Genomic DNA, 68,355 nt, shown 5'->3' on the forward strand with positions numbered 1-68,355 from the left:
TTTAAATGGCTGGTGATCAGATTTTCAGAAATATTTATGTAACTATACTCATACCACCCTGAATTGTTACAGAAATATTTGAAAAGTGAAAAAGTGTTAACCCATAGAATTGCCTTTCCTATGAGAATCTATACCTTAACTTAGTTTGTTTACTTTCAGCCTTTTTATAGACTTATAGAATTTCAGAAGAATATTATAAAAGATGCTCTCTTCTATAAACCTAGTATTAATTTATTCACTGCTAATGCATCTTTTGACATGAGAAATCTTAACTTGGAAGTCCACATATAAATGGAGAGTCCAAGAATGAGTTTCAGATTCTAGAAGTCCTAGTTTTCCTACAGAGTATCTTAAATGAGAAAGACCACCTATGAAAACCCTGAAGTTGTGTGCTAAATTTTATGTCTAGACATATTGATGTATTTTTTTTCTGAGTAGAAGGACTAAGCTTTCATCATCTTCTAAGAGGTGTATGAAGCAAGAAAAAAAAAACACTGGGTATATTTTCTGTCCAGCATATTTAGAAAGATCAGGTAAGATAGTATATGGCTCTGTGAAAATGAGCATGAAAGATGAATATCAGTTACATTTATACTTACCAAGTAACTTACAGCCAGCTATATAAATACCTCATCTGATGGGATGAGTATTTTCTCAAGATGCCCATTTTGAAAGAAATGGCAACAGTACTTGTGGAGCAAGAACAGGAAACCACATAAGTAGAAATTTCAGAGCTTTCACACCTGAGGCCCTAAGTAGAAATCAGACTTTGCAGAACCCGTCTTCGAGCTGCAGACATAAGTTTTGAAAGAAAATGAGGAGATTGCAATCCCAAATCTAAATAAAGAGAGCTAAACAAGAGAGTGGTTTTTGTCTCAATTATGCCTCTATATTTAATAAAATACCAAACCCTGAGATTCCATTATTTTATAATTTGAATAGAATCAGGATGAAATTGACTGTTACTTTTTGTTATTTATCATAATAAAAATATTAACAAGATTATTACTTTATTTCAGAAACGTAAAAAGATTTTCACTCATAGAATATATTTCTTTTATGACAGAAGTTCATTCAAAGCCATCTGTCCTATTTTGCGTGGATTGGAATGTCCTGTCAAGGCACCAGGAATTCCTGGAAATGGGAAGTTAACTCATAGCTCCATGTCGAAATGTAAGCCTCTAGGATAGAAACAAACTAAGAAGTTCTATTAGCATAGATTCTGGTTTACATTACTGAAAATGTATAGGAAAAAAAGTTTGCAGACACATATATAACCACGTACATGTGTGTGTGTATATATACATACACACAACACACGCACACATCGAAAGGACTTGAGTTCAGTAAATGAATACATGGAGAGAGGGAGTCTTTTCAACTTGTTTCAATGTCATGTCTATATTCCTTATAAGGTACTCTTTAAGAAAGCCTAGGGCACCAAGGGATAGTTTCTATAAAGTAAGTAAAACCTACCACCTTAACTTTGGACCTATATCTCTTACTGTGTCTGCAATCGTGAATGAATGAATATCTTGCATCATCTATATGGTTTTATTCCATGTTAAGGGATTGGCAAGAGTCAAAGGATGGAAACTGTGTAAGGATATCAGCAAAGAAGTCCACTGCTTCTAACTGTTTCATAAAGTCACACTATGTTTGTGAGAAGTAAATTGTTGCCTTGCTACCCAGTAATGAGAACACAACAACAGAAGACAAGTACAATAATGTTTCCCTATAAAAACTCATACTTTTAGAACTTCTAGAGTCGCTGTCTCATTTTGGAATAACCTTGCTTTTTTATGGCCTGTACCAGTATTCCAGCCTCTGCTTGAGATGAAGCTGGAATGTTGGGTGCATCATGATGAGATATGTTGGACCCTCCACTTCTGCCTCACTCACGTGAAGACTGCCAAATTACAATGGTTATGAGCACAGGTTGGTGGAGTAAAACAGTGGGAGTGCTTCTGATGGAGATGAGGAGGCAAAGTTCTGTACATCCTGTTCCTGCAACTCACACAGATGTAGCAAGTAATTCTGCATACTTCAGTAACTGTCATGCACATAAGGGCTGGTAATTTATGCCAATAGTCATTAAATTCATTATTCTATATGAATTGTGTATGCATTTCTGTTTGATTCCTTACTTTCTAAGAGAAAGACAGTAGAGTATACTGGAAAGAAAAATAGTATCTTGAATTAGACATGACATCTGCACCATAACTATGTGTTCTCTGGCAAGTTGGAATTTCTGATTCTTAGCTTCCTTGTTAGTAGATAATCTACCAAAGTGTTTTTGCAAAGTGTCTGTACCATCAGCAGTCTATGAAAGTTCTATTTGCTTGCAGCATTCCAAAATTCAATATTGTCAGTTTTAAAAACCGTTTCAATTAAATTTAAATGGCTTAATGTGGTTTTCATTTGTATTTCCCTAATGAATAAATGATGCTAACAATTTCCATGTGTTTTATGTCAACCATATAGCTAATATAATAAAGTATTGATTAAAATATTTTGTCTATTTGTATAGGGTTATTTGTTTTCTTCTTATTGAGTTCTGAGAGTTCTTTATAAATCTTTCATGCTGGTATTTTATCAGACATGTTTTGGAAATACTGTCTTGCAGTCTTCTATTCTCTTAAAGTTGTCCTTAGAACAAGGATTTAGAAGTTGAGAGAGCACAATTTATTAATTTGATAAAGTACAATCAATTGTTTTTATTAATGATTTAAGTTTTTTTCTCCTAAGAAATTATTTAATTAGCCTGAGGTTGGAATTTTTTCTCCTATGCTTTCTTCTAGAACTTTAAGTTTACATATAATTCTGTACTCCATTTCATGGTAACTTTCGTATATTGTACAAGGTATGTTTTGAGTTCCTTCTTTAAAATTTTGCATATAGATGACTAATTATCTCAACACCACTTTTTCAAAATATTCTATTGAAAATGTGTGGCAGTTTTGTCAAAAGTCAATTGATAATTTATGTGTGGATCTATTTCAAATCTCTGTCCTGTTTCATTGATCTGAGTATCTATCTTCTTTCACCAATATTTAATTATTGTGACTTTATAATGTTTCTTTTTAATTTTTTTATTTTTTCAATTACAATTTACATTCAGTATTATCTTGTATTAGTTTCAAGTGTACAGAATAGATTATATAAGTCTTAAGGTAATGAGAGTTCTTCTACTTTGTCTTTTCTAAAAATTGTTTTGACCTTATTTTGCAAAAAGAAAAATTTCACTTAGTGGCCATATTTTGATTATAATTCCATTCCCCAGTAAAAGGAACCAGTGTTGGAGAAAGGGCTGATTTTAAGATAGGGGTAGGAACTATACAAGATGAGTTTGGAGAATTTTGCACTGCTGGAAAGTAAGGAGTTACTTAAAACGGTGGGGGAAAGTCAAAGGGATACACGAGCCAGGTAAAAGAATTCCCAGTGTCCAAAGCTAATACAATTTGAGCAACAAAATAAAGTGCTATTGGCCCGGCTGGTGTGGCTCAGTGGATTGAGTGTCGTCCCATGGACTGAGAGGTCCAGGTTCCATTCCCAGTTCGGTTCGGGGCACATGCCTGGGTTTTGGTCTCAATCCCTAGTAGAGGGTGTGTAGGAGGCAGCCAATCGATGTTAGTCTCTGACATCAGTGTTTCCATCTCTCTTTCCCTTCCTTTCTCTCTAAAAAAAAAAAAAAAAAAAAAAAAAAAAAAAAATTCAATAAAAACATATTTAAAAAAATAAAATGAAATGAAATTTGAAACTTAAAAAAAATAAAGTACTATTAGATTATAACTCAAAATATAAAATAAGTATCTATGAATCCATAATAGCATAGAATCATTGAATAAATAAATAAATACATGAAGGGCATGGGACAAATCTCCTGTGCAGAAAAATTCTAAAACCTGTAACTGTGCCTGCCTGAAGGAAAGGGGCTGAAGGAAGTGGGGCAGAACTCCCCACTCCTTAAAAACTTATTGTTACATTGATTTTCTTTTTCTTTGTACTTCCAATTTTACTGTATTCTGCTCCTAATTTCGTTATTTTCTTCACTTTGCTTGATTTGGATCTTTTTTTATTATTCTAATTTCTCCAGGTGGAGACTGAGATTATTGATTTGTTCAAGTCTTTGATAATCTAACTGATTTGAGAGTATGTATTCGATTGATTACTGAAGGAGTGTTTAAGTCTTTAGCTATGGTGGACTTCTCTATTTCTCTTTTCAATTCTACCAATGTTATATTTTAGAAATATTTCTAAAGTACAAAGAGCATTAAAACAGACACAGGTACTAACTTTAAAGATGTAATAAATACTGATATTTAGTCTATTTGCTTTAGATGTAGATACAGTTGGGAAGAACATTGTACTCTTTCCCAAGCCCATTCACTTTCCTCTATATGTATAACTCTTATTTTGAAGTTTATGTGTATCTTTGTTCATGATTTTATATTTCAATACATATTGATAACTATTATATTTTACATGACTACATATATACTACTATGTACTGATTTATATATAACATAATTATGAATGAACAATATACAAAGTGGAAGTATACTTAAATGGCATCAGCACTATGCATAATCTGCACTGTTATTTTATTCAGCATTACATCTTCCAGTTTCTATCCACCTATTGCTCAGCCCTGAGATGTCTCAAGTTATTTCTCGCTTTTCTCTGCCAGTAATGAATGCTGCAATAAACATCTCGGTCGATACTTGGAATTGCCTATTCATACAATAGCCTTTAAAAAAAATTTTTATTCAAGTTGCCTTTTTTTAAATTCCATTGAACAAGTTACTTAAAATTCTGAATACAGTCCCTTTGTTGTTGTTTTTATTTGATATAATGCAAATACCTTCTCAAATTCTTTGGTGGTTTTCTGGTGTGTGTGTGTGTGTGTGTTGTATGTGTATTTTGTTTTAAAATAATCATAGACTCACAAGAACTTACACAAATAGTACAGAGAAATCTCATGTATCCTAAACCAGATTTCCACACAGGTAATATCTATTATAATTTTGAACATTTGTATGACAACCCACCTATAAAATGCACTACAATATAAACACCTGAAAATTGACATTAGGACAATCAGTATACCTTATTCAGATTCACCTATTTTACTTGTTTGTTCAATATCTAAGTATGGTAAAATACATATAACACAAAATTCAGCAGCTTTACTACTTTTCAGTATGGTGCCAGGTGGGTACTGGAAATATCAAGGGAATACTTTGTCAAGTATGATAGTCTAACCACTATGTTGTACACTTGAAACTAACACAAAACAATATTGAATGCAAACTGTAACTTAAAAAAATAAAATTTTAAATTAAAAATATATATATATTTAATTAAATAACACAAAAGTCAGTGTTAGATCACCTGCTATTTTCTGTGCCAACTCAACCCTCCACCATCATCAGATATTTGAAACTCCATTCATTGACACAATAAAATGGTCTCTGCAAATAAAACAAAATAGATCCTCCCTGGGAGGGGAGTCTATTTTTAAAATAGATACTTCCTGAGAGGTTATCTAGCCCAGCAGAGGAAGAAAAGTACCTGGGACTACCTCAAAAGTGTGTGTGTTAAAACCACACATGAAATCTCAAACTCCAGGAACTTAGGGTCCACCACAAGGCCCAGGACAAGGAGCGTTACACTGTGTGAGTCAAGGCCTCCTGTCTTTCTCATGCAAGGTCTAGAAACAAGCCACAAGGTGCATTTTCAAAATAATTTTAATGCAAGATTTACCTTTAAATCCTGGGCTAGCATTAAATGAGGCCGCTTGGGTATGAGTTTTTCAAGTAGGATCACAGTAACAAACGTTCACATGAGAATTCGACATTGTTTTAAAGTGTCCAATGATTGGAAATGTCATGTTTAGGCCCAGAATTAGATTTTGCTGTTATTTAGTATTTTTTTACTCTCTCAAATATGAGTGAATATGGGCTGATTCTCTGTTCTATCATCTATATTTCATTGTTTACTAGCTGAAGGAAATGGACATTTAGGGCATTCATATGTCAAGTACAGTTTTGGGGGCTTAGGTTTTTTTGTTGTTGTTGTTATTGTTGCTGCTGCACATACATCACACCATCTGATCCTCAACAAACTGGATAATAGGTGTGTATCCTTTCTTATGTTATTTTTTTAATTAATTTATTTTTGTTACAGATGTTTCTCCTCCCCCCCTCCCCACTGATTTCCCCCTCCCACTCCCTCCCCACCCTGTCCCCAGCTTTGTTGTCCATGTCCATTGTTCATGCATACATGCATATAAATTCTGTGGTTTATCTCTCCCCCACCACCCTCTCTTCTGGGGATTGTCAGTCTGTACCCACTTCTAAGACTCTGGGACTACCCCATTACTCAGGCTGCTATGTCCATTATATTCCACAAATAAGTAAGATCATATGATACTTGTTTTCTCTGTTTGGCTTGTTTTGCTTAGGATGATACTTTCCAGGTCCCTCCATGTCATCTCAAAGGATAAGAGACCTTTCTTTTTTACAGCTGCATAGTACTCCATGGTGTACATGTACCACCGCTTTTTTATCCATTCGTCTACTGATGGACATTTGGGCTGTTTCCAGATCTTAGCTATTGTAAATAGTGCTGCTACAAACATGAGGGTATATATATTCTTTCTGATTGATGTTTCAGGCTTCTTTGAGTATGTTCCAAGAAGTGGAATCACTGGGTCAAATGGAAGTTCAATTTTTAATTTTTTGAGGTAACACCATATTGTTTTCCATAGTAGCTGCACCATTCTGCATTCCCACCAGCAGTGTACTAGAGTCCCCTTTTCTCCACACCCTCGCCAACACTTGTTGTTTGATGATTTGTTGATGGTGGCCATTCTGACAGGTGTGAGGTGATATCTCATTGTTGTTTTAATTTGCATCTCTCTGATGATTAGGGATGTTGAGCATTTCTTCATATGTCCCTTAGCCATTTGTATGTCCTGTTTGGAGAGGTGTCTATTCAGCTCTTCTGCCCAATTTTTAATTGGATTCTTTGTCTTCCTTTTGTGGAGTTGTATGAGCACTCTATATATATTGGAAATTAACCACTTATCCAGTATATCATTGGCAATTATGCTCTCCCATACAATCAGTTGCCTATCCATTTTGATGACTGTATCTTTTGCTGTGCAGAAGCTTTTGAGTTTGATGTAGTCCCATGTGTTCATTTTCTCCTTTGTTTCGGTTGCCTTAGGTGATGTATCAGTGAAAATTCTGCTGCATATGATGTCTGAAATTTTGTTGCCTACATTTTCTTCTAGGATTTTTATGGATTCATGAGTCACATTTAAGTCTTTTATCCATTTTGAATTTATTCTTGTGTAGGGTGTAAGTTGATGGTCTAGTTTAAATTTTTTTTTTTTTTGCATGTAGCTGTCCAATTTTCCCAACACCATTTGTTAAAGAGGCTGTCTTTACTTCACTGTAGGCTCTTGCCAACTTTGTCAAATATTAATTAAGCATATTGCCTTGGGTCCATTTCTGGCTTCTCTGTTCTGTTCCACTGGTCTATATGCCTGTTCTTGTGCCAGTACCAGGTTGTTTTGAGTACAGTGGCTTTGTAGTATAACCTGAAATCTGGTAATGCAATCCCTCCAACTTTGTTCTTCTTTTTCAAGATTGCTGTGGCTATTCGAGGTCTTTTTTGGTTCCATATGAAATTTCAAAGTATTTGTTCTAGTTATGTGAAGTAGGTCATTGGTATTTTGATGGGGATTGCATTGAATCTACAGATAGCTTGGGGTAGTATGGACATTTTAGCGATGTTAATTCTTCCAATCCATGAAACAGATATGTGCTTCCACTATTTTATATCTTCCTCTATTTTTTTTTTTCCAATGACCTGTAGTTTTCTGCAAATTGGTCCTTTATTTCTTTAGTTAAGTTTATTCCTAGGTATCTTAATTTTTTTGCCACGATGATAAATGGAATTGTTCTTTTAGTTTCTCTTTCTGTGAGTTTATCATTGGTGTATAAGAATGCCATCGATTTCTTGACATTAATTTTGTATCCTGCTACTTTGCCAAATTCATTTATTAAGTCTAGTAAACTTATTTTCTTTTTTATTTTTTATCCTCACCAGAGGACATTTTTTTATTTTTTGTTCAGATAGAGTGGGAGGGAGAGAGAGAGAGAAACATCGCCTTGAAAGGGACACATCAAGTGGCTGCCACCCACACGACCAACCAGGGCCGGGGACAAACTGCAAACCTAGGTACACGCCCTTAGCTGGAACAGAACCCAGGTCTCTCTGGACCACAGATTGACGCTCTGACTGCTGAGCCAAACCGGCCAGGGCAAGTCCAGTAAATTTTTGATAGAGTCTTTGGGGATTTCTATGTATAGTATCATGTCATCTGTGAATAATGACAGTTTCACTTTCTCCTTTCCAATTTGGATTCCTTATATTTTTTCTTCCTGTCTGATTGCTGTGGCTAAGACTTCCAGTACAATGTTAAATAAGAGTGGAGAAAGTGGGCATCCTTGTCTTGTTCCTGTTCTTAAGAGAAATGCTTTTAATTTTTGCCCCTTGAGTGTGAGGTTGACTGTAGGTCTTTCATATATGGCCTTTATTATGTCGAGATATTATCCCTCTATTCCCAGATTGCTGAGAGTTTTTATCAGAAATGCATGCTGGATTTTGTTGAATGCTTTTTCAGCATCTATTGATATGATCATATGATTTTTATCTTTCATTTTGTTTATGTGGTGTATCACATTTATTGATTTGCAAATATTATACCAGTCTTGCATCCCTGGGATGAATCCCACTTGGTCATGGTGAATAATTTTTTTGATGTATTGCTAGATTCGATTTGCTAGTATTTTGTTCAGGATTTTGGCATCCATGTTCATCAGGGATATAGGCCTGTAGTTTTCTTTCTTTGTAGTATCTTTTTCTGGTTTTGAAATTAGAATTATGCTGGCCTCATAAAACTAGTTTGGAAGTCTTCCTTCATCTTGAATTTTTTGAAATAGTTTGAAGAGAATGGGTATTAGTTCTTCTTTGAATGTTCAGTAAAACCATCCGGGCCTGGGCATTTATTTGCTGGGACAGTCTTGATTACATATTTAATTTCATTTGTTGTTATTGGTCTGTTCAAATTTTCTCTCTCTTCCTCGTTCAGTTTTGGGAGACTATGTTTCTAGCAATTTGTCCATTTCACTTAGATTGTCAAATTTGTTGCTGTATAATTGTTCATAATATTTGTTCAAAATCCTTTGTATTTCTGTGGTGTCAGTTATTATTTCTCCTCTTTTATTTCTGATTTAGTATATTTGGGTTCTTTCTTTTTGTTTCTTGGTGAGTCTAGCTAAGGGTCCATCAATCTTGTTTATCTTTTGAAAGAACCAGCTCTTTGTTTCATTGATCCCTTAAATTGTGTTTTTTTTTTATCTCCATGTCATTTATTTCTGCTCTGATCTTTATCATTTCCTTCCTTCTATTTGCTCTGGGTTTTCTTTCTGTTTGCTTTCTAGTTCTTTAAGTTGTGCGGTTAGATAGTCTATTAGAAATTTTTGTTGCTTCTTGAGGTAGGCCTGTAGTACTATGAACTTCCCTCTCAGAACTGCTTTTGCTGCATTCCATAGATTTTGTGTTGTTGTGTGTTCATTTTCATTGGTTTCCAGGAAGTTTTTAATTTCTTCCTTGATCTCCATAGTAATCCATTCATTGTTCAATAACATGCTATTTAGCCTCCATGTTTTCAAATGTCTTTGCATGTTCTTGTTGTAATTCATTTCTAGTTTCATGCCACTGTGATCTGAAAAGATGCTAGATATAATTTCAATTTTCTTGAACTTATAGAGACTTAGTTTGTGCCTTAACATGTGATCTATCTTTGAGAATGTCCCATGTGCACTTGAGAGAATGTGAATTCTGCAGTTTTAGGGTATAATTCTCTGTAGATATCTATGAACATCATTTGATCTAGCTCTTCATTTAGAGTCTGTGTTTCCTTGTTAATTTTGTGTGATCTATCCAGTGATGTCATCGGGGTATTGAAGTCCCCTGCTATGATTGTATTGCTGTTGATTTCTTGTTTGAAGTACTCCAAAAGATTTTTAATATATGTTGGTGCTCCTATATTGGGTGCATATATGTTTACCAAGGTTATATCTTCCTGTTGGATAGATCCTTTCAATATTACGTAGTGGCCTCTTTGTCTGTAGTTATGGTCTTCATTTTGAAATCTACTTTATCCAATATGAGTATTGCTACCCCAGCTTTTTTTTTTCTTGCAAGATTTTTTACATCCCTTCACTTTCAAACTATGAGTCTTTAGTTGTGAGGTGGGTCTCTTGTAAACAATATATATGAGTCTTGCTTTCTTATCCACTCAGCTACTCTGTGTCTTTTTATCAGAGCATTCAAACCATTCACATTTAAGGTGATAATTGATATGTATTTATTTATTGCCATTTTTGTTTAGTGTGGTTCTATTATTCCTCCTATTTTTTCTACTAATTACAGCAGTCCTTTTAGCATATCTTGCAGTGCTGGTTTGATGTTAGCCTTTTTTTGTGTAGGAAGCTCTTTATTTGACTTTCTATTTTGAATGATAGCCTTGTTTGATAGTGTAGTCTTGGATTCAGATCCTTGTTTTTCATGTCCTTGATTACTTCATGCCACTCCCTTCTGGCCTGTAGTGTTTCTTTTGAATAGTCAGCTGAGAGCCTTATGGGGTTTCCTTTGTAGGTAACCTGTTTTTATCTCTTGTTGCCTTTAGGATTCCCTCTTTTTCTTTAATTTTTGACATTTCAATTACTATGTGTCTTGGTGTGGGCCTGTTTGGGTTTTTCTTACTTGGGGATCTCTGTGCTTCTTGAACTTGCATGCCTTCTTCCTTCACCAAGTTAGGAAAGTTTTCTGTCACTATTTCTTCAAATATATTCTCTAACTTTTGCCCATTTTCTTCCTCTTCGGGGACTCCTATGATGCAAATGTTATTACGTTTCCAGTTGTTCCACAGTTCTCTTAAGCTGTCTTCCTGGTTGTTGTTTTTTTATTATTGTTTTTTTCTTTTGGTTTCTGATTGGTTGAATTTTTTTCTACCCTGTCTTCTAATTCACTCATCCAGTCCTCAGCTTCCGCTACTCTGCTGGTTAGTCCTTCCAATGTGTTCTTAATTCCTGCTATGTCATTCTTCATTTCCACTTGGTTGGTTTTCAATGTTTCTATATCTTTACTCATGGTGCTAATGTCCTTCCTCATGTTGTTGAGCTTCCTCAAGATCATTGCTCTGAACTCTACCTCTGATAATTTGCTTAGCTGCATTTCATTGATCTCATCTTCGATAGAGTTCTCTTGTTCTTTCATTTGGGATTTGTTTCTTTGTTTCACCTTTTTGGCTATCTCAGTGGGTTTCGAAGCCTGCCAAATTTTCCCTGTGGGTGTTGGTGTTCTGCTGTTTGTGGCTCCCTCTACTGGGTTTGGATGAGCTTGAACGGGCCCATGTTAAACATTACTGTGAAGTCTTACTTTCCTGGGTAGATTTGCAAGCCCAGAAAAGGTTCAGTTATCCTCTAGTTTTTTCCTGGTGGCTCTTAATCTCAGTTACTCAGTACCTTGGAATGTAGCCCTGGTGTTCTGCATAAGAGGATTTCCAGAGAGTGGGATAAATGCTGGTTATTAATGAGCTTCAATTTGCATTTTTTTGCCTCATGTGGGAAAAGCTGAATCTCTGAGGAGAGGGGGCTGCTACTTTTCTCCACAGCTCTGGGGAGAAGCACACTGGCCGCAGTCCTTTGTGGCTGCAACTCAGCAAAAACTCTGAGTGCCTTCCAAATTTTGGGTGTCCCCACAGAGTTCCAGCCCAGTCTGCTCTCCCTCTGAAGTAGCCCCCTGGTGAGTGGCTGTGGCTATTTTAGTGCTATGTCCTGGCTCTCTGCACTGTGGAGTGGGTTTGGTCTTTATTCCCCAAGGGCACTGCTCACAGCTAAGACTGCTGCTCTCTTTGGCCTCCCAGCCTGCCACCCTCTCACGCCTCCGCAGATCCTACCAGTGTTCCTGGTTATATGGTCCTTTCCTGCTGCTTTTTCTGAATATTTGTCTTTATTTTAGTTTTAATTCCAGTTTGGTCCTGGGAGATCGTCTGTGTAGCTTCTATTCACTCCGCCTCCATTTACACATCCTCTAAGCCTATCTTGTGCACAGCTTGGTAGCACAGATCTTCCTGGGGCCCCTGCACCCTGCAGGACCAGCTGGCAACTGGGTCGCACAGGCCTCTCTGGTGCTTCAGCACCCCATAGGCCTCTTGGGTAATTAGATCACGCAGTCCCTGCTTGGTGGCACAGGCCTTCCTGGGGCCCCTGCACCCTGCAGGATGAGCTGGTACCTGGGTCTCACAGGCCTTTCTGGTGCTTCAGCACCCCACAGGCCTCTTGGGTAATTAGATCATGCAGTCCCTGCTTGGTGGCACAGGCCTCTCTGGTTTTTCAGCACCCCGCAGGTCCTGGGGGTAACTAGATTGCACAGTCCTTGCTGGGTTGCACAGGCCTCTCTGGTGCCCTTGCACCCTGCAATTTCCAAGGGCAGGCAGCTGGATCGCACCAGTCTCTCTGGGGCTCTGGCTTCCCACTGTACTTGTGAGCTACTGGACCGCACAGGCCTCTGTGGAGCCCCAGGTCCTGCTGCTGGCGGCTGGAGAGTGCTTCTGCCCCGTGGGGCTCAACTCCTGCTCAGCTTTTGCTGTAGTTTTGGGGGATGGGTGTCAGGTGCTGGTCTGTGCTTCTGTTGCCTGGGGATGGAGTCTGCTCTCCAGCCTCTGTTGCTGGGGGTATATCTGGACTCTGATGGGGCTGCTACTATGGGGGATAGTGCTGGGCTCCGGGATGTCTGCAGTTTCCGCGACCAGCACCTTAGGAGCTCCTCTACTGTGCGCAGGTCTGTGTTGACAGAGGGTGTCCCCTGGTTTGATGGTGCCAGGTGTGCTGGTGGGCTCAGGTTGCTGGCCCCTAGCCGCTCCCACTGCCTCCTCCCAGGGAAGGCCCGGGATCTTCCAAAATGGTGGGACCTCCCCATGGTGCAGGGAGAAGTGCCCTGAAGGTGCTCTGTCCATAGCACAGGAACTTTCTTTTCCATGGCTCTGCACTGCTCAGGTTTGGTTGTCCACCTTCATGTCCACTCACACTCTCTTACACACTAGCTCACTCTCTCACACACTCACCCTCCCTCCGGTACTGCCCGCCACCATCTTCATCTCCTGTATCCTCATTTTTCAGATGTAGAAACTCAGATTGTGGTGCATGCGGTACTCACAAAATAGCATGTAAATGCACATACATGGCATTATATAAAGTATATTTTAATGCTTGTTTTTACTTTTGTAGGCAAGAAATAAAAGAGTAAATGATGTATCCATTCTCATCCTGCTTAAAAATTATATGTCCATTATTAATCCCATCTGTAATTCATAACAGAAAATGTCTTGTCAAATGCTTAAAAAGAAACAAATGGACTTTTCCACAAAATCACGTTCATGCACAAAATTTAAGTATGAGAGACAAAACTGGGCAGGCTAGATTTTTGCCTCCAGATGGCCAGCATGAGCTCACAATGATACTAGGGAATGAATGGACAGAAAGGAAGTGATGAATTCGAGTCCAAAAGTAGGAACCCAGGGACTTTTCTGGAGAACTGTGGGGCATGAGGAGAGAGCCACTAAGCCTGAGCACCATTTGCAGCCTAAATAAGGAAAGGTGTGCACTCGCATTACCTTATTGAAAGTCTCTTCATTCACCTGTCAGCTTTCAAAATGATTGCTCAATGTCTCTCTCCCACCTGGATTACATCTTTAATGTTTGGGAAGTGAAAGGCCCTGGACAAGACATTCAACAAGAACTCTTCTGTTATGAAGAAGGAAGATTTTCTAATCTCCCTAACACACCTTTAGGTCCACGGTGCCAAATCCTAACAATACCTTAGCTGGCTACGGGGCTCAGACCTCCTCAAACCCCAGTGTTTGTACATAGTAATTAAATTATCCATTTTTAGAAAGAGGAAAGGCATCCTAAAATGCAGCTTTTTGAAAGGTAACTCCTCCTCTCCAAAAAAGAATTACCCACACGTTCTCCTTTCTCACACAGACATTCTGTTGTGCTAAAATCTGGAGTTCCAGAGAAGGAAAATCTTGTGGAAATCCATATTAGTAAAACTCATTTAAGCCTCACAATCCAAATGTTGGTAAACCCAAACAACCAAGATTTTTCATTCCTATACCATAATCCACCTTAAGAGCAGCACTAATAATCCATTTCTCACAGGCAGATCATCTTTTTCCAACAAATAAATATAACTACTGAGTAAACAGTGGAAATATTATTTAGAAATGTATCATGTTTGGTCTTGGAAATCCTTAAACAATGAAAAAAATATATAACAAAGTTCAGTATATCACAGTCATAAAGCACCAATATTCAAAAGTTCAAATTGGGAGAATTAAAATTATTCAGTGGGATAAAGGAAATGTATTATGTCATTATTAGTCCTTAGACTTGACTCTGCCAAATTACTTCACAACACATCTGCTTATATATCACTCTCCAAGCTGACTATGCATTTAGTAAAGGCAGAAATTGTGTCTCATTCACCTTTGTATAATCAACACCCAGTGCAATGTCTGGTGTATAATAAAACATCAGATAATTTCTGAATAAATAAATATTTTTATGGGTGAACATAGTAGAAGACAAATAACGTTAAATTATGGTAAGCACAAAAACTTTTATTCCTTTGCTTGTTGTTTTCACACTTGATTTCTTTTTCTTTTAATTATTTTTATTAATTTGTTTTTGTTACAGATGTTTCTCCTTTTTCCCCCATTGACACCCTCCTCCTCAGCCCCCGGCCCCATCCCCAGCTTTGTTGTCTATGTCCATTGGTTATGCATATATGCATGTAAGTTCTGTGGTTTATCTCTCCCTACCCCAACACCCCCTCTTCTCATTTCTTCTGTGTTAATAACATTTGATGTTATTTCCAGATTCTCATTGTTGAAAATTAGGGTGACATGAAAACTGAAAAACTACCACCACCACCACCACCTTAAAATCACCTTATAAAACTATGTCAATATGTTTCCATCTATTTTATGTATATTTTATACATAGAAGGAATAACACATTATTTTACAATCCATTTTTTCAATTAATGTTATGAGAGATGCATTACTCATGCATTGAATACATCATAAAAATAATTTGAAATTTTCTGTGATTTTTAAGTATATAGTTGTATCACATATTTCTAATTCTCCCACTATAGTTGGAAACAAGATTTTCTCTAGTATTTGGCAATTCAAATAATCCTGAAGTAAAAATCTAAATGTGTAGCACATATTCTGAAGATCAATTTCTAGAAGTGGAATCATTAGCTCAAAAAATATTTCATTTTTAACATTACAAATATATTTTGTTAAATGTATTTACAATAATTGTGTACTGACATTTTCTCATAAAGTAGCAGTTTATAAGAAATTTTTTTTTTTTTTTTTTTACTTTATTCTTACCAGCAAGACTTATTTTTAAGTATGAGAGCCTTGGTTTTGGAGTTTTGTTTGTGTGGTAATGCCATCTGGTGGCCATGGTACAAAAATACAAAACCGGAGGTGAAAAAGATCCATTGGAAACCAGCAACAAAATTAAATTTATAAAGTGTCAGAAAATATCACAAGTCTATATGTTTTCACAAAGCACTCTTGGTGTTCGGATTGCTAAAAATTCTCAGTAACCATATAAAATAAGTCTTACAAGCTGTTTCAAATGAAACTCACTCATTCATTCATTCATTCACCAGAATTTCTGGAGCACCTCTCATCTACTGAAGATTCTATTAAGTGCTAAAGACTGAGACGAGTACAGTGCATGACCTCAGGGATACATAAAGGCACACTGATCATTGCTAATTTGACGCAAGGCTTTAACAAAAAGAAAATAATATTACTCATATTTGTCATTTGAATCATCCGTATTTCATAAAATGCATGATATCTAATTGTGTAGGCAGCCTCTAAAATGGCCGCAGCCATTATCCCTTCCTCCTGGTATTCTTGCCATTGTGTATTCCTCTTCCCAGGTCTATGGTTTCCATATCTCTCGCCACCCCTTCCCCACCCCCACAGGGAAGAAACTGCTATGATATGAATATCATATCATATGGATAGTTTATTGAGTTCTCCAGCCAATAACCAGTGAGAACCTGAAGCCAGCCAATAGCCATGTGAGTGAGATCACAAGCAGATCCTAGTCAAACCTTGAGATGAGACCCCAGCCAGAGGTCCACACCTTGAATCAGTCACCCGGCTGGGCCAGAAACAGTGTAAGATAAGTTGTAAGGTCATTTAGTACACAGAAATAACTAATTCACTAATAAAGAGAAGTTGAAACTTATGTAAACATTTGAACATTCATTTCAATATTATTCCTCAAATTAAGTCCCATACAAATGTTAACCTGCAATTAAAGAGTCAGTCTAGCTAACTCTTTAGAACACCTCAGCCATCTTAAGTAGCACACATACACAAACAAAATAATTACAGAACCTATTGCTGTTGTTATACTGAAACCTATCTGAAAATATAATAGTAGCTTTTAAACTTTATTATTCTTATAATTTTGTCTATTTCTCTAAGACTATAATTAGATTTGTGCTTTACAACAGTTTGCATTATTATGTCCTTTGATACTTTTCTGGGTTTGCATTGTTGTTCCTAGACCAAAAAGCAGACTATCTCATGAAATGGTTTACCAAACACCTGTTTTTTGTCAGAGTCGGGGACCTGTTTGCCTTTCCTGCAGTGATTTAACTGAATTTGCAGGCCGTCAAGTTAGCTCTTGTTTTGAAGTTAAACTTCATTTGTTACAAAAATAGAACATTTTAAATTCTCACCTTTTACATAGGTTTTGAATTTTCATAATCTAAAATCTTCATTATAAGTGATATGTTTTAAGTCTCATTTATTCAACATTTCATTACGTATTATCCTATCATGATGTATTGATACAATGTGTTAGCACTATTACCAATCACATATCCATTACTGCATTATTTAAATTCAGGGCCACTTAGAAATTCTATATCCTAGTAAAAGAGGAATCCAGGTTTTGCATGCAGTTCTCTTTTAAAAACATTTGGCTAAAGTATTATTCTAAAACACAAAGTTGCACTCTTCCCTTTCTACTTTCTTATTGTATATGATCATACTGCTTTTGGTTCTGCTTTTTCTGGACCATTTGAGTTACAGTTTCCAATATTTTTCTTTCTTTCTTTACTTATACAACTAGTTGTACTTATACAACTAAAGCAAATACTTTTCTATACCTTATAAACGCATGTGTATTTAAAAACAGGAAACAATGTTGGTGGTATAGTGGTGAGCATAGCTGCCTTCTAAAAACAGGAAACATTCATTTAAATATACCAACACACAAAAGTATTAACTTATAAAACATTTAAAAATATAATCTGTTATAGTTTTGCTTTCAGATTACAACTATGTCTACAAACTTTTCAAAGTATCATTATGAACACGTCATGTAAAATGATTTATTTTAATGAATTAATTATTATTATTAATGCTCAGAGTGTCACAACTTGGCCCCCCAATAGCCCCTTCAAGCTGACTTTCATGTACTTTGTCTTAAATGTTTCCTTATTTGCTGGTAACAATGAGATGTTCCTAGATCAACTTAATTTTTGCCTCTTCAAGACACAAAATCACCTGAATTCCCAAGAGCCCGGGTTCTTTTTCTCGTTCATGAAAAGGTTTTAATGGCTTTCTTTTGAACTTAAGATGAACATCCAACATTATCTCATTATCTGGCCTCTGCTCACGTCTGTTTTCATCTTCTGTCACTCTCCCCACTGTCCGTAATTTCCTTTCACACTGGCCTCCTTTGAGATCTCAAATGCAGTAAAGTAGATATTTGATCATAATTTCCATTCTTGAGGATTTTTTTTTTTAGTTCAGTGGAAGAAAACATTTGAACAAACAACAATAACCAGCACACAGTATCTTGTAAGTATCACTGGCACCTAGCATAGCACATGGAACATGGCTAACCTACAATAACCAATTTGTGATTAAATTAAGGTAAGAGCAGATTGAGATGATAAACCAAATGAAGAAATTAATGTATAAATTAAAAGTATTATTGCAACAGTGCTCCAAAAAACAAATATTAGTTATGTAGGTCAAGAAAAATACAGAAGAATAACATTATTGGATGTGACTGCAGCGTGATGTGCAACATTGCTCAATAAGGACCGAGAAAGGTGGCTAAGAAAATCTTTCCTGGAAACCTGCTCTGCACGCGATGCCGTGTCTGCCTCAGGATTACTTAACGGCCATCGTCACCCTTAATTATTATTAATTTTAGATGTGTAAATATCCATCAACACATAATGGCTAATGTGCAGAATTTTAACATTTAATAAATCATTAGAGTTGAAGGATAGGAATCATGTTGATCCTCCTTCCAAATGCCACTTGCAACAAAGGACAGTATGTGTTTTTATTTTCTTTGATATTATTTTACAATTGCTGTAACTACACGAACAAAAATGATGGCATATCAGATTTTTATATGCAAGGACTTCTCAGAAGCAATCCAAAGCAATAAAAGCCAAGATATTTTCTTTCCATTCTTCCACGGGTAAGGCCATCTGTTGATGTAGAAAATACCCCAACGTCATACAACGTCCACTTGGATTACTGTCAAGAATGGTCAGAAAAAACCTCTGAGAATGGTGATAAGGGCCCAAACATTCCTGTACAACACATACACACAAAGCCCCGGCATTAGCATTGACCTTCCTAAATAACAAAAGGCTTATAAAGAGCAAACATACATTGATCCTATGTCAAGTAAAACAAGATGATCTTTTCTGTATTTTCTCTAATGTAATTAATTCACAGGAAGAGATGACGTTCCCTTGCTCTAAGACGTTGGACTTAGCCTTAGAAGTTACTAGGCATATTATAAACATTACTTTATTTATTTACTTTTTTAACGATTAAAAGACTTGCTCAGTGGTTGAGAGTCAACCCATGCACCAAGAAGTTGCCTGTTCAATTCCCGGTCAGGGCACATGCCCAGGTTTTGGGCCCAATCCCCAGTGGCAGGCATGCAGGAGGCGGCCAATCAATGTTCTCTCTCATTGATGTTTTTATCTCCCTCTCCCTCTTCCTTCCTCTCCCTCTAAAATAAAGAAAGAAAAAAAAATTTAAATAGCTTGTCTGTCAGAAACTTTCTCTTGTATGTTACTATTTGGAAAATAAAGATTATTTCCTTTTTTATTATGTGTATTGCAGATGAATGCATTTAGAAATTATTTTAAAACCTTCATAACTTTTGTACAAAAATTTTGGTGTATTTCTTCTACTTTTTAATCCATACATTATCAAAATGTATGCTTTATCCGTTTCTATCTCTCTTTCCCTTCCACTCTCTCAAAAACCAGTAAAGAAAGAAATTTTTTTTAAACCATATAATTATTATCTAATTGGACTATGTCATAGGCTATGAAGGCAATGCCCCACTGTAGGACATTTGGGTTGTTCCAATTTTTTGCTAGTATACAAATATTTGGCCTGTACCTTTGAATATTTTATTAGGAACATTTTTAAACCTGAAATTAGGGGGGCAAGGGCATACACATTAAAGAACTTTGACACATATTACCAAATTCTCTCCAGAAAAGTTGTTCCATTTATCCACTGCTAGTTGTGTGAGAAAATGTTCACATTTGATTATTTAAGAAGAGATACTGGGGAATTATTTCTATATTTGAGTTTTGTCCACGAATTTTACTTTGTGAATATCTACAACCTACCAGCTAAAAGCAATGCATTTCTATAACTGTTTCTATGAGTCAGATAGTCACATGCATTTCGTACTCGCCTTGTCAATCTTCTGACGGACAGCTCTACAAAACCAAGTTAAGTTGCTCTTCAAATCAGGTAATTGCGGTTAATATGGAGTGTGGGGGAAAAGGACTGGGGTGGAGAACAAAAAGGAAAGTTATTATGCAGGAGCAAACCCACCCCTATTTCAACAAGCTCTGATCAAATTCCTTGCTTGTTCTCTTCTTCCCTTACTAACCTCTAACCACCACCAAATATCGTGCTTGAAATTACCTCCCAATTCTTCAATTTGCTCATGCCTCTCACTCTCTTCCCAATTACAGACACTGCCTACTGAGCGCACTGACCCCTAAGACTCAGTGTAGGTTCTGCTGCCTGTTGTTTGGCCCTCAGAGGGCTACATCTGTCTTCTGATGCAGTCCTTAATCTCTCAATCACCCTGGTGGTCTGCTACTTGTGCAGCAATCAGTTGAAATACCGCTCTGAGACTAACTTCATTCAATAATGTAAGCAAAGTTTCATGGGCAGCGCCTGGACATTACAGGAATGCTTGCTGCTGAGCATGTTCTTTCTGTAGCCTTACCCTGGAGTGGCTTTGTCAATCTCAAAAGAGAGAAAGAAGATCCCTAGCCCTCTATGCCAGTGCCATAAATAAATAAAAAATAAATAAAGTTTAGCTGACAGGAGATAGGGAGTTTGGATGGGATGTGTAGTGATGTGGTAGGAAGGTGGCAGAGAGAGGCCCTACCATTTATTAGACAACTACTGTGTGTATGAACATATGGAACCAATTGTGTGTATCAGCATGTGGAAACCTCCAAATGACAGCTAATTGTTATTGCACCCATTTTACAAATGAAGAAACTAATCATAAGAGATTCACTGACTTGCCAAAGAACATGTTATTGCTAGGTCTTGCTGCATGCCTAACATCAGGCCTGACTGACTACATAGAACACAGACTATGAATTTAGAAGGGCGTAAACTTTCAACAAACCTTTTGCCAGAATGTGTGAATTCTGGAACCAGAAAGATCTGGCTTGAAATGCCAGCCCTTGATTCCATGTGTGACTTGAGGCAAGTCACACACTTCTCCAAACCTTCAGATTCAACAGTGAAGCAAGGATATTTACCTTCTGAGGGTGCTGTGAGGATTAAATGACAGATCATATAAAGAGCCTATGCAGACCTGGAAAATATATAGTAGGCTCTCATTAAGTGTGAAATGTTATTTGAAGTCCAAGATTCAAATCCTGACTACCTATGAAAATTTCAACAAGTCATTCCTAATCTGCAAACACCTCAGTTTTCTCATATGTTCAATAAGAATTGTATTCACTTCACAGTCTTGGAGAAATACAATGAGATCAGCATTACAAATAGGATATCTTAGACCTCAAAATAAGTAAGTGCTCTTTTTTCTCTCTCTCCCAAGACAGGACTACAATCCAAAAATCCTGACACTGAGCTACATTTTCTATCCTAATATGTCAGGTGGGGTGCAGATGTTTCAAAGAAAGAGTGTGTTTGGGGGAGAGGGGCCAGTTAAGCACATTAGTATAACTTGGGAGCTGGGAAACATGTAGCAGCATACTGCTTACCTCTCAGAAAAAACATTCTGTGACCTCAGATCTGGTAGTTTACATCTTACTGCCCTTGAAGAGATTGATGTTGTTGAACCTATACATCCTTATAGCTGATGAGAGGATGTGTAGTCTCATAATGGAGGCAACACAGGTGTGCAACGCTCTTCTGTTCCCCAAACTATAAGAGACAGTTTATTTAGAAAGTCACAGAGGTCGAAGTGACCATAGAAGAAATGAGCTAAGGAAACAAGTTACAGAGACAAAAGAAGGGCCCTTGGAGATTAGGAGAGGCAAGGAAACTGTGCCTGGGGAAGTGGGGAGGAAATGGCTTGGGGTGCTCCACAGAGAGCTGAGGGTGTGGAACACTTTTTTACATTTGGTGAACAAAGTGGTTAAAGTGAAGAAGAACTAACCACAAAATCTAGATTGTTTATAGAATGAGAGAGAGGTAGAATGAGATTCATGATTAAAACACCAAATTGTGTAGCTGCTTCCTCTAAGCTCTAGTTGTTCATTTTTTTGTTTTAGGTCTTTGGGCTTGTTTTCCTAAGCCCTGATTCTGCAAAAAGCAGATTTCTTCCTAAATGAGAAGACTACCAGCATCAAAAAGAAACAGTAGTAATTTCAGACGAGACTGAACGTCCTGGTATGGCCCTTTGATCAAAAGCACAAAATTGGAAGCACCAAACTTCATCACAACCACTGTTAATACAACAGAAAGATGATGAATTTTAAGAATATTTGGAATGTTCTTGTACTTTTTCTTCCAAGTTCACTTTTGTGCAAAATACACTTATGCAAACATAATATGAATATATAAAGTATTCATGACTTCTGGTCAAGATGGCAGTGTAGGTAAACGCGGTATCACGTCCTCCCACAACCACATCAAAGTTACAACTAAATTACAGAAGAATCATCATTCAAAACTGCCTGATATCGAGCTAAATGGAAGTCCTACAACTACGGAATTAAAGAAGCAGCCACATCGAGACGGGTAGGAGGGGTGGAGCCAGATGGGCTGGTCCCACACCCATGTGTGGAAGATAAAAATCAGGAGGATACCTCGGCTGGGAAGGTCCTCTCTGAGGACTGAGGGGTCCCCGTCCCATGCCAGGCACCCTGTTCAGGGTTCCAGTGCCAGGAAGAGAATCCCCATAACATCTGGCTGGAAAAACCAGCAGGGACTGAGGCTCAGGGATGCTGAGGCAGCTGGAGCCCCAGGCAGCTCCTCTTAAAGGGCCCATGCTCTAAGCTTGGAGAGGAAGCAGCTGGAGGGGCACCAGAGACATACAGGGAAGAACTGAGCTGTTTGGCATTGGAGTGAGGGCTGGAGAGGGGGCTTTCTCTGGGATAAATGTTCTGTCAGAGGCCTTTGTTCCTTTGGTGAACCCTTCCCTGGGGCAGCAGACAGCCGCCATATCTGGGACTCCAGCAACCTGGCTCATAGTGGGTGCTCCGCCCTGGTGATTCCCTGAGGCCCCGCCCCACCCAACTTTCAGGTCCACCTAAGCTGTTGCCAGTTGCTTAACCATAGGACTGGCCTGTTTTGGGTCCTATTTTAGGTTTTCCTAAATTCTTTCAATCAAGCAGCATCTGGTCTCAGCTAGCCCCATACCTCTCGTTAAGTAATACATAGAAACAAACACAGGGAGGCAGCCAAAATGAGGAGACAAAGAAACAGGTCCCACATGAAAGAACAGAAAAAAACCTCCAGGAAAACAACTAAGCAAAATGGAGATAAACAACCTAACAGATGCTGAGTTCAAAATACTACTTATAAGGATGCTCAATGAACTTAGTCAGAACCTCAGTGAACTTAGGGAGGGTCTCAAGAGCATAAAAAAGGACCAGTCAGAAAAAAAGGATGCACAGTCAGAAATGAAGGAGGCACTAACTGAAATAAAAAATAATTTACACAGATTCAATAGTAGAGTAGGTAAAGCCAAGAAACAAACCATTGATTTGGAATCTAAGGAAGCAAAAAACACCCAATCAGAACAGCAAAAAGAAAAAAGAATCCAAAAACATGAGGATAGTGTAAGGAGCCTCTGGGACAACTTCAAGCATGCTAGCATTCTCATCTTGGGGGTGCCAGAAGGAGAAGAGAGAGAACAAGAAATCAAAAACCTATTTGAAACAATAATGGCAGGAAACTTCCCTAACTTGGTGAAGGAAACAGACATACAAATCCAAGAAGCACAGAGAGTCACAAACAAGATGAACGCCAAGAGGCCCATACCAAGACACATCATCAAAATGCAAAAGGTTCAAGACAAAGAGAGAATCTTAAAAGCAGCAAGTTACCTACAAGGGAGTTTTCATAAGATTGTCAGCTGATTTCTCAAAAGAAACTTTGCAGGCCAGAAGGGAGTGGCAAGAAATATTCAGAGTGATGAAAAGCAAGAACCTACAACCAAGACTACTCTATCCTACAAAGCTGTCATTTAGAATCAATGGTCATATAAAGAGTTTCCCAGACAAGAAAAAGTTAAAGGAGTTCATCACCACCAAACCATTATTATATGAAGTGTTGACAGGTCTTTCTGAAGAAAAAGATAAACAATATGAACAAACAAAATGTCAATTAATACATAGCTATCGACAATGGAATCTACAAACAAAATGAACAGGCAGAATAGAAACATTCTCATAGATACAGAGAACATTTTATTGGTTGCCAGATGGGAGGGGGGTTGGGGGAATGGGTGAAAAAGTTGAAGGGATTAAGAGGAACAAATTGGTTGGTAGACTGACAAACCTCAAAGAGAAGGGGGTTGGGGAGTGGAAAAAAATAAACCAAAGAATTTATATGCATAACCAATGGACACAGACAACAGTGTGGGAAAAGGTAGGAGGGGGGGCAGGAGTGGGGAGGAGGGGGTTAATGGGGGGAAAATGAGGAACATCTGTAATACATTCAGCAATAAAGATTAAATAAATAAATAAATAAATAAATAAATAAATAACGTATTCATTATTTACTTAATGGCTACTTTGCTGCAAAACTCTTTCATTTGGGAAACCACATATTTTACACATCCGTTCCTGACAATATTAACTTTGTCAGCTAGAAGTTTAGCACATATATTACAAGCAAACCTCAAGCTTTCTGAACACACCTTTAAACCTCAATAGCTTATCATTTCACAGCAGCAGCTACTCTTCCTGTCCTAGGCTGAAGCCGAGGATGCCTGGAATAACCACCAGCTCCCAGGAAATATGGGCAGCATCACTGTTGGGAGCAGTAACCTCAGCTGGCCAGGTTCTCACCTCCATGGATATGGGTCCTAATGCCTAACCTTTATGCCACTGAGGGATCCTAAATTCCTGGCTCTAAAAACTCAAAAGACCTCTTGTTTGAGGTTTTCTGTTCCCCTAGTTAGCTAGCACCTTGTCCGTCTTGTCTTTGAAGGGATTAAAATAAAACAGACAACAATGTTATAATTACCAGAGGGAAGGGCTGGGGGAGGCAGAAGAGGACAAAGCATGGATAAATGATGATGGGAAGGATGTGCCTTGACGTGGTGAACACAAAATACAATATACAGAAGATGTATTATAGAATAGTACACCTTAAACCTACATAATTTTATTAACCACTAGTCACACCAATAAATTAAAATTAATAAAATAATAATAATAAAAAGTTATTCTACTGCTGTAGACTTAAAATCTTCTAAATTCTCTTAACTGGCCTTTGGCAGTCACACGGCAACCATCTTTTCTCTAATTTCTAAGTAGCTAAATGAAAGGGCCACCTCAGGAAATAAGTAAGCATGAAGAAGTAATGCCAAAAAGATTTTCGAATGGCCATTTGGGCTCTGTAAGTCTATTCACAGGATGTTAGGGGAAAGTTCTGGGATGCAGTGCCATGATGGAGTTTTGATTCTTCAGTGTTCTCTCCACTGTATCACATGGTTCAGACTCTAACCTCTCCCTCAAAGCACTCATTTAGCTTTCCTCTTTATTTTTATTTTATTTTGGATTTTCTATTCTAGCTTATAACCATGTAATGCTAGAAAACCAATTATGAAAATAATCAATAAACTTAAATTTTACACAAAACCTGCATATTTGTAGCAGCTTTACTTATAATTGCCAAAATTTGGAAGCAACCAAGCAACCAACATGTCCTTTAGTAGGTAAAGGGATCAAGTGTGATAAATCCAGACAACAGAATATTATTCAGCGCTGAGAAGAAATGAGCTATCAAGCCATAGACATGAGAAAACTTATATTTGTATTACTAAATGAAAAGTCTACCTGAATATGCTACATAGTATATGATTCCAACTAAAAACATCATGGAAAAGTTAAATCTATGGAGACAGTAAAAAAATGAGTGGTTGCCAGGAGATGAAGGTAGGAAGAAATGAACAGATAGAGCACAGAGGATTTTAGGGCAGTGAAAATACTCTGCATGGTACTATAAGGGAAAATACATGTCTTTGTACATTTGTTCAAAAGCATAGAATGTAAAACACCAAGAATGAACATTAATGTAATCTATGGGTTTTGAGTGATTATCATATCAATGAAGGTTCACCAACTGTAACAAAGGTACCACTCTGGTGGGGGAAGTTGATAATGCGGGAGAAGATGCATGTGTGCAGGCAGAGGGTACACGGGAAATCTCTACCTTCCTCTCAGTTTTGCTGTGAACCTGAAACGTCTCTTGAAAAAAGTCATATGGCCCAGCTGTTTTGGCTCAGTGGTTTTAGTATCATCCCATGGACTGAGAGGTCCTGGTTTGATTCCTGATTAGGACACTTGCCCAGATTGTGAGCTTGATCCCCAGCAGGAAGATTACAGGAGGCAGCAAACTGATGGTCCTCTTTCTCATCAATGTTTCTATCTCTGTCTCCCTTTCTCTCTCTCTAAAAACATCAATAAAAACATAATTTTTAAAAAATCATATGGATCAGTGGTGGAACTTACAGCACAACCCATGTTCAAAGGTATCATTCGTCTTAAATCAAAACAAAGTAATCTAACAATAGGTTACATAAAATAATCTCAACTATAAATCATATTCATATTTAAATGTCCACATGAATGAACTTGAAATGTCTGCCTATACTGTAAATACAATCTGCAGAGGCACATAACCCAGAAACTCCAACTTAAATATGTAAACAAATAAACTAGAATGGTGGAGCTTTCCAGGTCATCTCGTTTCTCACCAGTCTTCTTTGCTGTGCTGTATTTGTTGTGTAGGTTGATGAAGGTCAAAGTGTTCTACTCAGACTATTCATGAGATATCAGGATCACAATTGGGCTCCATTCAAGACACAGCCTTAGCCAATGTGTTCGAATATACAACTCGGCAGTACAAATATGTACATGTGCAAAATTCATGGTAACTGAAAGGTTTCCATAGCATCAGTAGTATCTTCCATCTCAGACTGTTACAAAGACAAATAAACTGAAGGTTTATGAGACAACCAGTTCAATAAACTTTTACAAATCACCTGCTATGTGGAAAAGATGGTGCTACATGCTGGGTGGTGACACTCTATCCCAAGGAAACAACAAACAGATCAGTGGTTTTTATCAGGGAGATCTTTGAAGGGGAGAGAGCATTACAAAAGAAATTTCTTTGGTTGAATTTGAAGAAAACAATCTTCCAGTAGTGAGGAGTATAAGCAGAAGAGCACTAGCTATGAGTTAATTTGAAAAATCCCTCAGGGTGTTTACTTTGATGAAACTAGCAAAGAAGTAAGGCAAAGTATATTTCAAGTGTCAAATATGCAAAATGTACTTCAAAGCTAAATAATAAGGAAAATTTTAAAGTCACTCTTACTCAAGAAACATGAATTAAGCAACTACTATGTACAGAAAACTGGGTTAAGTACTAGATATTCAAAATGAATACAATATAGTCACTGCCTAAAATCTAGGCTAATTGGCAAAGTAATCAGTAATTAAAAGGCAAGTATCCACAATAGCAAATAACTTATTAATGAGAAATGAATACTATAATGAGAAGAGGTTTAGAATATACATAATATGTATTAAATACAGGGTGGCTAAACCCTGACATATAGATAATATTTTCTTTTACTTTTTACAGATTAACCCACTCGATTACTTCTAGAGTGAACTAAAGTTTCAGATTTAGCCCTGGCTGTTGTGGCTCAGTTGGTTGAGCATCTTCCCTTGAACTGGAACATCACTAGTTCAATTCCAGGTCAGGGCACATACCCAGGTTGTGGGTTTGATACCTGGTCACAGTGAATATAGGAGGCAACCAATCGATGTTCTCTCTCACATCAATGTTTCTCTCTCCCTCTTTTTTCCTCTCTATTTAAAAAAATCAATAAAAAATATTCTTTTTAAAAAGGGTTTAGAGGCAACTCAACAGATGCATGTTCAGGGGTTGATGGCAATGTTACATTATTGCAACACATTTATTTCTATTTTGCATAGGTGGGGGTTAAAAATTAATACTTTTTCTCCCACTTTCTAAATTCTTCTAACTGGGCTAATAATCAAATTAACAGAGACAGATTAACAGGAGAAAGTCAGTTTTTATACATGTGTGTGGAGACTTCACATAAGCATGAAAACTCAAAGACAGTGAGACAGCATTGAGTATATAAGACATTTCTGAACAAAGAAGAAAATGGGAGGTATTAGATTTCAGAAGCAAGTGTGGGAAATCTACAGGTAGTTGAGGGAGAGCAAAACACACATGGCAGGAACATCCTCCTAGGAAACTCAGAAACAGTGGCCCCAGGGGCTGTCTAACAGGCTTGGGGGCTTCCCTACTAATCCTAGGGTGGAGATTCCTGAAGCAGGTTTCTGTCTGAATCTCTCGGGCAGGAAAGGGGGGAGGGTCAGGAGTTCTCTCTGAGTCTTGTTTCTTAGTAAACAGCTTATACTCAATATCTCAAAAGGTAACTTCAGGGAGGCAAAACTTTGGTTCCCTTCACATAACACATTGCTAATGAGGGACCACACAGCAAACACATTGTGTCATGTCATTGTATTGTGGAGGGGGATAAAAACCATAGAGATGGGCTAGCAAGAGAAAACCAAAATTTAATGGGTTCCTCATCTCACCGGAGAGGGAATTCACACTGAACTAAACACATAAGCAGATTGTTTGACTAGTGGGGATGGACTTAAAAACAGGGTGGAGAAATGAGAATCACTCTGGATTGATTATCACTGTCACTACAAACTATGTTCTTCTAATCTGGCATTGAAGTGTACAGAGGCTGTGCTGTGCTACAAAACAAGATTAAAAAGGAAACAAGTAAAAACAAACAGAAAAGGCTTGTGGTTTCCAGCTTCAAAATAGAAGATTCTTAACTCTCTCAGGCAACCAAACTACAGCTTCTCAGCCCACCTTTTTCCTTACAGCATTGCTTTCATGCATTCTGGCCTATTCTACTAATTGTTTTTCAAATTACAGTGGCAGAAGAGCCTCTTCAAAATGATAATCTTTTGTCTTACCACCTTACAGTTTTGCTGTCTGCAAAGTACACAATTTCTCCATCCATCATTGACACAGCAACAGCCCACGAGCTTACAGAAAACCACAAATGCTGAGAAACTTCTTTTTATAACTTCCCTGCCAAGTGGTTTTCTTGTTTTATATGTCTGTATTTATGTATTTATTTATGTATTTATTTATTTAATTTTTCCCAGGGAGAGAGAGGGAGAAACATCAATAGGAGTGATATATATCGATTGGCTGCCTCCTGCATGCCCCTTACAGGGAATGCAGCCCACAACACCCAGGAATGAAACCAGTACCTCTTAGTCCATGGGACCACACTCAATCCCCTGAGCCCAGCAGCTGGACCCCAAGTGGTTTTCTTTATCCCACTCAATAATTTCAGTTCTCCCAATTTGAACTCTTGAATATTGATGCCTTATGACTGTGATACACTGAACGTTGTTCTATATTTTTTATTTTTTAAGGATGTCCAAGAGCAAACTTGATACATTCATAAATAATATTTGCACTATTTACTCAGTAGTTGTATTTATTTATTGGAAAAGAAATGATCTGCCTGTGAGAAATGGATTATTGATGCCCTAAATGTCAGTTATCTTCAGTTAGTAAGCAATGTAATATAGATGACAGAACAGAGAATCAGCCCATACTCATTCATCTTTGAGAGAGTAAAAAACTACTAAACAACAACAAAATCAAATTATGGGCCCAAACATGATATTTCCAATCATTGGACACTTTAAAACAATGTACAGTTCTCAGGTGAACGTTTGTTACTGTGATCCTACTTGAAAAACCTATACCCTAGAGGCCTAAATTAATGCTAGCCCAGGATTTAAAGGTAAATCTTACATTAAAGTTATTTTTAAAATGTACCTTTGGGCTTGTTTCTCAACCTTGCATGAATGTGAGAAACAGAGGAGGCCTTGACTCACACTGTGTAACGCTCCTTGTCCTGGGCCTTGTGGTGGACCCTAAGTCTCTGGGGTTTGAGATTTCGTGTGTGGTTTTAACACACACACGTCTGAGGTAGGCCCAGCTAATTTTCTTCCCCTGCTAGGCTATGTTGATAACCTCTCAGGAAGTATCTATTTTAAAAATAGACTATTCTCCCAAGGAGGATCTATTTTTATGTTTTATTTGCATAGGGCAAGTTATTGTGTTTTTTTAATGGACCTTTAATTACTCTGATGATGGTGGAGGGTTGAATTGGCATAGAAAATAGCAGGTGATCTAAAATCCACTTGACTGGTGTAGCAACTATGGAAAACAATATGATGTTTCCTCAAAAAATTAAAAAATGGAACTGCCATTTTGACCCAGTGATCCTACTTCTAGGAATATACCCTAAGAAGCCTGAAACACCAATCAGAAAGCATATATGTACCCCTATGTACATAGCAGCACTATTTACAATAGCTAAGATCTGGAAACAGCCCAAGTGTCCATAAATAGTGGATAAAAAATGAGTGGATAAAAAAACTGTGGTACATGTACACAAAGGAACACTATGCAGCTATAAAATAGAAAAGATCTCTTATCCTTTGAGATGGCCTGAAGGGACCTGGAGAATATTATCCTAAGCGAAACAAGCCAATCAGAGAAAGACAAATACCACATGATCTCACTTATCTGTGAAATATAATGAGAAAAACATGCTGAGGAAAAAAATACACCCAGAGACATGGAAATGGGGTACAGACTGACAAACCTCAGAAGAGGTGGAGGTGGGGGAGGGAAGAGATAAACCACAGAACTTTTACGCATGTATGTGTAAACAAGGACATAGACAATAATGCGGGGTGGAGGGCGGGATTGGGAGGAGGGTGTCAGTGGGGGGGAAAAAGAGAAATATCTATAAAAATATAAATAAATAAATTTTAAAAAAATAAAATAAAATTCACTTTGTGTTATCTAATCATATATTTATTTTTAATTTACAAATTTATAAATTGTTTAAGTTACAATTTACATTCAATATTATTATGTATTAGTTTGAGGTATACAACACAGTGGTTCGACAATCACATACTTCACAGCTTTCTAGGATTAATTTTAACCTCATATAGGCAAAGGTCTAAGTCTAACAAAAGGATTTATAAGATTTAACTGAAAAAGGCAGGAATATAAAAGCAGTTAAATTTGCCCTGGCCAGTTTGGCTCAGCGGTTAGAGCATCAGCCCACGGACCAGAGAGTCCCAGGTTCGGTAAGGGCATGTACCTCAGTTGCAGTTTGTCCCTGGCCCCGGTGGGGGTCGTGTGGGTGGCAACCAGTTGATGTGTCCCTCTTACATCAATGTTTCTCTCTCTCTCTCTTCCTCCCCTCTCTCCCTCCCACTCTATCTGAAGATAAATGAAAAAAAAAAAAAAAAGCAGTTACATTCAAAGAGAGAAAATGAAGAAAAGGTGACATACATAATATGAAAAATGGAGTAATAAAAAATCAGTTGAACAAAAGCCTGATTCATCAACAAGTTCAATATAATTGATGTATGTCTCTAGCTAGACTGGTCAAGAAAGAATAACAGAAATACAACAATAACAAATACAAACACTATCAAAAAAGAAAGGACATAATTACAGATTCTACACAGTAAACAGACAAAAGGGCAATATTATTGTTATGGATTTAAGTTTTGTGTTCTCCAAAAGGATATCTCTAATTCTTAACCCCTGCAACCTATGAATGTGACTTTTTGGGAAATAGATCATATGTTCGTATAATTGAGTTACAATGAGGTCTTTAGAGTTGGCCCAAATCCAATATAACTGGTGTCCTTATAAAAAGAAGAGACTGCCCTGGCCGGTTTGGCTCAGCAGTTAGAGCATCGGCCTGCGGTCCAGAGAGACCCGGGATCGGTTCCCGCTAAGGGCATGTACCTCGGTTGCAGTTTGTCCCTGGCCCTGGTTGGTCGTGCGGATGGCAGCCACTCGATGTGTCCCTTTCACATTGATGTTTCTCTCCATCTCTCTCTCTTCCTCTCTCTCCCTCCCACTCTATCTGAACAAAAAATGGAAAAATGTCCTCGGGTGAGGATAAAAATAATAAATAAATAAAAAGAAGAGACTGCATGTGAGGGCAGAGACACAGGAGAATGCCTTGTGATGAAACAGCAGTTAAAGGATGCAGCTGCAAGCCCAGGAATGCCAAGGCCTGATGGCCACCGGTAGACGCCAGGAGTCAGGAAAGATTTCACACACAGTCTCGGAAGAAGCATACAATCACTTTGATTTTGGAGATCTACTCTCCAGAATAGTGAGAGAATACATTTTGTGGGTTTTACTCTGGCCAGTTTGGCTCAGCGGTTAGAGAGTTGGCCCATGGACTGAGGGGTCACGGGTTCAATTCCCATCAAGGATACATACCTGGGTTGTGGTTTTGGTCCCCAGGCCTGTTTGGAGTCATGCAGGGGGCAACCAGTCGATGTGTCTCTCTCACATGGATGTTTCTCTTATTCTATCTCTCTCCCTCCCTCACTTCCAATCTCTCTAAAAGTCAATGGAAAAATATCCTCGGGTAAGGTTTAACAAAACGAAACTTGTGGGTTTATTAAACTATCAAGCTTGTGGTACTTTGTTATAGCAGGCTTAGGAACCTAATGCATTGATGAAAAAACAATATGACAATAATTTTGATAATTTAGAGGAAATGGACAGATTTCTTAAAACATAAAATTGTCAATATTTAAATGAAATAAATGTCATAAATATAAATATAAAAATTCTTTTTTTTTTTTTTTATCCTCACCCGAGGACATTTTTCCATTTTTTGTACAGATAGAGTGGGAGGGAGAGAGAGGAAGGGAGAGAGAGAGAGAAACATCGACGTGAAGGGACACATCGAGTGGCTGCCACCTGCACGACCAACCAGGGCCGGAGACAAACTGCAACCAAAGTACGTGCCCTTAGTGGGAACCGAACCCGGGTCTCTCCGGACCGCAGGCCGACGCTCTAACCGCTGAGCCAAACTGGCCAGGGCTAAATACAAAAATTCTTAACAAAATATTACCCAAGGAAATCTGACAATAGATTTTTTAATGGTGGTATATCTGACCTAGTGAGATTTATCCAAAAAGTATAAGTTTTGTTTAATATAAAAAAATCATTTGATATAATTTTACCATACTAGGTGACTAAAGAGCTGTATAATCATCTCAATAGATGCAGAAAAATTATAAAACAGAATCAATTCCTATTTATGATAAAACTGTGAATAATCAAGAGTAAAATGGAACTTTCTCAACATGATAAAGAGGATCCACAAATAACACCTGCAGCTGACATCCCACCTGGAAGTGAAAGACTAAATATTTTTCTCCGTAAGATTGGGAACAAGGCAAGGATGACTGCAATTGTTGCTTGTCTTCAACATTGTACCAGGTGTTCTAGCCAGTGCAACAAAGTGAGAGCAAAACTGAGGAAAAGACAGAAGTAAAACTTATTATATTCTCATAGGACATAATTGTGTATGTGGAAAAAAAAAATCCTTATGAAGCTAGAAAACACGTTTTAACTACTGGAAATAATAATTAACAAGATAACATCAGTTTTCAAAAAAAAATTTTATTTCTATAAACTAACCACTAATATTTTGAAAAATGTTAAATGCCATTACAATGGCATCAAAAATATAAATTTAACAAAATATGTAAAAGATCTATATGCTGAAATCACCACATTTTTTAGGGAAATAAGAGACCTAACTAAATAGAAAGAAATAAAAGACCTAACTAAATAAATCATGTGCACTGTACCACTCAATATTGTTAAGATGTCAATCCTCCCAAATTAATCTACAGATTCAATGCATTTCCAAACAGGCATCTTCGAAGAAATGTTGAGAAAATGAAAGATTCCATTTATAGTCAATTAATTTTCTACAAAGGTATCCAAGTGATTCAACAGAGGAAAGGAAAGTCTTTCAACAAGTAGTACAGAAACGCCCTGGCCAGTTTGGCTCAGCGGTTAAAGCGTCGGCCTGCGGTCCGGAGAGACCCGGGTTCGGTTCCCGCTAAGGGCACGTACTTCGGTTGCGGTTTGTCCCCGGCCCTGGTTGGTCGTGCGGGTGGCAGCCACTCGATGTGTCCCTTTCACATTGATGTTTCTCTCTCTTTCCCTTCCTCTCTCTCCCTCCCACTCTATCTGTACAAAAAATGGAAAAATATCCTCGGGTGAGGATAAAAAAAAAAAAAGGAATAGTACAGAAACACTGGATATCTATATGCAATAACTGTAAGCCCCAGCCTTTTTCTTATGCACAAAAATGAATTGAAATGTGTATGATCTAAGCATGTAAATTAAAACTATAAAACTTCTAGAAGCTAAATCAAGACAAAAACCACTGTGATTTTGATATAGGCAATGACTTCTTAGATAGGACAGTAAAAGGAAAAAAATGATATATTAAGCTTCGTTAAAAAATTTAAACTTCTCTTTAAAAGACACTATTAAGAAAATGAAAAGGCAACAAAAAGACTGGAAGAAATCATTTGTAAAACATATATCTAATAAAGGATTTGTACTCAAATTATATAAGGAACTCCTACAATTCTACAATAAGAAGACAAAAAAAAATTTTAAGAAAACTGGGCAAAATATTGAATAGGCATTTCACATTCAAAGAAATATGAATGGCTAGAAACACATGAAAAGATGCTTAATGTCATTAGTCTTCAGGGAAATGTCAATTAAACACCACAACGAGATACCACTACACACCCACTTTTGTGGCTAAAATTAAAAAGACTGACAATAACTAGCTTAGTCATTGACATGGAGGAAAAAAACTCATATGTTGCTACTGCATAAGTAAAATGATGCAATCACATTGGAAAACAATCTAGAAGTTTCTTATAAAATTAAACATGCACTTACCATAAGGCTCAGCAATCAAACTCCTAGGTATTTAATAGAATGAAAACACATGTCCACAGAGTTGCACATAAATGTTCATGGCAGGTAAACAACTAGAAACACACCCAATGTCCATGGTGAATGGACAAACAAATTGTGCATATCTGTACAATGGAATACTACTCAGTAACAAAAAGAATGAACTACTGATACAAGAAAAACACCAATGAATTTCAAAAACATACTGACAAAAAGAAGTTCAGCTACAAGAGTACATGAAGTATGAAATTCTAGAACAGGAAAAACTAATTTATAGTGACAGAAAACATAGCATTGGTTACCCGGGTCCAGGTGGGTGGGGAGGGGCAGAAAGGAACTTTTGGAGATGACAAAAATGTTCTATATCTTGATTTGATGGTGTTTAAGAGGTGTATACATTTGTAAAAAACCCATGACCTCACGATTTAAATGGATACATTTTCTTGCATGCAAAGTATAACTCAATAAGGTTAAAATTTTTTTTAATGTGAAGGTTCAAGAAAATCCATGAAAGCGTGAAGATCTGTTTCAGATTAAAGGAGACTACAGAGACATCAGGACTAAATGCATTGCATGATCCTGAATCTGGAGGAAAAACAACTATAAATAACATATTGAGACAGTTGACAAAATGTAAATGTGGATTGCAGAAGAAAGCATAGTACTATATGAATGCTAAATTTCCTGATTTTGATAATTGTGCTATGGTTATACAAGACTGAGTATTGTAAACTATTTAGAGAAAGAGACATAATATTCCCAATTTATTATCAAGAGGATGAGCAAGAGGCATGAGAGAGCGAGAGACAGAGAGAGAGAAAGAGAACACAATAAAGTGCAGATAATAAAATGTAAACAAATGGTAACTATGGGTAAAGGTTATATGAGAGTTTCTTATACTATTGTTTTAACTACTCAGTAAGTTTGAAATTATAGCAAAATATATTTTTAAAGATGAGAGGTAAGCTTCTACATGAGGGGAAAGATAACTTCTTTTTAGTTCTTAACTGGAGTCTCTCTCAAAGCCAGAGGCTATTGCAATGATTTATTCTAAAAACAAGGAAAGTACCTAGGTATTTATGAGTTTTTTCTAACTGGACTGTGGGTAGATCAGGGAAAGAGAAAGAAAGAATAATTTCCCAGACCCATTAAAGAGAAGGGCAAATGCTTTCCAAAGACAAATCTCTTCCTCTTCTCCAAGAACACTGATGACGCCTGATCTCTCAAATCATTGTCCAAAAGAGCATGTTCTTCTCTTCCAACTCATCTCTGTTTCTACAGTGGACTAAGTCCTGTAGTAAAAACATGGCTTTGTTAAGTAATCACATATTATTACAGGAAAAACATCACAAATGACAAAATCCATTTTACCTGTCCCTCTTGGTTATGCTAAAAGCCAAGGAAATGTCCACCTCACAGATACAATTGTAGGAGTTAGAGCAATTGATAGTTGTTATTCTTGTTGAGGTTAAAAATGCACATTCTCCACTCCCAGAGGTCATATTCATTATTGCAGATTCACTATAAAACAGAAAACATATAATCAACTGTTTATTTCTGGAGCTTACAATAACATAAATCATAATCTTTAAATCAGTTGACCAACAATCAGGAATGTGCAAATGTTAATCACAACTTCATTACCAATAGATTGCCTTTGGCTCTTAACCCATCAAATAATCTTACTCAGCCTTTGGATTACACCCAGTGTCTCCCCTTTTATTTCACACTGGACATTTTTGGTCAGAGGGCAAAATTACCTTGCAATGTAGCTATGGGTTCATGATATAGAAAACATGTTTCTTTATTCTAATTTTTCAATAAGAGTAGAGATTAAGAGAGAAACATTGGCCCTGGCCAGTTTGACTCAGTGGTTAGAGTGTTGGTCCTTGGGTTCAGTTCCATGTCAAAGGCACGTTCCCCGGCCCCAGCTCAGGTTGTGCAGGAGGCAACCAATCAATATGTCTCTCTCACATTGATGTTTCTCTTTCTCTCTCCTCCCCTCTCCTTTCCACTCTCTTTATAAAGCAATGGAAAAAGAGCCTTGAATGAGGAATAACAAAAAAAGAAAGAGAGAAACTGAATTTCTGTGATACAGTTGGCCAGTCCTTGTGTATATATACTCTACAGTGAAAAGGTAGACTTGAAATATAGTCAGAAATAGAGTTGTTCAATCAATCTTTTTATTTGTTTCATTTCCTTTTCTTCCCAACCCCATCCTAATCATTAGCTAAAACCTGACAATCCACTGAAACGTATCTAAAAGCAGGACTTCTATATCAGACAAGTGGTGGGTTAGGTGCCAGATATCTTTCTAGTAAAAAGAATTAAAAAATGCTGAATTTAAAAAAAATGTAAACCTTCTTTAATAAATTTATGAGCAGGCAGGCAAGATGCAAATTAACACAGTTTTCCCTTAACTGGTAGAGAATGCTGAATAAGGATTTCCACCCACTGACTTCTGGAAAATGGCAGCAGAGTGAATGGAGCTACACAGACCATCTCCCAGGACCAAACTGGGTTTACAACAAAAATAAATACAAATCATCAGGAAGGAGCAACCGAAAGGCAGCCTGGAGAACCACATAACCAGGGACACTGACTCAATCCTGGTAGGCTTGCGAGGACGTGAGAGGGGGCCGGGAGCCCAAGTCCGCAGCGGCCTGGGCTGGGACCAGCGAACTCGGCAGGGACCAGGGGACTCAGCTGGAAGCTGCTGCCACCTCAGCTGCATGCTAAGCCCTCGGCTGGTGCCACATGGACTCGACTGGGACCAGGGGACTCGGCGGGAAGCTGCTGCCGGCAGTGACTGCGGCTAAGTCCTGCGAACTCAGCTGAGTGCTATGCCCTCGGCTGGTGCTTCAGACTCGGCCACCCTTAGCTGAGAGCAGCGCCATAGGGTTAAAAGTCCCAGGCGGCTCCATGATGCAGAGTCTGGACAGAGGCTAAATTGGCAGCAGCCACTCACCTTGGGCTCTGGCAGAGGGAAGGCAGACTGGACTGGAACTGTGTAGGGACACTCGGGACTTGGAGGGTGATCAGAGCTTTTGCTGAGTGCAGCCACACAGGACGGTGGTCATCTTACTCCTTCCCAGGGCCCTGGGGAGAGGCGGTGGCCCCTCCCTCAGAGATTCAACCCCACCTGGCGGCCATTGAAATGCTAATTGAGGCCCATTAACAACCAGCATCTGCCCCACCCTCAGGAAATCCTCTTACACTGAGCACCTGAGGGAGTTTTTCAGGCACCTCAGAAACCAAGGTTCTTTAGGTGACCTCTAATAATAGCCTCCAGGCAAAAAAAAAAAAGCTAGAGGAAAGTTAAGACTTGACAGTGGTGGTTAAAGTGGGTCCTCCCTGCCTCATCCAAACCCAGGAGAGGGAACCACAAACAGCAGAACACTAACACCCACAGGGAAAATTTGGCAGACTCCAAAGCCTACTGTGATAGCCAAAATGGTGAAAAACAGAAACAAAAGCCAAATGAAAGAACAAGAGACCTCTACCAAAGATGAGATAAATGAGTTGCAGTTAAGCAAGTTAACAGAACTAGAATTCAGAGCCATGATCTTGAGGAAGCTCAACAGCATGTGTAAGGACATGAGCACCATGAGTAAAGACATAGAAATGTTGAAAATCAACCAGTTGGAAATTAAAAACAACATATCAGAAATGAAAAACACATTGGAAGGTCTAAAAATCAGAGTAGAGGAAGCTGAGGACCAGATCAGTGAAGCAGAAGACAGGGTAGAAAAAATGAACCAATCACAAAACCAAAAGGAAAAAACAATTAAAAAACAGGAAGACAGCTTAAGAGAACTGTGGGACAACTGGAAACATAATAATATTCGCATCATAGGAGTCCCCGAAAAAGAAGAAAATGAGCAAGGGTTAGAGAATATATTCAAAGAAATAGTGACAGAAAACTTTCCTAATTTGGTGAGGGAAGAAGGCATTCAAGTTTAAGAAGCACAGAGAGACCCAAGTAAGAACAACCCAAACAGGCCCACACCAAGACACATAGTAATCAAACTGTCAAAAATTAAAGACAAAGAGAGAATCCTAAACGCAATAAGAGATAAGCAACAGGTTACCTACAAAGGAAACCCCACAAGGCTCTCAGCTGACTTCTCACAAGAAACACTACAGGCCAGAAGGGAATGGCATGAAGTAATCAAGGTCATGAAAAACAAGATCTGAATCCAAGACTACTCTACCCAGCAAGGCTATCATTCAAAATGGAAGGTCAAATAAAGAGCTTCACAGACAAAAAAAAAAAAAGGCCAAGGGAACACATTAGCACCAAACCAGCACTGCAAGAAATGTTAAAAGGACTGCTATAACTAGCAGGAGAAATGGGAAGAAAAATAGAACCACACTAAACAAAAATGGCAATAAATAAGTACATATCAATCATCACCTTAAATGTAAATGGATTGAATGCTCCCATAAAAAGATATAGAGGAGCTGATTGGATAAGAAAGCATGACTCATCTATATGTTGTTTACAAGAGACTCACCTCACAACAAAAGACTCACATAGATTGAAAGTGAAGGGATGGAAAAAAATCTTCCAAGCAAACCAAAAGGAAAAAAAGCTGGGGTAGCAATACTTATATCTGATAAAATAGACTTCAAAATGAACGTCATAACTAGAGACAAAGAAGGCCACTACATAATATTGAAAGAATCTATCCAACAGGAAGATATAACCTTGATAAACATATATGCACCCAACATAGGATCACCAAAATATATTAAAAATCTTCTGGAGGACTTCAAAGGAGAAATCGATAGCAATACAATCATAGCAGGGGACTTCAACACCCTGCTGACATCACTGGATAGATCCTCTAGACAAAAATTAGCAAGGAAACAGAGATTTTAAATGAAGCACTAGACCAAATGGATTTAATAGATATCTACAGAGAATTACACCCCAAAAAACAGAATTCACATTCTTCTCAAGTGCACATGGGACATTCTCAAAGATAGACCACATGTTAGGGCACAAACTAAGTCTCTACAAGTCCAAGAAGACTGAAATGATATCAAGCATCTTCTCAGATCACAATGGCATGAAACTAGAAATCAATTGCAAGAACACACAAAGTCATTTGAACACATGAAAGCTAAATAGCATGTTATAAAACAATGAATGGGTTACCGAGGAGATCAAGGAAGAAATTAAAAACTTCCCAGAAACCAATGAAAATGAAGACATAACAACACAAAAGCTATGGGATTCAGCAAAAGCAGTTCTGAGAGGGAAGTTCATAGCACTACAGGCCTACCTCAAAAAACAAGAAAAATCTCTAATAGAATATCTAACCTCACAACTTAAAGAACTAGAGAGCAAACAAAAAGAAAACCCCAGAGTAAGTAGAAGGAAGGAAATAGTAAAAATCAGAGCAGAAACAAATGACATTGAGACCAAAAAAACAAATCAAAGGATCAATGAAACAAAGAGCTGGTTTTTCGAAAAGATAAACAAGATTGACAGACCCTTAGCTAGACTCACCAAGAAATAAAGAGAGAGAACCCAAATATACAAAATCAGAAATGAAAGAGAAGTAACAACTGACACCACAGAAATACAAAAGATGGTTAACAACTACTATGAACAATGATATGGCAACAAATTCGACAATCTAAGTGATATGGACAAATTTCTAGAAACACATAGTTTCCCAAAACTGGACCAGGAAGAGATAGAAAACTTGAACAGACCAATATCAACAGAATAAATTGAAGATGTAATCAAGACTCGCCCAGCAAAAAAGGCCCAGGTCCGGATGGCTTCATGGGGGAGTTTTACCGAACATTCAAAGAAGAACTAACACCCATTCTCCTCAAACTATTTCAAAAAATTCAAGGAGAAGGAAGACTTCCAAACTCGTTTTATGAAGCCAGCATAATTCTAATTCTAAAACCAGAAAAAGAAACTACAAAGAAAGAAAACTACAGGCCAATATCCCTGATGAACATAGACGCCAAAATCCTGAACAAAATACTAGCAAATCGGATCCAGCAATACATCAAAAAAATTATCCTCCATGACCAAGTGGGATTCATCCTAGGGGTGCAAGGCTGGTACAATTTTCGCAAATCAATAAACATGATACACCACATAAATAAAATGAAGAATAAATACCACATGATCATATCAATAGATGCCCAAAAAGCCTTTGACAAAATCCAGCATCCATTTCTGATAAAAACGCTCAGTAATGTGGGAATAGAGGGATCATATCTAGACATAATAAAGGCCATATATGAAACACCTACAGCCAACATCATACTCAATGGGCAAAAACTAAAAGCATTTCCCTTAAGTACAGGAACAAGGCAAGGATGCCCACTTTCACAAACACTCTTATATAACATAGTACTGGAAGTCTTAGCCACAGCAATCAGACAGGAAGAAAAAATAAAAGGGATCCAAATTGGAAAGGAGGAAGTGAAACTGTCATTATTTGCAGATGACATGATACTATACATAGAAAACCCCAAAGACTCCATCAAAGGTTTACTAGACTTAATAAATGAATTTGGCAAAGTAGCAGGATACAAAATTAACATCAAGAAATCGATGGCATTCTTTACACCAAGGATGAACTCACAGAAAGAGAAACTAAGAAAACAATCCCATTTACCATTGCGGCCAAAAAATTAAGATACCTAGGAATAAACTTAACCAAAGAAATAAAGGACCTATTCACAGAAAACTACAGGTCATTGAAAAAAGAAATAGAGGAAGATATAAAAAAGTGGAAGCACATGCCCTGTTCATGGATTGGAAGAATTAACATCATTAAAATGTCCATATTACTCAAAGCAATCTATAGATTCAATGCAATCCCCATCAAAATACCAACGGCATACTTCACAGAATTAGAACAAATACTTCAAAAGTTCATATGGAACCAAAAAAGACCTCGAATATCCACAGCAATCTTGAAAAGGAAGAACAAAGTTGGAGGGATCACATTACCAGATTTCAGGTTATACTACAAAGCCACCGTAATCAAAACAGCCTGGTACTGGCACAAGAACAGGCATATAGACCAGTGGAACAGGACAGAGAACCCAGAAATGGATCCAAGGCAATATGCTCAATTAATATTTGACAAAGGTGGCAAGAGCATACAGTGGAGTAAAGACAGCCTCTTTAATAAATGGTGCTGGGAAAATTGGACAGCTACATGCAGAAAAATGAAACTAGACCATCAACTTACACCCTACACAAGAATAAACTCAAAATGGATAAAAGACTTAAATGTAACTCATTAATCCATAAAAATCCCAGAAGTAACTGTAGGCAACAAAATTTCAGACATCATACGCAGCAGAATTTTTACTGACACATCACCTAAGGCAATAGAAACAAAGGAGAAAATGAACACATGGGACTACATCAAAATCAAAAGCTTCTGCACAGCGAAAGATACAATCATCAAAACGGAAGGCTACCCACTGTATGGGAGAGCATAATTGCCAATGATATATCAGATAAGAGTGCTCATACAACTCAACAAAAGGAAGACAAAGAACCCAATTAAAAAATGGACAGAGGAACTAAATAGACACCTCTCCAAACAGGACATACAAATGGCTAAGAGATATATGAAGAAATGCTCATCATCACTAATCATCAGAGAGATGCAAATTAAAACAACAATGAGGTATCACCTCACACCTGTCAGAATGGCCGCCATCAACAAATCATCAAACAACAAATGTTGGCGAGGGTGTGGAGAAAAGGGGACTCTAGTACACTGCTGGTGGGAATGCAGACTGGTGCAGCCACTATGTAAAACAATATGGTGTTACCACAAAAAATTAAAAATTGAACTTCCATTTGACCCAGTGATCCCGCTTCTAGGAATATACCCTAAGAAGCCTGAAACACCAATCAGAAAGAATATATGTACCCCCATGTTTGTAGCAGCACTATTTACAATAGCTAAGATCTGGAAACAGCCCAAGTGTCCATCAGTAGATGAATGGATAGAAAAGCTGTGGTACATATACACAGTGGAGTAGTACGCCGCTGTAAGAAAGAAAGATCTCTTGTCCTTTGAGACTACATGGAGAGTATCATCCTGAGTGAGGCAAGCCAAACAGAGAAAGACAAGTATCATATGATCTCACTTATTTGTGGAATATAATGAACATAACAGTCTGAGGGTTGGGGTAGTCCCAGAGACATGGAGGTGGGGTACAGACTGACAATCTCCAGAAGAGAGGATGGTGGGGGGAGGTAAACCACAGAACTTATATGTATGTATGCATGAACAGTGGACATGGACAACAAACGGGGGGCAGGGCAGGGAGGGAGGGAGAGGGGGGAATCAGTGGGGGAAAAAGGAGAAACATCTGTAACAAAAATTAATTAAGAAAAAAGGGGGAAAAAAAGGATTTCCACCCACCGTCCTAAACAGAAGACAAGCTACACAGAGTTGAGACGTCAGTATAAACACCCTCGAACTGCCTTGAACCTTAGATTTAAGCAGAAGAGCAAAAGAAGAAGCCCACCTAAGAATCCAAAATCATAAACCCTCTCTCATGTAATTTGCATTTGCTGTATTATGTGAGAACATTCGTGTCTGCTACAGGAAAAGGGGGAGAGAAACACGTAAGATAAATGAAACTAAACAGCTTGGGAGACGTAAGGAGAACACCTAAGACATGTTAAAGATGGATAAGTAAGTTAGTAACCGGGAGACATGTTAAGGTATAGATACAGTATGTAGAGCTCATGTGTACTGAACATAGAAAAGGAACAAAGAACCAACTAAACACTAAATATCATGCACAAAATATACATGGTGTACATGGATGCTCAATATCCGTGAGGTCTTAAATTCTCCACCAATTGGCAACACTTACTGTTGCCCTCTGCTCAAGAAACACAAATAAAATTCATGGCTGCTATTCAGGTTAATTGGAAAGTTGTAGGCTGTTGCCAGGCTTAACATGCTTCTGTATCTCTCCAGCACAGAAAAGGTATGTGCCAGCCACAAGAACTTGCTGCCTGTTACTCAAGCCTCAAGTGGGTGTCTAGAAACCACACCATCAGGAAAGGGTTTTACAGCAGGGTGAGTCAGGCCATATAAAGACTACATAACTCAGTGATCCTTTATAACTAAGTGGTCCTTTCATTTAGTTGCAACTTATTCTAAGTGTGACAACCTATCCCACCACACCCAAGTGTGACAAGCAATCTCATTTCTGTCCCCTTGCAGAGTGTGTTTTACATTGGTTTAATTAACCATGCAATTTGGGCATCTTACTATGGCCCATGAGCTTTGTGCCCTGTGACCCCTTAGACAGTTTGCCTGGAGTATACTCACAGGCCGTGATTATGTCAAAGTAATTTCTGCATGACATCGTGTGTAGGTTTGCAACCCAGATCTACATGACTTTCAGGGCCCAAATTTAGAATTAAAAGTGGCCCAGACTCATGACTCCCCAAGGCATCCAATAAAAGCAAATCTTTCTTGTGAAAGTCATCTTCTTATCAGAACTTTAATAATTTCCAGAGCACCTCAAGATGAAAAAAAATATCGCTAAATGCTGCACAGAAAATGGCATCATGAAGAAAACCCAGAAAATAGATTAGACTCACAAAACTTCAAATATTAGAATAAGTATGCTTATTATCACTAGAAAAATAAACGACAGCTTAAAAAAATGAGTAACTAGCAAAAAAATTTGACAAAAAACAGAATTATTAGAAATAAAAATATAATAGTTATGAATTTTTTAAAAAATCACTGAACAGTTTAACAGCAGATTATTTCTTAAGGTAAACCCAAGAGTTTATAAAATACTATACCTCTTAGGAGATCCAGAGGAAAATGGTGGCAGGACCAGAGCAAGTGTGAGTGTGTGAGAGAGTGAGTGAATGTGAGAGAGAGTGTGAGTGAATGCGAGTGTGGATGATCAACCTTGAGCAGAGGAGCACAGGCAGAAGTTTCCTGTGCTGTGGACAGAAAGCAGACAGCTACCATGGCAAGTGGTGTGTCAGCAAACTTCTCCCTGTACAGCCGGGAGGCCCTGCCATTTTGGAAGATCCCTGGTCTTTCCTGGGAGGAGGAAGCAGGGAGCAGCTAGGGTTAAGCAACCGGAGTCCACCGGAGCAACTTGCACCATCGGTCCAGTGGACCAGCGCACAGTAGCAATGCTATTGAGGTGCCTGCTGCAGTAGCCAAACTGGACAGGAGCCAAGCACCATCCCCCACAGCAGAAGCCTGATCGAAGCTCAGCACCTTCCCCTACAGCAGCAGTGACTGGGTGGGAGTGGAGCCCCACCTACCACAGCAGCAGAGGCTCCAGGTGGCTTGGGGAAGCTGGGGAGCTGAGACACACCCCCAGCAGCACTAGCACCAACTTGGGAGCCTGGCACCTTTCCCCACAGCAACAGTGACTAGGTGGGAGTTGATATCTACCCACAACAGGCAGTAGCAGCTCAGGTGGCAGCTGAGACCCATCAGCAGAGGCTGCCTGGGAGTGGTGCCCCAGCCCAAGCAGTAGGGCTTGGGCAGCTGAGACCTGTCCCTAACAACTGCAGCAGCGGATTTGGAGTGCAGCCCCTCCCTCCCAGGAGTGGAGCATCCTCAACCCCCAACAGCAGCAAAGGATTAGGACCTGAGAACATGCCCTAGCAACAGCAGCAGCAGTAGCAGTGTGAACCGGGAGCTGACACTCGCCCCCAGTAGCATCTTATTAGGAGCTGTACTCCACCAGGCAACAGAATACCAAAGCAGGACTCCAGCGGGACCCAGGAACCCAAGCAGGGCACCAGTAGAACCCACACACTCCAGCAGTATACAAGCAGAAACTCACACACACCAGCAGCACACCAGTGGGACCCACAACCCAAACAGGTGCCAGTGAAACCCACACACCCAAGCAGAATAACAATGGGACCCACGCACCCCAGCAGTGCACCAGCTGGACCCATGCACCACAGGCAGCAGCAGCACAGGTCGGCAGCTAAGACCCATCCCCAGCGGCGTCAGCAGAGGCTGATCAAGAGTGGTGCCCCAGGCCAAGCAGCAGCAAGACTGGGGGAGCCGAGACCTGTATGACAGACCAATACCAGCTGCCAGGTGTCAGTCCTCCAGGACCCACAGCAGGCAAGAGGTGCCATACACCAAAACAGTCTGGGAGGCACAGCAGCCTTAGTTGATACACACCAACCTGCCTACACACAACATCCCTCACAGGGCCTAGAACTACCAGATTGCTAAAATGGTGAGACAAAGGAACAACACCCAATAAAAGAAAAAAAGGAATCACCAGAAAAGGAACTACAGGAAATGAAAGAAAGCAAATTGTCAGATAAAGAATTCAAAGCAATAATTTTAAGGGTACTCAAACAATTTGGTGAGAACTACAAGCAACTTAATAAGAATTATGAAGAGCTCACTGGGAACTACTTCAGCTTAAAAAAAAGAGGTAAAAACTATGCATAAAAATCAAGAGGGAAAAAAGAATAACATAGCTGTTATGAAAAATACATTAGAAGGGTTCAATAGAAGATTAGAAGTTGAAGACCGAAGACAACTTAGAAGACAAGATAAAAAAAACCAAACAAATAATCAAAAAACACCCAAATAGAGCAGCAAATGAAAAAATAATTAAAAACCAGGAGGAGAGTTTAAGGGAGCTGTGGGACAATAAAAAATGTAACAACATTCACATTATAGGGGTACTGGAAAGAGAAGAATCAGAGAAAGAAATAGAGAACCTATTTGAAGAAATAATGACAGAAAACTTCCCTAAACTGGTGAAGGAAAAAGTCACACAAGTCCAAGAAACACAGAGAGTACCAAGATGAACCCCAGAAGACCCACAGCTAGACACCTCAAGAAACAAGAAAAATCCCTAATTGACTTTATAAGGGTACAACTTAAAGAACTAGAAAGTAAACAAAAAGAAAAACCCAGAGCAAGTAGAAGGAATGAAATAGTAAAGGTCAGAGCAGAAATAAACAACATAGAGACTAAAAAAAAAAGATAAACAAGATCGATGGATCTTCAGCCACACTCACCAAGAAACAAAAAACGAGGACCTAAATAAACAAAATCAGAAAAGAAAAAGGAGAAGTAACAACTGACACCACAGAAATACAAAGGATCATTGAAACATACTGTTAACAATTACACGCAAAGAAATTGGACAATCTAGATGAAATGGTCAAATGTCTAGAAACACAGTCTCCCAAAATTGAACAGGGAAAAGATAGAAAACTTGAACAGAATAATAACAACAAAGGAAATTGAAGATGTAATTAAAAAACTCCCAGCAAACAAAAGCCCAGGCCCAGATGGCTTCATGGGAGTTTTACCGAACAATCGAAGAAGAACTAATACCCATTCTCCTCAAACTATTCCAAAACCAAGAAGACGGAAGACTTCCAAACTCATTTTGAGGCCAGCATAATCCTACTTCCAAAAGCGGATAAAGACTCTACAAAGAATGAAAACTGCAGGCCAATACCCTTGATGAACACAGATGCCAAAACCTTTAACAAAATACTAGTAAATTGGATCCAGCAAAACATCAAAAAAATTATTCATTATGACCAAGTGAGATTCATCTCAGGGATGCAAGGATGGTACAATATTTGCAAATCAATAAATGTGATCCACCACATAAATAAAATGAAAGATAAAAACCATATGTTCTAATTAATAGATGCTGAAAAAGCATTTGACAAAATCCAGCACCCATTTCTGATAAAAATGCTCAGTAATATGGGAATAGAGGGGTCATATCTCAACATAATATAGGCCATATATGAAAAACCTACAGCCAACATCATATTTAATGGGCTAAAACAAAAGGCATTTTCCTTAAAAACAGGAACAAGATAGGATGCTCACTTTTGCCACTCTTATTTAACATAGTACTGGAAGTCTTAGCCACAGCAATAAGACATGAAGAAAAAATTAAAGGGATTCAAATTGGAAAAGAGGAATTGAAACTGTCATTTTTGCAGATGACATGATATTGTACATAGAAAACCCTAAAAACTCCATAAAAAATCTACTAAACTTAATAAATGCATTTGGCAAAGTAGCAAAATACAAAATTAATATCAAGAAATCGATGGCATTCTTATACACCAATGATGAACTCATAGAAAGAGAAACTAAAAAAACAATTCAATTTACCATCATGGCAAAAAAATTAAGATACCTAGGAATAAACTTAACCAAAGAAGTAAAGGACCTATTTGCAGAAAACTGCAGGTCATTGAAAAAAGAAATAAAGAAAAATATTAAAAAGTGGAAGCATATAGCATGTTCATGGATTGGAAGAATTAACATTATTAAAATGTCCATACTACCCAAAGCAATTTATAGATTCAATGCAATCCCCATAAAAATACCAATGACATACTTCACAGAACTAGAACAAATACTTCAAAAGTTTATATGGAACCAAAAAAGACCCTGAATACCCACAGCAATCTTGAAAAAGAAGGACAAAGTAGGCGGGATCACAATACCAAATATCAAGTTATACTACAAAGCCACTATAATCAAAACAGCCTGGTATTGGCACAAGAACAGGCATATAGATCAATGGAACAGAACAGACAACCCAGACATTGACCCAAGACATTATGCTCAATTAATATTTGACAAAGGTGGCAAGAGCATACAGTGGAGTCAAGACAGCCTCTTCAATAAATGGTGTTAGGAAAATTGGACAGCTACATGCAAAAAAAATGAAACTAAACCACCAACTTACACCATACACAAGAATAAACTCAAAATAAATAAAAGACTTAAATGTGACTCATGAATCCACAAAAATCCTAGAAGAAATTGTAGGCAACAAAATTTCAGACACCGTATGCAGCAGAATTTTCACTGATGCAACGCCTAAGAAATGAGAAACAAAGGAAAAAATGAACACATGGGACTGCATCAAACTAAAAAGCCTCTGCTCAGCAAAAGCAACAACCATCAAAATGGAAAGGAAACCCACTATATGGGAGAGCATAATTGCCAATGATACATGAGATAAGGGGTTAATTTCCAAAATATATAGAGTACTCATATAACTCAACAAAAGGAAGACAAAGAACCCAATTAAAAAATGGGCAGAGTATCTAAATAGGCACCTCTCCAAACAGGACATACAAATGGCCAAGGGACATATGAAACAATGCTCAGCATCACGAATCATCAGAGATGAGAGCTGCAAATTAAAACAGCAATGAGTATCACACCCGTCAGAATGGCCGCCATCAACAAATCATCAAGCAACCAGTACTGGCAAGGGTGTGGAGAAAAGGTGACTCTGTACACTGCTGGTAGGAATGCAGACTGGTGCAGCCACTGTGGAAAAAACTATGGTGTTACCTCAAAAAATTAAAAATTGAATTGCCATTTGACCCAGTGATCTCACTTCTAGGAACATACCCTAAGAAGCCTGAAACACCAATCAGAAAGAATATATGCATCCCTATGCTCAGAGCAATAGTATTTACAATAGCTAAGACCTGGAAACAGTCCATCAGTAGATGAGTGGATAATAAAGTGGTGGTATATATACACAATGGAGTACTATGCAGCTGTAAGAAAGAAAGATCTCTTATCCTTTGAGACGAAATGGAGGGACCTGAAGAGTATTATCCTAAGTGAAACAAGCCAAGCAGAGAAAGATAAATATCATATGATCTCACTTATTTGTGGAATTTAATAAACATAACAGTCTGACGGGGAGGGTAGACCCAGAGACGTGGAAGTAGGGTACAGACTGACAAACCTCAGAAGAGGGAGTTGGGGGAGAGGGAAGAGATAAACCACAGAATTTATATGCATGTATGGATAACCAATGGACATAGACTACAAAGCTGGCGATGAGGCGGGGGTGGAGGGATGATGAGGAGGGTGTCAAAGGGGGTAAAAGGAGAAATATCTGTAACAAAAATAAATTAATAAAATAAAATGAGCCCTGGCCGATTTGGCTCAGCGGTTAGAGCGTTGGCCTGTGGTCCAGAGAGACCTGGGTTCGGTTCCTGCTAAGAGCATGTACCTCGGTTGCAGTTTGTTCCCAGCCCTGGTTGATTGTGCAGGTGGCAGCCGCTCAATGTGTCCCTTTCACGTTGATGTTTCTCTCTATCTCTCTCTCTCTCTCTTCCTCTCTCTCCCTCCCACTCTATCTGAACAAAAAATGGAAAAATGTCCTCGGGTGAGGATATAAATAAATAAATAAATAAATAAATAAATGAATGAATAAAATGAAATACTATACTTCTTAATAGTATTATAGTCTGTCTGGTGTGAGTCAGTGGTTGAGCATTGACCCATGCACCAGGAGGTCACAGGTTCGATTCCCGGGCGGGACACATGCCCTGGTTGTGGGCCAAATCCCCAGTAGGGGGTATGCAGGAGGCAATCTCTCTCACCAATGTTTCTATCTCTCTCTCCCTCTCACTTCCTCTCTCTCTAAAATCAGTGTAGGAAAAAGACTTTTTGAAAACAAACAAAAAAACTCTTAATAATACTATAGTGAAGGTGTGTGTGTGTGTGTGTGTGTGTGTGTGTGTGTGTGTGTGAATACTGAAATCAATTTCTATTTATAAATAATATATGAACATATAAATGTAAACTAATAAAAGAAAGGAGTTTCAGATGAATTTTGGGGATACTCAAAAGAGTCATCTGTGGTTATGGGAGGATCATTATGGCTAAATCAGGATGATCCAATCATTTATATCACTGTATGATTTTTTAAATTTCTGTGTACCTCATAACACACATTCTTCTGAGCATGTGTTGGCATCATAATTTCATTAATAACTCTGTATGACACTTCCTTTTTAACTATACTTCTTAAAACACTTTCTTAATCATTCTACTTATTTTTACTGACGATTTCTACTTGAAAATTAGTTAAACTGTGTGAAATGAGAGAAGACCCTCTTTAGACATAATACTTCCAACCAATGTTAGACTTGGAATATATTCCAGAAACTTACAGTCTAGGTGTGCCCTTGTCAATCCATTCCCATTTGCTCTCCTTGTCATTATATGATAATCCAATCCAGTAGTTATTTTGATAAACCTGGGATTGAAGGAAGACCTATAAAGGAATCAAAACATAGCATGTGACTAAATTTCCATCTGTTAGAAGACTGGAGAGGATAGGAAGAGCGGCCAGCTGATTGGGTGGCCCGGACTCTGCTGCCCCCGACGTCATCTTGCTTACCCCCTTCCTAAAGAGCCTTTTCTTCCCTCAATCTCTGTATTTTCATTTTCCAACATAATTTTCTCCTAGAGTAGTATTTATGTTAAAAATGCCTGCCAGTGTCATAGATTATTTAAAACATGAAAAAAAATTAAAATCTAAATATCTAAAATTGATTTGTTAAATAATGTATGACACTTCATAAAATGATTCAAAAGCATGCTCCAAAAAAAAAAATCCTTAAGAATATAGAAAAATAATTATGACATATTGTTAAGTGAAAGAAGGAATCTCCAAACAAATGCATTCAAATAACAAGCGGAGGTGGGAGGTGTGCATTAGAGCCTTCCGCGTCCTAAGAGGAAGCCTTGCTCTAGTTTAGTAGTTGGAAGGGGCAGAATTTAGAAATCTTTACTAGTCTAAAAATGCACTGCATAGTGGGGAGGAGGGTGGCAATGGGGGGAAATGAGGTGATATACGTAATACTCTAAAAAATAGAACAATAAAAATTAAATTAAAAATGTAATGTATCAAAGTGACATATATGTCTGATTAGATGACATGTGTTTTTAAATACAGTTTAAAGCCCTGGCCGGTTTGGTTCAGCGGTTAGAGCGTTGGCCTGCGGTCCAGAGAGGCCCAGGTTTGGTTCCCGCTAAGGGCACGTACTTCTATTGCAGTTTGTCCCCGGTCCTGGTTGGTTGTGCGGGTGGCAATCACGTCGATGTTTCTCTCTCTCTCTCTCTCTTCCTCTCTCTCCCTCCCACTCTACCTGAACAAAATATGGAAAAATGTCCTTGGGGGAGGATTAAAAAAATAATAATAATAAAATAAAATACAGTTTAAATTTAACTGTGTTGTAATGCATCGAACAGAAAATATTTTATGACTTGCAATATAACTTTTTCTGTATGATTTAAAACATCTATTAGATTTGTACATAAATTTTGTGTTGTTTTTCTAAATGATAAATAGATGTTTCAAGGCTGACCTTTGCAAAAATTTCTCTGTAAACACACATTGTGTGTATGTGTATAGTTTTTATTAGTAACAAATTAAAAATATAATTTTGATATTGTTAATGTATTTTATCCTTTTACAATTTTTTTTTTATCCTTACCCGAGGACATTTTTGCATTCATTTTCAGATAGAGCAGGAGGGAGAGAAGGAGGAAGAAAGAGAGAGAAACTTCGATGTAAGAGAGACACATCAACTGGTCACCACCCACACAACCCCAACCGGGGCCAGGGAAAAACTGAAACTGAGGTACATGCCCTTAGTGGGAACCAAACCCTGGTCTCCCTGGTCCACGGGTCGAAGCTCTAACCGCTGAGCCAAACCGGCCAGTGATAAAATTCTTTTTGAAAGATAAACATCCTGATATAATATATAAGAATATTGATCAAGTAAATATTACCTGCGGATGCAGTGAAAATCACTATGAGGCTAAATTGTTAAATTTCTGTTTCTCATCATTATCTCCATTTTGCAGGTGGGAAAATTGAAGCCAAGAGAAATTAAGTAATTCACTAGAGATTACTGAACTAGTAGGTGCCAGAGCTGAAACCAACTACAGGCAGTCTGGCTCCTGGATTCCTTGTAGTAAATACTAGACCATGTTACACCAGGATTTTAGTTGCCACATTACTAGGAAAAATAACTGCTGGTTCCAGCCTGTGTTTACCAATCAAGTACTTCATCAAAGGTGAGGCATATTCCTCTGTGAGGGGTTGTTTTTATTGTTTTTGAAAGAAAGATGGTTGCAAAGATCCAAACTGCATCCTCAAAAGGATTTTCATTTTGGACATAATAATGGTCATTATGGATAATATGTATCAAATGCTTAATAAATAGCAAGATCCTGTTCCTATTAGCAGGCAGAGTCTCCTGGGAGACTCAACTGATTTTTGCTCACTCAACACAAAAGATACTGAGGGTCCCTTTTGCTGAACCCCTCCCCCGGTCCTCAATATCTTGGGTCTGAGGGTGTGAGATAGAGTCCAGAGATGAAAGAAAATATAGTTGTCCATGATACCAGTTCATCTTGATCATCTATCTTCAAAAGAAATAATCCATGTCTTTGGCAAATCTCTTTACATCCCTTCCAGTTTTTATTTTCAAAGGTAAAATAATAACAGCTTGCTCCACAACAGGACCAGATTTCTACATCAGACATGCCTACAACATATAAAGTAAAACATTAAACTTCTTATTATCTGGCATTCTCTTAAGCAGAGCAATATATTTATCAGCCTTCCACAACGAAATAAAATCCTAATAGCTATTGATAATGATAGTATGAGGTTCATCAAAATTCTGGAATACCAAGAGATATCTGCACTGTCATGTTCAATGTAGCATTATTCACAATAGCCAAGATATGGAAACAACCCAAATGTCCATCAACAGATAAACACATTTAAAAAAAAAAAAAAATGGCTTGGCCAGTGTGGCTCAGTGGTTGAGCGTTTACCCATGCACCTGAATGTCGCCAGTTTGATTCCCAGTCAGGACATGTGCCCAGGTTATGGACCAAATCCCCAGTGGGGGGGAGATGCAGGAGGTTGCCAAATGATTTCTCTCTCATCGATGTTTCTATCCCTCTCCCTCTCTCTTCCTTTCTCTCTCAAATCAATAAAGAAAAGCCCTGGCCAGTTTGGCTCAGCGGTTAGAGCGTCGGCCTGCGGTCTGGAGAGACCCAGGTTCGGTTCCCGCTAAGGGCACGTACTTCGGTTGCAGTTTGTCCCCGGCCCTGGTTGGTTGTGCGGGTGGCAGCCACTCGATGTGTCCCTTCACGTCGATGTTTCTCTCTCTCTCTCCCTTCCTCTCTCTCCCTCCCACTCTATCTGTACAAAAAAAAAAAAAGGAAAAATATCCTCGGGTGAGGGTTAAAAAAATAAATAAATAAATAAAATAAAATAAAATAAAAACAAAAATCAAATCAATAAAGAAAAAAAAAATTTTAATGCTGTCTACATATACTTGCATGATTCAGCCTTAAAAAGAAGGAAATCCTGCCATATGCAACAACATGGATGAAACTGGAGGTTATTATGCTAAATGAAATAAGCCAGATACAGAAAAAATACTGCATGATTCCAGTTACATGAGGTGTTTTAAATAGTCAAACTCAGAGAAACAAAAAGTATTATGGTGATTACCAGGGGAAGTAGGAAGGAGGGAGAAATGGGCAGCGGCTCAATCGGTGTAAAGTTTTACTTATGCAAGATGAGTAAGCTCTAGACCTCTGCTGTACAACACAGTGCCTAGAGTTAATATTATTGCAGTGTGCACTTAAAAACTTGGTAAGAGAATAGATTGCATGTTAAGAGTTCTTACCACAAAAAGAAAGAAGGGTCATGAGGAAACTTTGGAGATATTACCCTTATTGCGGTTGGTTTAATGAGTGTATGTATATTTCCAAACTCATTAAATAGTATACATTAAATGTCCACAGTATTTTACATTATTAACACCTCAGTAAGCTGCTTAAATAATAATAACATTCAAATAAATTTCTGGAATGCCTTCTAAATTAAAGAAACATTATTTGGAATTATTTCTTTTTCTCATATGTTTTACAATATACCAAAATTTTAAAATAGTATTCATGCTTTAATAACAGAGACAATAATTTCTACTGATTCCCATGCATTAATGAGATTAAATATGCAAAAGCTCTTTATAAAGTCTAAATCCTAAATACATATGTATTAATTGTTGATAACCAGGTCAATGCACTCCATTGGTATGCTTAATAACAAAATTTATTGTATGAAATCAATATTTTTATCTCTTGCAACGTTTTTACAAGTATCACCACACAGAGTTACACAAACATCAACACTATGATAAATCTTACAGATGTATTGGAGGGATCACAAAAAGTCCAAAAATCTGAAGTCAAGTTAGAAAGTAAAGACAGAAAGGAACACACACACACACACACACACACACACACACACACACACACATAATTATCTCTACAACAGCATCCAAATAAAAGGCTGTGCGCTCATTGCATCCTATCTATTTTTATTGATAAAATCTATATTTAAGGTCAGCAACAAAGTAGAAATGACTATTCTGCCCACAGGTCCAATATGATCTGAATTTTCAGGAGAGCTAATACACTATTCCACCCTCTGGGAGCAGTAGGAATGCAAGAACTGCCAGGGAATTTTTGAAAACACAAGGGTCTACTAATCCAAACATGACTCCTGAGGTCTCAATACCATAATTAAAATAAGCAATCCCAAATACACATATTATTTCTATGAGGCACAAATTAAAATTTTCCAGTAGAGGTAGATAACTAGCATATATGAGAAGCCTGTTACTATCTTTGAAACTTCTGCAGAAGAAATCATGAAAAATCATGCAATCTCTCACGGAAGATTTCCTTCATACCTGTATTTTGCAAAGATTTTGCAAAGATTCCCTTTTTTCTACATTTCTTTTCTATTAAGAGTGAGGCTGGTTTATTTTCCTGCTGAAGGGTTTTATTTTTTAAATCATCAGATGCTAAAGTCTTATTTGTCAAAGTGTTCTTTGTTAAGCAGTTTTCATTTTGCACAGTGTAATCCTTTTGCGTGCGGTTTTGTAGAATTTCATCTTGTTGATGTTTTTCTTGACTACACTGAAAAACTAAAATTAATAGAACAGATTTAATACAAAACTGTACTCATAATACTTAAATGTTGAAATTAAAGAAAAGAGAAAAAAGTCTTACTTTGACAACCAGCCCATTTCATTACTTTAATTAGCAATTTTACATTTAGAAAGTAACATTTCAGTAAATTGACCATAGAAATGGAAACAGCAAACTTCTTACTATTAGCAACTTAAGCATAGAATAAATAAAATAGAGATGTGACTAAACTTATGATGGCAACACCTTGCCATTTGGCTTAGTTTCATTTTAATAGCTAGCACATTATTGTACAACTGAAACCTGTATCATTTGTTAACCAGTGTCACCCCCATAAATTTTAAAAATAGTTAGCACATTATTTAAAAATAGGTGCCAAAGAAAGTCAGTCAACATTTAGCAACATATCATCTGAGTAAGAAAATCTACACTAAGAAATATGAAGAAATAGCGCCGTTATTATTAGAGGAGATAGAATATCCACAGGAGAAAGGAGGAAGATTCAAAGATGTCATTTTATCTGCGTGTACTATATTAGTGATTTTCTCTAACAATATCAAGAAATTCAAATAAAAATAAAAGTTGATGAATTCAAGATTCTAACACCCATGTATAGAATCACTCTTCTTAGTAAATCATTTCTTCATTGTATTCTTAGAAAAATAAGAGAAAGCCATAACTTCTTTTGAACAGTTGTTCCTCAAAGAATGTTTATCGAAGATTCACAATGATCTAAACTCAGAAAGCAGAATATTACCAAGTCTTGTATTAAAAGAAATACTACTATGTATGATAAAGAATGAGACAGCTCATTATAGCTGCAGATCACTGGAATAGGTAAGTAAAATAAAAATAACACTGTGATGTGTCTGGGGGGAAATCACTGAGAAAGAGCCCTCTGAAACATTCCCTTAGTGTAGTCTGGGGACAATTGATGGAACATTGTTAATATCTGGGAATTAGTGATCACTGCTATTACTCAGACTTGTAGGATGTATTTCAACTACTTACAATTTATTCCCAGCACTATGATCGTCACCATTAGAAGTAAACAGAGGATCCTGATAGCCATTGCAATGAGATGCCAGGATACTGAAAACTCTTGAAATAAAGAAGAAAAAACAACCATCAAGGGTGGAGCTTGGCCCACTACTAACCTTCACGGTGACACCATTTGAAACAAAGGGACAAATGTTCTATGAAAATTTTACAAACTTATATCATACAAATTGACCTAAATTTGGAATCTAATAGTTACATGTTTAAAGTTTCAGATTTCTGACTGACGCACACCCACTGTAGAAATCCTATACACAAGAACATTTCTCTAGGATTTCAAAAGCGCATCCCTTACAAAGGTACAGATGACAATAGACACCACACACATTTATGAGAGTCCACACTAGCATGTGTTCTCCTTGTGGTGATCACAACTAATCATGAAGAGAAAAAGGCAGCCAACACTCTTGAAAAAGTGGTAGCCAACAGTGGACATTCTGAAGCTGCAAATGTGACTGGGGTCCATCCTTAAAGATGTTTCTAGAAATCAACTTTCCTTTTTTTCTGTTCTATTTTTCACTAGACAATATTATATTTTTCCTTGTGTTTGTGTCCTTAGTATCTGAAAGCTGTTATCTCTTATCATCACTCTATTAAAATAGTAAAAGGTATTCTCAATTTAGAATTTAATTGTAATAATATTTGAAAGTAGAACAAGAGAACAGAAAAATTAAAATGCTTCTTTTGATTTGAACATATTTGCAGCTTCATTGCCATCAAGGTTTGGTAAATATTAAAGACAACTAAAATACCTTTTCTGCTGAATAAAACAATATTTTTCATCCCAAATATTTTCTTAGACTTTTATTTGTCTAGGAAATGCAATGTTTTCTTGAGATTCTGGTCTGTTCTTTACTTTTTTTTTAATCCTCACCTTAGCATATATATTTTTAAATTAAGTTAAGAGAGAGAGGAAGGAAGAGAGAGAGACAGCAAGAGAGAAACATAGATGTAGGAGAGAAACATCGATCAGTTGCATCCTGTATGCACCCCAACTGGCAATCAAGCCCCTAATCTTTTGGTGTTTGGGGACCATGCTCCACCCAACTGAGCCACCCAGCCAGGGCTGCTCTTTACTTTTAAAGGCCTCAATAATTCCTCTGGTCAAATTAAAATGGAAACATTCATTCATTTTTCCACTCTCACAAATACCAAAAAAGAGAGAGAGAGAGAGAGAGAGAGAGAGAGAGACTTGTTCTATTACTATATCCATTATGGTTTTGTATTACCACCTGAGAACCTGAAGTACAGATAAAAACTTATTTTCAAACATGAAAAATTTGACAATCCACAAAAGACAGGTGAATCCAGATGCTTAAAACATACCTTTGTCATCACTTTCCCTAGGCCTTTGAGGTCCACCAGCCCTTAATCTATTTTGTGACTCTGAAGAAGACTGAAGAAATGCCAGGGTTGAATAAGTTACTTCCTGATGGCTCATCTCAAGAATATGAAGAGAAAAATCTTTTGCATTAAAACCTTGTATCAGGATGATTCCTGTTAAAGAAAAGTTTAAATGTCAGTCTATAGGAATAAACCGAAATGACAGGTATGTGTGTATGTCTGCCTGTGATATGAATGTGTGTTCATTAACTCCTTGAAATACCTAAAACACATAGACTGAGACTGATTTATGTAAGAAATGTATTTATGATTACACCTATGATTATTAGAAAATACAAAAGGAATTTTTAAAATATTTACCGATAGATTGAATAGGTTGGGTCTCATTCACCTAGCCAAATTAGCTCACAAGTTCAACATGCAGATACAAATATTAGGCAAAGTTGGTACCATCTCTATGACACCTTTATTCTTTTTTTTTTTTTTTTAAATCCTCACCCGAGGACGTTTTTACATTTATCTTCAGATAGAGCGGGAGGGAGAGAAGGGGGAAGAGAGAGAGAGAGAAACATTGATGTGAGAAAGACAGATCGAGAAGTTGCCACCTACATGACCCCAACCAGGGCCGGGGACAAACTGCAACCAATGTACGTGCCCTTACTGGAAACCGAACCTGGAACTCTCTGGCCTGTAGGCTGATGCTCTAACTGCTGAGCCAAACAGGCCAGGTCTCTATGACAAAATGATCAATTCCAAAAACAAAAATTCTACATTTTTGAAATTCTGAATAATATATAAATATCTTCACTTCAAAAAACAATATTCATGTTCAACTCTAAATATAAATATTAAAAAGTAAACACATTCTTTTCGATTATAACATGACTGACTCAACCAGAGCATTTCCCAAAGTGTATCCAATATACCACCTGCAAAAAAATTATTTGACAGTTACCATTGTAGATTGGTGAGCATTCCAGATTCCAGTGCCCCATGCTAGATGCACTAAATAAAATATCAGGGGGAAACCAAACACCTGCATATTTAATCTCAAATGATTGCATGTACATTAAATTTTAGAAATGATTTCCCTGTGTGTGATGTTGCCAGAGAGGTCTATGTTAAAATAAAAATTTTAAAAGGCAGTCATTGGGTAATATCTATAAAGAATTAAATTACAAATAAATATCAATATAAAACAAAATTAGTAAATAATAGATATTTAAAATGTATCTTGCATCTTACATTAATCAATATGAACAGATGATACACAAGAAACAGAGTATGGACAACAAATCACATATGTAACTCCATCCTTTTAAATTTTTATTTTACTTTATAAATTTTCTAAACTTCACCACATTTCCTCCAATTTCCTAAGGAAAAGGAATCTTTTCTATTACAGAATCCTTCAAGGTTGATAACATGTAAATCATTAAGTTCAAATTACAAGTAATTAAATCTCCAAACCCTTATTTTTTATTTTGATAACACTAAGCACACATCATAGCACATTAAAAAGAGAAAAAAAGCTCTGGCCAGTTTGGCTCAGCAGTTAGAGTGTCAGCCCTGTGGACCAAAGAGTCACGGGTTCGATTCCGGTCAAGGGCACATACCTCATTTACGGGTTCATCCCTGGCCCAGGTCAGGGTCCTGTGGTAAGCAGTCAATCTATGTGTCTCCCTCAAGATGCAGCTCTCTCTCTCTCTCGCTCTCTCACTCCCTCCCTCCCTCCCACTCTATCTGAAAATAAATGGAAAAATATCCTCGGGTGAGGACTGAAAGAAAAAAGAAAAGGAGAAAAAAAGTTTCAGTAAATGCTGAACTAGTTTTCACATTCCCTTCAGAGACGGTGTAGTTCTAATGCAATCAATCGAGCATGCCTTGCTATCAATCCCAACTTTATGCCTAGTCATTTGTAATTAATAAAACACCATATCCCTAACATCCTTTCTTCCTAGAATGTTTTCTTTATAAGGAACGCTAAAGGTACCAAGAGCTGAGGGAATAATAGCAAATGTTACCTGCAGCTGTGGATGCAGTGATGCCGGTGGGAAAGCTAACCCAAAAATGAGGTGGGAGAAGTGAGCCTTTCCAATCCTGGATCCCTGGGGTGCATGGGGGGCTGTAAGACGAGAGGCAGGAATGAATTGTCTCTGAACAGTACTCCAACTCAAATTTTTCTGCCCCTCCTCTTGACCAAAGTGATGAAAGGAAATTGTGTGATGAAAGCTGATGTTGATGTGGAAGGAAAGATGGTGGTGAGCTATATGTTCCTTCATCTCAACTAACCAATTACTTGGTACTCTGCAAAATTGCATTTAAAATCAACATTCAAGGACCAAAAGATGAAGGAACACAGCTTTCAATAAAACAAGAACAAATATCTTTCACAAAAACTAGCCTACTTAAAATATATTACTAGTAAAAACAAATGATTAAAATGTAAATGTATAAATATGTTTATACACATATATGTAAGAAGTATCATGACTAAGTTCTTGAACTCTTAAACAGCCCATCTGGCCCGGCTGGTGTGGCTCAGTGGTTGAGCATCAACCCATGCACCAAGAGGTCTCTGGTTCAATTACCGGTCAGGGCACATGCCCAGGTTGTGGGTCTGATCCCCAGTGCAGGTATGCAGGAGGCAGCCAATCGATGTTCTCTCTCAGTGATGTTTCTATCTTTCTCCTTCTCCTTTTCTCTCTCTCTGAAATATATACAAAAAAAAATTTAAATAGCACATCTGTCAGGAATTTTGTATGTTACTATTTGGAAAATGTAAGATTATTTTTTCCATTACGTGTATTGTAGATAAATACATTCAGAAATTATTTTATTTATTTATTTTTTTAATCCTCACCCGAGGATATTTTTCCATTTTTTTGTACAGATAGAATGGGAGGGAGAGAGAGGGAGAGAGAGTGAGAAACATCGACGTGAAGGGACACATCGAGTGGCTGCCACCCGCACGACCAACCAGGGCCGGGGACAAACTGCAACCGAAGTACGTGCCCTTAGCGGGAACCGAACCCGGGTCTCTCCGGACCGCAGGCCGACGCTCTAACCGCTGAGCCAAACTGGCCAGGGCCAGAAATTATTTTAAAACATCCATAACTTCCCTATAAAATTTTGGTGTATTTCTTCTACCCTTTTATCCATACATTATCAAAATTTATGTTTTACCCATTTATAACAGTCACTGCACATACAATGTTTTTGATGTTATTCTCTAATAAATGTTTCCTCATGAAAAACAGATGCCTAAAATATGATTTTAAAAACCATATAATTGCCCTGACCTGTTTGGCTCAGTGGTTAGAGCGTCGGCCTGCAGTCCAGAGAGACCGGGGTTTGGTTCCCACTAGGGGCATGTACCTCGGTTGCGATTTGTCCCTGGCCCTGGTTGGTCGTGTGGGTGGCAGCCACTCGATGTGTCCCTTTCACGTTGATGTTTCTCTCTCTCTCTCTCCCCACCTCCCACTCTATCTGAACAAAATATTAAAAAATGTCTTCGGGTGAGGATAAAAAAAAACAACACATAATTATTACTCACATGGACTATGTCATAAGTTTTTTAGGCAATTCTCCACTGTGGGACATTTAAATTGTTCCAATTTTTTTCTAGTATAAAAAATATTTGGCCTGTACCTTTGAGTGTTTTATTAGGAACATTTTTAAACATGAAATTAGGGGGTCCAGGGGTATACACATTAAAGAAATTTGACACATATTACCAAATGTTCTCCAGAAAAGTTGTTCTATTAATCCACCACTACTTGTGTGAGAAAATGTTCATATTTGATTATTTAAGAAGAGATACTGGTGAATTATTTCTCTACTTGAGTTTTGTCCATGAATTTTACTTTGTGAATATCTATAATCTACCAGCTAAAAGCAATGCATTTCTATATCTGTTTCTATGAGTCAGATAGTCACATTCATTTCATGCTTGCCTTGCCAATCTTCTGACATATGGCTCTACGAAAACAATGTAAGGTGCTCTTCAAATCTGCAAAGCTTTCTTTCATTTGGGAAACCACATATTTCACACATCCGTTTCTGACAATATTAACTTTGTCAGCTAGAAGCTTAGCACATATATGACAGCCACACCCTGAAGCTTTCTGATCACACCTTCAGACCTCAGTGGCTTATCATTTCACAGCAGCAGCTCTTCCTGTCTAGGCTGAAGCCGAGGATGCCTGGAATAACCACCAGCTCCCAGGAAAGATGGGCAGCATCACTGTTGGGAGCAGTAACCTCAGCTGGCCAGGTTCTCACCTCCATGGATATCTGTCCTAAGGCCTAACCTTTATGCCACTGAGGGATACTAAATTCCTGGCTCTAAAATCTCAAACGACCTCTTGCTTGGGGTGTCCTGTTCCCCACCTTGTCCTTCTTGGTATTTTCTTTTGTTTTTCTTTATTTATTTTTAGAGAGAGAAAGGCAGAGGGAGAGAGAGATAGAAACATAGATGAGAGGGAACATCAATTGGCTGCCTCCTGCATGCCCCCCACTGGGGATCAGGCCCACAACCTGGGCATGTGCCCTGACTGGGAGTCAAACCAGAGACCTCTTGGTGCATGGGTTGATGCTCAATCACTAAGCCAAACCAGCCGGCCTTATCCTTCTTGTTTTGAAGAGATTAAAAGAAAAACATAGAAAAAGTCAACAACATGACTATTACCAGTGGGAAGAGTGGGGGTAAATAGAAGAGGACAAAATATGGATAAATGATGATGGGAAGAAATTTGACTTTTGGTGAACACATAATACAATATATAGAGGATGCATTACAGAATACTACACCTTAAATCTATTTAATGTTATTAACCAAATAGTCACCTCAATAAATTAAAAATAAAAAGAATAATTAAAAAATTATTCTAAATACTCTCAACTGGCCTTTAGCAGTCACATGGAAATCATCTTTTCTCTAATTTATAAGTAGCTAAATGAGAGGGCCACCTCAGGAAATAAATAAGCATGAAGAAAAATTGCAACAAGAAATTCAGATGGCTATTTGGGCTCTGTAAGTCTCTTCACAGGATGAAAGGGGAAAAGTTCTGGGATGCAGTGCCATGACTAAGAGTTTTGATTCTTCAGTGTTTTTTCTGCTGTATCACATGGTTCAGACTCTAACCTCTCCCTCAAAGCACTCATTTACCTTTCCTGTTTATTTTTATTTTATTTTGGAGGATTTTCTATTCCAGCTTATAACAATATAATGCTAAAGAACCAATTATGAAAATAATCAATAAACTTAAATTTACACAAAAACCTGCATGTTTATAGCAGCTTTATTCATAATTGCCAAAATTTGGAAGCAACCAAGCAACCAAGATGTCCTTTAGTAAGTAAAGGGATAAAGTGTGATAAATCTAGACAACAGAATATTATTCAGCACTGAGAAGAAATAAACTATCAAGCCATAGACATGAGAAAACTTATATTTGTATTACTAAATGAAAAGTCTATCTGAATATGCTACATAGTGTATGATTCCAACTAATAACATCATGGAAAAGATAAAACTATGGAGACAGTAAAACGATGAGTGGTTACCCGGCCGGTGTGGTTCAGTGGTTGAGCGTTGACCCATGTATCAAGAGGTCGCCGGTTTGATTCCTGGTCAGGGCATATGCCCAGGTTGTGTGGGCCAGATCCCCAGTACGGGGGAATGCAGGAGGCGGCTAATTGATGTTCTCTCATCAATGTTTCTCTCTCTCTCCCTTTCTCTCTCTCAAAAAAAGAAAAATTAAAAAAGAAAAGATGAGTGGTTGCCAGTTGAAGGTAGGGAGAAATGAACAGATGGAGCTCAGAGGACTTCAGGGCAGTGAAAATACTCTGCATGGTACTATAATGGGAGATACATGTCATTGTACATTTGTCCAAACCTATAGACTGTAGAACACCAAGAATGACCTTTGATGTAATCTATGGGTTTTGGGTGATTACTGTGTAAATGAAGGTTCATCAACTGTAACAAAGGTACCACTCTGGTGGGGGATGTTGATAATGGGGCAGAAGATGCATGTGTGCAGGCAGAGGGTACATGGGAAATCTCTACCTTCCTCTCAATTTTGCTGTGAACCCAAAACATTTCTTTAAAAAAATCATATGGATGCCCTGGCCAGTTTGGCTCACTGGATAGAGCGTCAGCCCGTGGACCAAAGAGTCACGGGTTCGATTCCGGCTGACAGCATGTACCTCGGTTGTGGTTCATACCCGGTCCTGGCCAGGGTCGTGCAGGAGGCAACAAATCAATGTTTCTCTCTCCCTCTCCCATTCTATCTGAAGATATTTGAGAAAAAGTATCCTCGGGTAAGGATTAAAAAAAAAAAAAAATCATATGGATCAGTGGTTGAACTTATAGGACAACCCAGATTCAAAGGTCTCACATGTGTCAAGTCAAAACAAAGTAGTCTAACAATAGGTTATATAAAGTAATCTCAGCTATAATTTATATTCATATTTAAATGTGCACATGAATGAACTTGAAATGTCTGCCTGCACTCTTATTATAAGGAGAGGCACATAACCCAGAAACTCAATCTAAAAATACAGTAACAAATAAACTAGAATGTTGGAGCTTGCCAGATTCTCATGTCTCACCAGTCTTCTTCCCTGTGCTGTATTTGTTGTGCAGGTTGATCAAAGTCAAAGTGTTCTACTCAGACTATTCAGGAGACATCGGGATCACAATTGGGCCCCATTCAAGACACAGCCTTAGCCAATGCGTTCAAATATACATCTCTGCAGTACAAGTATGTACCTTTGCAAAATTCATGGTAACTGAAAGGTTTCCATAGCTACAGAAATTAGAATCTTCCATTTCAGACTGTTACAAAGACAAATAAACTGAAGGCAGTAACTATAAGACAACCAGTTCAATAAACTTTTACAAATCTCCTGCTCTGTGGAAAAGCTGTGCTACATGCTGGGTGATGACACTCTATCCCATGAAGGGGCAAAAGGAGACATGGAATGCTGACCAACACTTGGTATAGATGTTTGCTTATTGCAAGAGGTCTCTTTATTATGGGATGTGGGGGTGGGGACATGTATCTGCTGGCCTAAGTGCTATAAAACTCATTTTTCATAAAACTAGTGCTGCACAAAATTTAATTTTTTATGATCATTGTCAATGAGCCAATTCAAACAAGTGTAAGAAAACCAGAGAAAATAAAACATCCTAATGACCAATTTTCATTTGAATATAAGAACTTAGTAGGCAGTGGGGATAGAGTATAGTAAGTCAGCACTTCAGGGAAGTTAGAGAATGGAGACAAAAATTTTTTTTTTAATCCCCAACCTTGTTTAGTCTTGAGGGGACCATCTATTCAACTGCAGCCACAGAATAAAGATTATTTTGAGAAGCAAACAAAAATTGTGGGCCCACAGGAGGCTCAATAAACAATTCCTGACATCTAAATGTAAGAGAATTAAAACATGATTTTATACTGCCCATCCATCAAGGTCTACATCTTGAACAGAAATCAATTATTCTGCCCTTAAGTGAAAAATCAACAACAGGATATGAATTATTGTAAAACTTATAATAAAAGGAAAAAAAGTCAATTATAGAATATAGATTGGCGTATGGATGTTCATTTTTCAATTGTTTGAAAATTTTCATGTTAGAAAAAATGTTTTCTAATAGGACTATAAACAGTTACACTAGACAAATCTCAAGTACTCAGTAGCCACATGTAGGAGCTAGTAGCTACCCTGTTGTAATGCACACACACACAGAATATTTCTATAATCTCAAAGAAGTTTACTGAACAGAGTTGCTCTAGTCTAGCTACTCAGGAACCCAGGCATGACTTTCACCCTAAGGTTAGGCCTGACTGGTCCCTGGGGCAGATGGATTACACTACCCGGACTGCATGTTTTTACTTTTATTTTTTATTATTATTTTCTTTCCCCGAGCCCCACCTACACTAACCCGAAGGTTGCCTTGGACTGCACGTTTTTAGAGTGGAAGTTCAGATTGAAGAGTAACAATACTATGGCATGGTTACTGAGAGTAATGACAGCCATTCTGTAGACAAAGGCCGAAAGGAACTGGGAAATACCAGTGGGACCTGTGCTCGGGAGTTAAAATATAAATATATAGGTAGTCAGCCCTCATTTATCGCGGTTAGTCAGTTTCAGACTCTACCGCGATAAATACATTTCCGCAGAGTAGGATTCTTTATTTCTATATAGTTGCCCCTCGCCACTTCGCGCTTCAAGGTTTGCAGCTTCACTCTATCGTGCTTTTTTCGAATATAGGATAGTATTTGAAAAAGCCGTGCACGTCGAAGCACAAAGTGGTGAGGGACGACTGTACACACACATTTAAGTCTAAATTTTAAATAATTTTTTAAGCTTAGAACTCATTTAGTTCTAACAGATATAAAACTATATTTAAGGAATAAGGGTATAATAAAAGATGTGCCCAATTTGGAGTACTGATTTTACCTTTGTAATTCTTGAGGAAATCACTGTATACCAAAAACATTAAAAAGTAAATAATCCCTGAGAAGTCTGTGATAAATGTAAAAAATACTGAACCTTCTGTAAACAACCTCTATAATTACCAAAAACTTAAATCCCATCAGGTATGAAATAAGGGAAGATCTACAATTCCCTTAATTCTGGCTACATATTTCTTTTTTTAAATTTTTTTATTTTTTTGTTACAGAAGTTTCTTTTTTACCCCATTGGCACCCACCTCCCCACCCCACACCCGCCCTGTCCCCGGCTTTGTTGTCCATGTCTATTGGTTATGTATACATGCATATAAGTTCTGTGGTTTATCTCTTCCCACCCCACCCCACCCCACCCTCTCTTCTGACGGATGTCAGTCTGTGCCCTACTTCCATGTTTCTGGGTCTACCGTATTCCTCAGACTGTTATGTTCATTATATTCCGTATATAAGTGAGATCATGTGGTATTTGTCTTTTTCTGCTTGGCTTATTTCACTTAGGACAATACTTTCCAGGTCCCTCCATGTCGTCTCAAAGGATAAGAGATCTTTCTTTCTTACAGCTGCATAGTACTCCATTGTGTATATGTACCACTGCTTTTTTATCCATTCTTCTACTGATGGATGGCTACATATTTCTACCTGAAAGAATTTTTGGAATGCATGTATCTCCTACAACAATTTTTAATTATCTTTAAAGTGATGACACATAGCCTCCTGAAAAAAAGCACTCTCCACCCAGGCTTTGGTAAGTTTTATTAGAGCACAATTTCAACAAAAGGTAGCTTTTATTTACAGAATTTAATGTGTGAGGACTGTCTAACCCACTTGGACACAAGTGGAGATAAACATTAGGCCTGTTTATGTATTTTCAATTTGCATACAAAAAGTGTTTGCTTCACATTCATAAAAATCCCAATACTGAAAATGACAAATGAACCCTCCCTTACCCATCCCTTAATTAAATATAAAAACAGCTTCAAACAACATATACTTTAGATTGGTTTAATCTTGAAATGTAATCCAATAAGACTAAAAACTAAACATTTCAGGTCCTGTACCAAATAGTAAAATACTCGAAGGCCTTCAGGATCCCTAAAATTTAAAAAGGTAAAAGTTATTTTTTTGTTTCTAGAATGCAACAACATAATCCTATAAAATAATTCCTAAAACAAACAAACAAAAAAATATAAAATAATTAAGTTAAAGGAATCTAGAATTACCATCTCTAACTTTTCTTTAAGAGAAAAAATAAAAATTTTCTTCACAAGTATTCACTTCATATTTAAAGTGTTTATTTTCTAGCAATGCATCACAAAATGTATAAAGCAGATAAAATGACAAAGATAGAAAAAAACAACATTCATAATACTATACAATGTCACTTCTCACAAAATATCTATAAACATTGTGGTGTTTCTCTATTTTTTTAATAATTAAAATTACTCCCTGTGCCCTTTTTAACATTACTTTTCCCATTACATTAAAAAAAATTCACAAATAATTTTTAGTTAATTTAATAATTCTCTCCTTGTTAGACATTTGGACATTTTTCCAATTATAATTGAGGCTTGAATGATCATCTTTATGAATAATAAACATTTTTCATTATTTGAGAATATGTCCATAGAATAGACACTCAGAAACAAAATTACTACAGTGAAGATGAGTGAAAAGATTAATGACATATTAATGGCTTTTGAAGCAAATTATCAGCTACTTTCTAAAAAACACTGTACTAATTTATAATCCC

At 37.7% G+C, this 68,355-nt stretch overlaps 2 protein-coding genes across 5 annotated transcripts in view; both read right to left on the reverse strand.

Annotated features, from left to right (window-relative positions):
- Positions 1-36,005: 36,005 nt before the first annotated feature.
- On the reverse strand, positions 36,006-60,737 carry LOC118624455 (killer cell lectin-like receptor 2). The gene is made up of 9 exons (XM_036252756.1): positions 60,714-60,737; positions 60,147-60,247; positions 58,105-58,275; positions 56,731-56,820; positions 55,479-55,715; positions 53,104-53,246; positions 50,859-50,962; positions 36,224-36,373; positions 36,006-36,144 (listed from the first exon to the last, which is right to left on the reverse strand). Exons 1-9 carry the CDS (start codon positions 60,725-60,727, stop codon positions 36,138-36,140), a joined length of 1,017 nt encoding a protein of 338 aa, XP_036108649.1. The 5' UTR covers positions 60,728-60,737; the 3' UTR covers positions 36,006-36,137.
- Positions 60,738-67,341: 6,604 nt separating this feature from the next.
- The window catches only part of LOC118624024 (protein mago nashi homolog 2), a 7,970-nt gene continuing 6,956 nt past the window's right edge, over positions 67,342-68,355 (reverse strand). For 2 of the 4 annotated variants that reach the window (XM_036251948.1, XM_036251946.1), the window contains exon 5: positions 67,535-67,697. In XM_036251948.1, coding sequence (XP_036107841.1) covers positions 67,598-67,697 — 100 coding nt within the window. In that variant the 3' untranslated portion in view covers positions 67,535-67,597. Of the gene's footprint in view, positions 67,698-68,355 lie in introns of all 4 variants that reach the window. The other 2 variants (XM_036251947.1, XM_036251950.1) reach the window with 2 other exon arrangements.

The sequence above is a fragment of the Molossus molossus genome, unplaced genomic scaffold, assembly GCF_014108415.1.
Source record: "Molossus molossus isolate mMolMol1 unplaced genomic scaffold, mMolMol1.p scaffold_m16_p_10, whole genome shotgun sequence".
Taxonomy (NCBI): Eukaryota; Metazoa; Chordata; class Mammalia; order Chiroptera; family Molossidae; genus Molossus; species Molossus molossus.

Coding starts and splice junctions, on each gene's coding strand:
- LOC118624455 (XM_036252756.1), bottom strand. Junction 55,716..56,730: donor CATAGTGCTGGGAATAAATT/GTAAGTAGTTGA, acceptor TATTAATTTTAG/TTTTTCAGTGTAGTCAAGAA. Junction 50,963..53,103: donor TAGATGATCAAGATGAACTG/GTATCATGGACA, acceptor ATTCCTTTATAG/GTCTTCCTTCAATCCCAGGT.